This window comes from Homo sapiens, chromosome 2, assembly GCF_000001405.40.
Source record: "Homo sapiens chromosome 2, GRCh38.p14 Primary Assembly".
Taxonomy (NCBI): Eukaryota; Metazoa; Chordata; class Mammalia; order Primates; family Hominidae; genus Homo; species Homo sapiens.
The window spans coordinates 7,399,891-7,471,979 of record NC_000002.12 but is presented as its reverse complement, the minus strand read 5'-3'; the positions used below and the strand labels follow the sequence as shown (position 1 = coordinate 7,471,979).

The 72,089-nt window shown below is 39.8% G+C and overlaps 1 long non-coding RNA gene across 1 annotated transcript, besides 3 other annotated features; it reads right to left on the bottom strand.

Moving 5' to 3' along the window:
• Window positions 14,081-14,273: a silencer, noted in NCBI's record as "fragment chr2:7597838-7598030 (GRCh37/hg19 assembly coordinates)". NCBI's record gives its function as "represses an EF-1alpha promoter that drives an FKBP-Casp9 reporter gene in an ReSE screen in HepG2 liver carcinoma cells {active_cell/tissue: HepG2}" and the evidence as "EXISTENCE:reporter gene assay evidence [ECO:0000049][PMID:32094911]".
• Window positions 21,726-50,719, bottom strand: LOC100506274 (uncharacterized). Its single transcript, NR_038432.1, has 6 exons — window positions 50,593-50,719; window positions 44,961-45,129; window positions 43,524-43,592; window positions 41,687-41,800; window positions 26,024-26,100; window positions 21,726-22,096 (listed from the first exon to the last, which is right to left on the bottom strand). It is a non-coding gene; the product is annotated as an uncharacterized LOC100506274 (long non-coding RNA).
• Window positions 40,427-41,160: an enhancer, noted in NCBI's record as "OCT4-NANOG-H3K27ac-H3K4me1 hESC enhancer chr2:7570951-7571684 (GRCh37/hg19 assembly coordinates)". NCBI's record gives its function as "activates a minimal SCP1, AML or CMV promoter by ChIP-STARR-seq in naive and primed H9 embryonic stem cells {active_cell/tissue: H9 hESC(naive and primed)}" and the evidence as "EXISTENCE:reporter gene assay evidence [ECO:0000049][PMID:30033119]".
• Window positions 41,161-41,894: an enhancer, noted in NCBI's record as "H3K27ac-H3K4me1 hESC enhancer chr2:7570217-7570950 (GRCh37/hg19 assembly coordinates)". NCBI's record gives its function as "activates a minimal SCP1, AML or CMV promoter by ChIP-STARR-seq in naive and primed H9 embryonic stem cells {active_cell/tissue: H9 hESC(naive and primed)}" and the evidence as "EXISTENCE:reporter gene assay evidence [ECO:0000049][PMID:30033119]".
• Window positions 50,720-72,089: the final 21,370 nt, after the last annotated feature.

The following is a 72,089-nucleotide window of genomic DNA, read 5'->3' as shown; positions in this document are numbered from 1 at the left end:
TGGTTGTGATGACCATAGTGGATTCCTTTGGAACCTGCATTAACCAAAAGATATAGTTGGTTCAGAGTGCGAAAAATCATGGAGCAGGTGGATTTGAACTCAGGAGGACTCTGCTACTATCACAAGATTTTAACTGCTCATCTGGTGACATGGTACAGTGGGGAGTGCATAGGCAGTGGGACCAGGAAGGATTGGATTCCAGTCCAATTGTGCAGCTAGTTATTAAATGTGGGGCCTTAGAAATGGATGGAGGCTTACTGAGTCTCAGCTCTTCCCCCAACTGTACCATCTATATAGTAGAGATCTCAGCTCCATCATAGACTTTTGTAAGAATTAAGCGAAACTGTGATTCAAAAGCACCTGACAGGGTAAGTAGGTATCAGAGAAATGTTAGATCTTGACCTAGTCAGGCTAATTTAGTGTATGCAAAAGTAACAAATGACCTCATTTTTCTGTAATAAGCAGCAGATGAGTTTATTTCTTCCTCATGCTCTTTGTGCTAAAAGGGTTGGCAGGGGGTGCTGAGGGAGATGAAGACAAGCCTCCTCTGTCTGGTAAATGCATTTGTCCTTGTAGCAGAGAAAAGTGAGCAAATTGCGTAAGAGTTTTCTACCACCTCAGACCAGAAATGATGCACATTAGTTTTGCTCACATTTTATAGGAAAGCTGTAGTGACTTGGCCCTGCCTAACATTCAGGAGCTCAGGATGTGTCGGGGAAGAAGATGGAATATTTGGTGAGCATCCTCTCTCAGATACAGTTCTCTGTCTCCCCCCCCACTAAACACACTTTTTCAGGCACTTCAACAATATTTTAAAGATCACCTAAAAACCAAAACAAAGTATGGTTACTAAACAATGCACAGCATTTGTCATAGTTTGGGTGTTATTGGCACATGTCTTCCTAGCAATCTATCAACAAATAACAAATTTGACTAAACTGTCACCATCATTTCAGCCAAAAATAAAGAAATATTATCTCCTCCTCACCTATAAAACAACTTAATTTTTACGATTTTGGCAATTCAATGGATAACAAAAATCTAATTTTCATTAGTTTTTATTTTATTTTATTTATTTATTTTTAAGATGGAGTCTCACTCTATGGCCCAGGCTGGAGTGCAGTGGTGCGATCTTGGCTCACTGCAACCTCCGCCTCCTGGGTTCAAGCGATTCTTCTGCCTCAGCCTCCCAAGTAGCTGAGACTACAGGTGCACGCCACCACACCCAGCTAATTTTTTTTTGTATTTGTAGTAGAGACGGGGTTTCACCATGTTGGCCAGGCTGGTCTCCAACTATTGACCTCATGATCCACCCGCCTTAGCCTCCCAAAGTGCTGGGATTACAGGTGTGAGCCACTACGCCTGGCCAGATGTTTTTAAAAATAAGAAAAATGTCCTCATAAGGCATTCATCAATTTTTGGTATTCCAGGGGGAACAGGGACCCTATGTTGCACAGCATAAAAGTAATCATGTGGTGACCCAGCCACCTCCTGCAGGTGACTTCCTTCTCTCAGATGGACTTCACCTCCATAACTGTAAAATAAGTTGCACTGCCAATTCTCTGGGACCTTTCAGCCCCTGATATCTACCTATTCTATCATTGTTGTTGTTGTTTTTTTAATAACAAGTTCTGTGTGGAATGTATAATGCCAATGAAATGTCCTCTGCTTTCCACCAAAGGCATTCTATCCCGTGAGCACCCAGGAGACAGAGCCCCTGCTTCCTGCCAGAGAAACCATCTCTCTTGATATCCACAGTGGGTCAAGTGAGAAGCATCGAGATGAAATCACATCCGCAGATTTCCTCAAGAAGAGTGCTCAGTGCTGCTGACTATACAGGCGTTATGCTTTACCTTTCATATGTTTGAATGTTTCAAGTCAGGTTTTGGCTTCTCCCTAGGATGCCCTTCTCCACTTCAAATAAAAATCCATGTTTAAATCATTGAATTTGCCCCAGGAAATTGGAGCATGCATATTGTCAGCCAAGATTTGACTGTTTTTCAGGCCTCCTATTGACACAAGAGACATGGAGGTAAATAAGATGAATCTCTTCCTTAATGACCACATTACCTACTCTGAGAAAGACAAATTGGTAAATAAATAAACAATTAGAATATAGCATGATAAATATAAAGGTGGGGGGAAGAGTGATACATGTTCTTTGAAAACAGGAAATTCATAGCATGCTGGAGCACAGGGGCTGCAGTTTATGAACGTTCTGAATGAGGAAATTGATTCACACAGTCTGATTCCCTCACACCCAATCATGTCACTGACACTTGGCCATTTTTCAGGATGTGAAAAGGAATCTCTCAGTGATGAAGCGCATTCCCCTTAGAATCACTCTAGAGCAGATACGTGGAATCTTTATAGCAAAATATACATCGCCAGTGCTAATTTTCCCACAAATAATTGAGATTCTCAGGGGAATGTCCTGAATTTCAAGCTCTCTTCTTTTCTTCCTTTGCCAGTTTATGTAATTTCTTCCTTATCCCACACCTGATAAGATTTCTTTCTTTATTCCATTACTCTTGCTTCCCCCGCCTGTTCCCATAGTCCCTCCCTGTTCTAGACGAATTTCGTCTTAAAGGGTCCCTTATAGCACCTTGCATTCTAAGTATCAATAGGTTGGGCTCTGTCCTGATATCTCAAAGAATCAGGATTGAAAGTTTGAAGTCTTTTCTCTGCTAGGATTGAGCTTTCTAAAACACAAATTCAGTTATTAGGGGCAGGGACTATTGCACCAGACATAATATGTATCCCTGGAATGTAGATCCAGGTGCCAGAAAATTGCAGGCCAGTAGGAAAATGGTGTAATCTGTGATTCCATCTGGCCCATGAATTTCCAGTGGCCTTGCTTATAGATTGTCAGAACTGTTCATTAAGTTTGTTGTGAAACCAAAGGCTTAATATCTGTAATTTACAGGGTTCAATAGGCAGTTAAATTGAGTGAAACTATTTTTGAATGACTACTCCAGTTTCAGAGAAATAGCCGACATTGCAGCTCAGAAGAGCTGCATTTCCAGGCAGCACCAGGGACTCAAAATTATTTATAGGCCCTTTAGAAAAGGGTTTTGCTATACTAAGTTGAGAAACTTTTTCTCCTCTTAAGAAAAAAAAAATTAACAAAAGCTACAGTGCTGACAAAAGGATACATTTTTAACCCAAGTAAGTTATCAACTACAACCACGTAACTTTAAATGGTTCAAACAGAGCAAAGGTTGATTGTATTTTCTGATTTTGTCTTTCTCACTCTCATCTGTGGTTATCTTAAAATGCATTCACTACAGTGAAAATTTGTTTGCATGTAATGGTAGGTAGTGAAGGGGGACTGTTTAGTGTTGAATGGGTGGTAAAAAACGGAATTCCTTATAAGGCAGTCCTTTTATACTAGTAATGTATAAGTAATTTCTTACACAGTATATCCATAATGAGGATATTAGCCACTTCTGAAATAAAAGAGAAGGTTCCTGAATTAAAGGATAAATGCTTGAGGTGATGGATACCCCATTTACGCTGATGTGATTATCACACATTGTATGCCTGTATCAAGATATTCCATGTACCCCAAAAATAGATATGCCTACTGTGTATACACAAAAATTAAAAACACTATTTTTTTTAAATGTGGCAACAAACCACAGATGGAAATTATGACTTTTATCCTGGTGGTTAACATGAAAAGGCAATGCAGACGTCAGGATGATGACCAAGAACAAGCGGAAGTCAACAAGAACCAAGGGCCCTGTCAGAAGGAGGCATGCAGAACAGAAGCCCTCATGGGCCCTGGGGTTACTCAGCTGAGTCTCAAACTGTTTCAGAATGGCTCCTCCTCTTGAAGCATTTTTACCTTTGCTCCAGGGCCCTGTGAACTTAACTTTTTAAGGACTAAGTAAATTATCTGCTCATAAGAAGAGAGCTCTAACCTAGTGTGGCAAACATTACTAATTCCCTACCCCAAATCTATTCTCCCCTTCTTCACAGACTCAGCACTGATGTTTCTCAGGGTGGCAATGTGCTGGGATAGGAGAGTAAAAGCAGAACATTTGTCACCCTTTCTTTACAGCTTGGGCCACACAATGGCCGAGGAGATGCAAATGTAAGTCAGCTGGGAATTTCTGGGAAAGTTTGCTTTTCTGCAAAAGACGGCTACCTCTTTTTTGGGTAACTTTTATATTCTTTCTTCCTGGAATGAGGGCTGAGGTTGGAGACAGAGCATGGCTTTTCTGATCAAGAAGCAATCAGACAGGCAAAACCAGATATTTAGGATGATAAAGCACAAAGCTAGAAAAAACCTAGGGCATTAATGAGAGTGTGGACTTTCTCCGTGGCTCACGCCTGTAATACCAGCACTTTGGGAGGCCGAGGGGGGCGGATCACGAGGTCAGGAGATCTAGACCATCTTGGCTAACACGATGAAACCCTGTCTCTACTAAAAATACAAAAAATTAGCTGGGCATGGTGGCGGGCGCCTGTAGTCCCAGCTACTTGGGAGGCTGAGGCAGGAGAATGACGTGAACTTGGGAGGCAGAGCTTGCAGTGAGCCGAGATCATGCCACTGCACTCCAGCCTGGGTGGCAGAGCAAGACTCCATTTCAAAAAAAAAAAAAAAAAATGTAAAGCCAACACGATAAATCTTGTCTCAGAGGTCCTCAGTTACATTTCAAATTCAAATACCTTCTTAACAATTTTAAGAATATGCAGCTCTTGTGGGACATTTCCACACATAATGTAAGTAAATAATCGAATGAAGAAATGGAAAACAAAACGAGAAACTCCACCAAAACTACTCAATATGTCAAAGTGCAAGAAATCATTTTTACAAGTGATGAGACATAAATTAACATCTAAAATATAATTATAAAATAATATTATGATTTTCTTTATTTTGATTCATTAGATTTCGATCAGACGTTACTGTTTGGTAAATAATAGTAGAAATAATGAAGTGAATGAAAACTCTGTCTTACAGTGACTACTTCTTTGTAATTGTATAAAAAATAAACTTTGGGATATCTTTATGTTTACCAAGTACCTATACAATTTTCTTTTTGCATTATTTTCACTAATGCCTACAGTTTTAGAAATAATTTTCAGTAATTATCTGATCATTTCTCTTTTTTTTGGTCCATCGCCTCCTAATTTGGTTTTCTTTAATTCCTCACCATCATTCAAATGGCAAAAAAAAAAAAAAAAAAAAAAACGAGTAATTAAAGAAGCTTTTTCTGAGCAACATACTCTCCCAGCATTTCCTCAAAGGTTTTACAAGATAATCTGGGTACCAGGACACATACAAACAAACAAACAAAAACACCTGCAATACATCATGGGACTTGCTAGAATATGCTAATAATGACTTCAGGTTTTGGAAGAGTGAAAGCTTTCTGTGGTTGAGCAAGACTTTTGAGTGAAGGGGTATTCAAACAAGGCTTGTAGTGTGTTAAAAGTAGTCGAAGAGACGAGAGCATTTTCTAGGCAGAGGAAAGCAGTGTCAGGAAAGAGAGGGCACATGTTAGATGTGAGTGGATATCCATAAACCACTGATTTGGTTGGAGTGCAGGGTGAGTAATGAGGAGGAGTAGAGGAGAGTAGGAAAGCTATATTGGACACAGATTAGGATGGACCATGGATAGTAAATTTAGGGGAACAGACTTTGTATGAGCCATGTTTTGAATGTCCTGTATATAGTGAGACTCTGATAAATCACTTAGCTTTCTTACAATAAACACCTAATTTTCACCGCCAATACCAATATTTTATTTTTATCTAAAATGAACACAATCTTATTGTTATCCCTATTCTACAGACATTTGGGGGTAAATGTGAACCACTTGAGGAACCTGAAATCTCACCCCCATCAGCAATGAGACATCCTTCCCCTCTCCCTAGAGTAGACTCATCCGAGCCTAGTGAAGAGTCCGGACTTTCCCCGTCACCCAGAATTAAACAGGCCACTCCACACATACTGTGTTGGTAGAGGCTGCATAAGGAGGAGCAATAATGTGCCTCTCATCCTTCCAGCCAGGGTGGTATCAGCAGAGGCCAAGTGGAGAGAATAAGCCTCCATCCTCACCCAACAGCAACATTGAGTGTCAACTTCACCTCACTGTAATGAGAGAGATCCCCTTTCACCAGCCAGAGTACTATAAGAGGAGGCCCACCGACAGACAAGATTTAAATAAAATCCTAAGTCTCAAACCATAATTCCCCGAATGTCCACATGTCAATAAAATATTATTTATCATACTAAGAACCAAGAAGATCTCAGATTGAATGAAAAAAGACAATTATTAGACAGCAAAACCATGATGACACAGATATTAGAATAATCTGATCAGGATTTTAAAACAGCCATTATAAAAATGTTTCAATGATCAAACACAAACACAATTAAATAAAAATATAGAAAGTTATCAAATAAATGGAAGATAGGAACTAAATTGAAATTATAGAATTAAAAGAAAATGCTTTAGCATTAGCCAAAAACGAAGAGAAAAACAAAACTCACTGTACAGGCTCATCAGCACCCTAGGGAAGAAAGCATCAGTGAATTTGAATGTAGTACAACACAAATTACCCAACCCAACAACAGAAAAACACAGTAGAGAGAGAGCACCTCAGAGATACGTGTGATTATAACAGAAGATCAAATATTCATGGAGCAGGTAGAGTAGTCAAAGAAATAATGACTGAAAGCTTTCCAAATTTACAAATAAACATAAATGTATAAATTCAAGAAGATGAGCAATAACAAACAAGATAAACACAAAGAAATCCACACCCAAACACATCATCAAAATTAACCTTTGAAAACTAAAGTAAAAAATTAAATAAATAAGAAAGAGAAAACACTGAAACTTCTAGTGAGAAATGGCACATTACCTACACGGTAGAAACAACTCGGTACATTTTCTTTTCTTTTTTTTTTTTCAGGCGGAGTCTCGCTCTGTCGCCCAGGCTGGAGTGCAGTGGCGCGATCTCGGCTCACTGCCAGCTCCGCCTCCCGGGTTCGCGCCATTCTCCTGCCTCAGCCTCCTGAGTATCTGGGACTACAGGCGCCCGCCACCAAGCCCGGCTAATTTTTTGTATTTTTAGTAAAGACAAGGTTTCACTTTGTTAGCCAGGATGGTCTCAATCTCCTGACCTCATGATCTGCCTGTCTCGGCCTCCCAAAGCTGGGATTACAGGCGTGAGCCACCACGCCCGGCCCTTGGTAAATTTCTATCAGAAACTATGGAGACCAAAAGGAAATGGTACTACTGTGTACCCACAAGAGTTAAAAAAATTTTTAAAAAAGGTATGAAGGAAATGGCATGCAATTTCCCAAGTACTGAAAAACTGTTAAACTGTAATTCTATATTAATTGAAAATATCCTTCAGGAATTCAGGAAAATCAAAACATTCTCAAAGAATAAGAAAATTTATCACCAGTGCACCTACTCTAAATAATAGTTAAAAGAAGTTCTCTAAAGAAAAAGAATATATTAAGAGAAAGAATCTTGGAACATCAAAAAGAAAACTAAAACATGGGTAAAGTGTAATAGAATTCCTTTCTCTTCTGGAATTTTCTAAATTATGTATGACAATTGAACAATCTATGTAGAGAAAATATTTAAGATCCTTATTATAAACGAGGGAGGGTAAATGGAGGTTAAAGGGGATAAGAGTATTATACTTCGCTCAGACTAGTAAAATTTTATATATATGGTTATAATTACAGTGACTATTAAAAGCACTTTAAATAGAGATACAGTTACTATCACTACCGATAAATTGAAATTTAAAATATATTCAAGAAACCTACTGGAAGGTAGAAAAACAAAAATGAAGAAATGAAAAAACAAAACAAATTGATCATTTCATTAACTGTAAATGGTCTGAAAACAAAAGACAGAGAATGGCAAAGTAGATTTTTATAGCCAAACAAAAGATGATCTAACTATATAATTTCTACAAGAAAGTCACTTCAATATAATAATAAAGATAAGTTGAATAAAAAAGTTTAAAATAAGATATACCAGGGAAACATTAATCAAAAGAGTGCAGAGGTGGTTATATCAATATCAAATAAAATAAACATCAAAACAAATTACCATATATAAAGAGGAACAGTTCATAATCACGAAAGGGCCAATCCACCAAGAAGAAAAAAAACCTTAACGTGCATGTGCCATACAAAAACACTGTAAAATAATTTGCAGCAAACAGTAACAGAATTGAAAATAGAAATAGATGAATCCACAACGAAAGAATTCAACAACCCTCACTCAATAATCAATAGAACAACTAGACAGAAAATCAGCAAGGATATAAAACCCAACAACATCACCAACAATTAGTATCTAATTGATATTTATAGAACATTCCATGCAACTACTACTGCAGACTACACATTCATTCCAAGTACCCGTAGAGCATAAACAAAGATAGACCAAATTCTGGACCACAAAACAAACCACAATAAATTTTTAAAACTCAAAATTACTCAGAGCGTGTTGTCCGACTATAGTGGGATCAAACAAGAAGTCAATAACAGAAATCCAGCAGGATAATTTCCCAAACCTGAGAAATTAAATAATTGACTTCTAAATAATCCCTATGCAGAAAAGAGAAGTCTCAAGGAAAATAAAATAATACAAAGAGCTGAATTAAAATAAAAATAGAAGATACCAAAATTTCTGACATGCAGCTAAAAAAGTAATAAGAGAAAAAATGGTGATCCTAAGGCTTGCATTAAAGAAGAGAACATTTAAAATCAGTAATCTAAGCTCCCAAATCAGGAAACCAAGGCCAAAAGAACCAAACCGAAAAGAAAATCAAGGCAAACAGAAGAAAGTAATAAAGATAACATTAGAAATCAATGATATTGAAAACAAAAATACAATGTAGAAAGCAGATGCACAAAACTGAAAAGTAGAGAAAATTATGAAATAAGAAGTTGGTTCTTTAAGATGATCAGTACAATTTATATTTCCCTATCAAGGCTGACAAAGAAAACAAGAGAAAAGACACAAATTATGAATATGCATAATAAAGCAAGGTACATCATTACAGACCCTGATGACAGCAAAAGTATAATAAGTGAATATTATGGAAAATTCTGCACATGTAAACTTGATAAATTAGATAAAATATAACAATTCATTGAAAAGTAAAGCTACCACAACTCTTTCAATAAGAAACCAATCATTTGAATAGCCCTATAACTATTAAAGAAGAGCTCATAATTTAAAACCTTCTAAAAACAAATTACAAGGCCTAGATGCCTTCACTGGTGAATTCTACTGAAAGTTAAAAAAAAAAACACACACACACTAATTTTACACAAAATCGAAGAGGAAGCAATACTTCCCGCTTATCTTACAAAGCCAACCAGGATTATCTTGATACCAAAAACCAGACAATGACAGTATAAAAAATGAAACCTACCAACTAATGTCCCTCAGGAATATAGATTCAAAAATTATTTACTTATTTATTTTAAGTTCTGGGGTACATATGCAGGATGTGCAGGTTCATTACATTGGTAAACATGTGCCATGGTGATATGCTGCTCCTATAAACCCATTGCATAGTTATTAAGTCCAGCAAGCATCAGCTATTTTTCCTGATGCTCTTCTTCCTCTCACCCTGCCACAGGCACAAGTGCATGTTGTTCCCTCCCTGTATCTATATGTTCACATTGTTCAGCTCCCACTTATAAGTGAGAATACATGGTGTCTGATTTTCTGTCCTGTGTTAGTTTGCTGAGGATAATGGCTTCCATCTCCATCCATGTCCCTCCAAAGGACAGGAATTCATTCCTTTTTATGGCTGCATAGTATTCCATGATGTATATGTACCACATTTTCTTTATCCGGTCTATCGTTCTTGGGCATTTGGATTGATTCCATGTCTTTGCTATTGTGAATAGTGCTGCAGTGAACATATGCATGCATGTATCTTTATAATAGAATGATTTGCATTCCTTTAGGTATATACTCAGTAATGGGATTGCTGGGTCAAATGGTATTTCTGGTTCTAGGTCTTTGAGGAATCACCACACTGTCTTCCACAATGGTTGAACTAATTTACATTGCTACCAACAGTATAAAAGCATTGCTATTTCTCTGCAGCCTCACCAGCATCTCTTGTTTCTTGGCTTTTTAATAATTGCCATTCTGACTGGTATGGTATCTCATTGTGGTTTTGACTTGCATTTCTCTAATGATGAGTGATGTTGAGCTTTTTTTCATGTTCGTCGGCCACACAAATGTCTTCTTTTGAGAAGTGTCTGTTCATGCCCTTTGTCCACTTTTTAATGGAGTTGTTTTTCCTTATAAATATGTTTAAGTTTATCATAGATTCTGGATATTAGGCTTTTATTAGATGGATAGATTGCAAATTTTTTCTTTCATTCTGTAGGTTGTCTGTTCAGTCTGATGACAGTTTCTTTTTTGCAAAAACTCTTAACAAAATATTAGCAAGTAGAATTTCACGATATATTTAAAAAAACTAAAAACATAGCTAAGTGAGGCTCATTCCAGGGATGGAAGGTATATTCAATACTTTTGAAAATCAGTTAATGTAGTTAATGTTAACAACTACAGAAGAGAAATCAGATGATTAAATCAAAGGATGCAGAAGGAGCGTTTTCCTAATGAATAATCATTCATTATTTTTTTAAGTTTCTAAGTTTCAGAAAACTAGAAATAGAGGAGAATTTCTCTACTGGCTAAAGAGCATCAACAAAAACCTATGGCAAACATTATACCTAAATGATGAAGGACTGAATACTTTGCCCCTAAGACTACAAAAAAGCAAAGGATGTCCACCCTCACCACTGCTATTCAACATGGTACTGGAAACTCTAGCTAGTGAAATAAGGCAAGAAAGAGATAAAAGGCATATAGACTAGAAATGATGAAACAAAACTGATTTTATTTGCACATGACAGTATGGTCTACAGAGAAAATCCCAAGTCATCTGTAAAAACTATTAAAACTAATATGTGATTTCAGCAATGTCACATGATATAAAATCAACATACAAAAATTAATTGTATTGCTACATACTAGCAATGAAATTGTGAAAATTAAAATTGCAATACTGCTTACAATTACTCAAAGATGATAAAATACTCAGGTGTCAATCTAACAAAATATGCAAAGAAATTATGTGCTAAAACTATAAAATTCTAATTAAAGACATAAAAATACCTAAATAAATGAAGAGACATATGACGTTCATGAATTGGAAACCTTAACATAGTGAATTGTCAAATCTCCTCAAATTGACACACCATTTTAATGTAATTCCTATCATAATTCAAGCAAGATTTTTTGTTGACATAGAGGTGATTATTCCAAAATTTATATGGAACTACAAAGGCACTAGAATAGCTAAAATAGTTCTGAAAGAGAAGAATAAAGTTGGAGAAAGTGCTTTTCAAATTTTCAAGATTTATCAAGGTACACTAACCAAAACTGTGTGGTATTGATGGAGTATAATGGAATAAAGATCAATGAAACTGAATAGAGAATTTAAAAGTAGGTTTTCACAAGTATGGCCAACTAATTTTTGATGAAGGTAAAAAGAATTCAATGGAGGAAGAATAGTCTTTGCAATAAATGGTGCTGGAGCAATTGAACATCTATAGGTTAAAAACTAAACCTTGATTTAAACCTTATAACCTACTATAATTAACTTAAAATGGATCATAAATTTAAATATTAATTATAAAACTACAAATCTTTTAAAAGGTAATGTAGGAAAAATCTTCAAGATTTACAGCATGGTGAAGCATTCTTAGACATGACACCAAATGCATGATCCATAAAAGAGAAAATAGTTTGACTTTATCAAAATCAAAATTATCTTTTCGGTGAAAGATCCTGTAAAGAAGATAAAAAGGAAAGCTACAGACTGGGTGAAAATGTGTGAAAGCCACATATTTGACAAAGGCAATCATATCAAGAATATAATAGGAACTCTCAAAACACAATGGCAAAAAAAAAAAAAAAAAAAAACAAACAAGCCCAATCCAGGGAGAAAATGGGCAAGAAATATGAAGGTATCTGTCATTGAGGGGAGTATAAGGATGGCAGATAAGCATATGAAAAGATGATCTGCATCTTTAGAACATCTTCTGAACAATTGCCATTAGACAAATGCAAACCAAGACCATGATATTATTACACACCTATTAAAACACATAAAATTAAAAAGGGTGATAATACCAAGTGCTGATAAGGATATAGAGAAACAGAATGTTTCCTACATGGCTGGTAGGAATGTAAAATGATGCAGTAACTCTAGATAAAAAATTGGCTTTTTAAAAATAACACCAAACATGCAATTACCATTTGACTCAGCAGTTGCACTCATGGGTATTTATTCTTGAGAAAGGAAAACTTATTTTGGCACAAAAATCTGAACAAGATTGTCCACAGCAGCTTTTTCTGTAATAGTCCAAACTGAGAAACAGCTCAAAAGTCCTTCAGTTTAGTCTGTAATAGCCCAAACTAAGAAACATCCCCCAAAGTCCTTTGATTACATTAAAAATAAATGAGAAATCTGAATTGTTAAACAAAATGTGGTATTTTGTTTACCATAGTTTACCAAGCATACCATGAAATACTACTTAGGAATACAAAGGTGAAGTAATTATGTATACATGCATCAACTTGGACAGATCTCAGGAGCCTTACGCTGAGGTTAAAAAGTAAATCTCAAAAGTCACACACTATATAATTCTATGTATATAACATTCTCACAATGACAAAATTATGGATATGGGAAACATTAGTTGTTGCCAGGGTTTAGAGATAGTGTATGTTGGTGGGTTGGGTGAAGGAATGTGACTATTAAAAAGCAGCATAGAAAGATCTCTGTGGTGATGGAATAGTTCTCTATCTTAACTGCAGTGATGATTGCACAAATTCACATGTGATAAAGTAGCAGAACTATATACATACATGGTAGATATGTCAGATCCTGTGTTTGGCGTTGTACCATAATTATGTAAGAATGTAAGCACTGGGAAAAATCATTGAATGAAAGGTACACAGGATCACTCTATAGTAAGTTTTCAACTTCCTGTGAATTTGTAATTATTTCAAAACAAAAAGCCTAAAACAGGTGCTATTGGCTCATGAACAGTAGGATGGATTCATCACATGTTCTAATGCAGGATATACATTTTCCCTCTGCTTACAGACAATGTATCACGGATGTATGGATTTGTGAGCTCATTGTGACTTGATCTAAATGGGCTTCGACCTTCACATTTCAGTGCTTCAGAGCTGTGGCCAGATGCCCATTCAGATTACCCAGCCTTTGGGTCTACCCAGAAGATACCTGTAGGAGCAGAACTGCTGTCAACTAATAACTCCAGACTTCCTGGAGCCGCTGTGTATTCCATCACCTTTTGGTTTTAGCTGGGGTACAACTCAGATTTCTCATTTATCTTTAATGTAATGCATAGTTATTGAGCACCGACTGGGCCAAGCACTGTCAAGGCCCCAAGTGCCCAATGGCCCCTTGCAGATGGAATAAGTAGATTAATGCGGGACCTTGACACTGACTCTCTTCTGTCTCAGATTTGGTATTTTCCTATTTTACTGGAATTTGGCCAGACTCTAACCAGTGTCTCCTAAAACAAAACACAATAAAATAAATGAGTTAACTGAATCTGCTCAAAGATCTAAAATAAGCCAAAACTCCAAAGATGTTGGTGTAGATTGAGTGCAGGCAACATTCCTCATGAAAGATAAAATAAAACCACAAAAATGTGCATATCTTTTGACCTAATAAATGTTCATAAAAATCTTTCCTATGGAAACACTTCAAAATATGGGATCAAGGTATATGCAAGATGTTCATTATTAGCATTAAAATGTAACATGCAAACTACCTCCAAAGAGAACTCGCTTTAGGCTGTTCTTGCATTGTTATAAAGAAATACATGAGGCCAGGTTCAGAGGCATATGCCTATAATCCCAGCACTTTGAGAGGCCAAGGAGGGTGGATCACATGAGGCTAGGAGTTCAAGACCAGCTTAGTCAACATGATGAAACCTCATCTCTACAAAAAAATACAAAAATTAGACGGGTGTGATGGTGAATACCTGTAATCCCAGCTCCTCGGGTGGCTGAAGCACGAGAATCGCTTGAACCCAGGAGGCAGAGGTTGCAGTGAGCCAAGATCATGCCAGGCACTCCAGCCTGGGTGACAGAGCCAAACTGTCGCAAACAAAAAAATTCAGTAAAATTTTGAATTATTATCTTACCCAACTGACATAAAACTCATCTAGTAACAAATGTGTTATTTTTAATGTAAAAGAAAAATTGAAAATTATTATTATAGGTTGTATCAAAACAGGAATACGATGTATGTAAAATGCCTTCCAGGTTAATGTATCTGTCAGAGAGTCTGTTGCATGAATAAACAGAAAGTTAACAAAACAAGACTGTTCAAAACTAGCTAATAAAAAATCATGTTATTTTCTTTTAAAATGTAAACCTAAATTTATAGATAATGATATTGCTTGGCTTACAGTATAAGCTGAGTAAAAAGGTCAAACTGAGAGACAAGTTATGAACTGCACAGTTTGTAGATTCCTCTCCATCCCTGATTCTGTTACTCTGTTTGAGCTCTCACCAATTCTTGCCTGGACGCTGGAAATGGCCTTTACAGGGGTCTCATACCTCTGCGCTCAGCCATTCAAAGGCAACACAGACAGCGAATCCATTCACGTGGCTGATCTAAAATGCAATTCTGATCACTGCTCAATCGCAGCAGTGGTGCGTCGAGACTTGCTGAAACGACATGCTCTTTTCCAGGGCCCTGAGATCCTTCAGAATCTGCGTCTCCCGCGTCCCTGACACATTTCTTGCTCCTGCCTGTGCCTAGCATGCATGTCATGTCACAACAGGGACGTGCTTGGAGCTGTCCACACTCCATGCGTCCTCTACTTTTTATTTCACTCAAAGACTCTCCAGCTGGAATGCGCTTCGCCTGCCTGCCTCTCAGCCTCGGTCACAACCTCACAAAGCTCCCTGCCCTTCCCTACCAGGCAGGTTAACCACTCTCCTCGGATATCACCCGGAGAGTGTCATGTGGCTCTCCCCTTGTTTCCACATTACTTTACACTTTACAACTCTCTGGCCTCCTGTCCTTGAGGGCGGGGATTAAAATTCCACGTTTTAAAACTCTTTGGCCAGTGCGTGGTGTCTGGTCATAATTTTTAAAAAATGGTTTGAATAAACAAAGCAGTGATACACAATGAATGAGTGAGCTGGCTACACACAGGTGCTAGAACTTTTTCACCTGTCTTTATTTATTTCCAAATGATATGAGTCTGTTAAGATGCACCTCAGGTTGTCTATGCTCCCCAAGACTTTCTTAGACTCTCTTGGTCCATAGACGTGTAGCCCTTCTTTTCTGAATTGAGTTCCCACTTCGAGACTAGGCCACTTCAGCATCTTTCTGCAGAGCCAACTCGTACTTTCGGAATTGTATGAGCCAGTTCTTAAATGAGTGGGAGCTTAAAATTAGCCATGGTAAGAATATTGACACCATGGAAATTGGCAAACCCTACAAATGAGGGGTTTCGTTGTTGTTTTCGGAGAGCCAGCTGTGAAAGCTACAGTCACAGCACTCTGCATTTGTGTGTGTGTGTGCGTGTACACGCAGACATCTATAATTTTACTTTGTGTGTATTTTCTTACCCTAACAATATTGTAAGTCCTACATGACAGGGAGCCTATATTTTCTGTTTATATAAATAAAAATTATGTATTTACTTATTTATAGAACCTATCTCATCTACTCTGAAAATGTGTTGTTTGGATAAAATATGGACTTCAGAAATCTAAATGTCAAATAAAAACAAAAATAATGTGAGAGGAAGAGAAAAGCCATATAATGAACATCCAGATTCAGATAACTACTGTGACTAAGGATTAAACATTTGCTCTGAGCTTCATAGCAGCCAAAAGAAAAACTGGCATTTTTCATTTTACTTTATTATCTGTTACTAAACAGTGACTAAAAGGATAATGTACATTGACATTGAACAAAAGCATAATAAAAAGTGATTTTTAATTATGTCCTGGCCATGTATGCCATTTTATATATTAATTTTACTCAGTTTCACAACCACAGAGATAATTCTTATTATCGTTTTTGGACAAAGAAGGCACGGAAGTTTGCACGGGTAAGTGCCTAGTCAAGTTCATGCACAGCTAGTCAAAGAGGAAGTACCCATGGGCATGGGATCCAAGACAGTGATCCGTTGTTCCCAGCCATGTTATACTACCTTTCTTGGTTACAACGGAGATGCCTATCATGAAACTGTATAAAACAGACAGATATGTATTCTATATGGTAATTATTTACAAAAATATTCCAAAAAAATGTAGCCATCATGAGTTTCAGAGGTAACTCAGGGATGATAGTTTACTGAGGCTCACTAATAAGGTCTGTGTGTTATCCAAGGGTTTAGCCTAATAAGAAGACAGGATTTCGAAGCTCTGGACACAGGCATCCATGGGTCACATCTGACACTAACTTCCTCAAATGCTAATTGCTCAGCTGGCTTTCAACACTTAATGAGAGACACAGTTCAAAGTTAAAACTCAGATTGCTACTTGAAGGTCAGTCCATAAGTTTGGGTTAAAGAACAAAACAAAAATTGTTTATGTACGGGTGGAATTTACTCATAGTAAGACGTTTCCGGTGTGATGAATGATTTGAACGATTTGTTTCAAGCATATTACTACTTATCTGTGTAACATAAATAGTGGGATGTCCCAGGCTTCCAGCCTCAGGACTTTGTGCTGGCTCCTCAGAGCTACTGCCCATGTGAGTAACAGACACCTGCATGCAGTTACCTAGAAGCAGATATCCACATGCAGCTGCCCACATGCTAATGTCCACAAGCAGATACCCACATGCAGATACCCACACGCAGATGCCCACATGCAGATACCCACATGCAGATACCCACATGCAGATACCCACATGCAGAATGCAGATGCCCACATGCAGATGCCCACATGCAGATGCCCACATGCAGATATGCACATGCAGCTGCCCACATGCTAATGTCCACATGCAGATACCCATGTGCAGAATGCAGATGCCCACATGCAGATACCCACATGCAGATGCCCACATGCAGAATGAAGATATCCACATGTAGCTGTCCATATGCAAATGCCTACATGCAGATACCCACGTGCAGATGCCCACATACAGACACCTACACACAGATGCCGACATGCAGATACCTACATGCAGATACCGACGTGCAGATGCCCACATACAGACACCTACACACAGATGCCAACATGCAGATACCTACATGCAGATACCCACATGCAGAATACAGATGCCCACATGCAGATGCCCACACACGGATACCCACGTGCAGATACCCACATGCAGATACACACATGCAGATACCCACATGCAGATACACACTCGCAGATGCCCACACGCAGATGCCCCCATACAGAAACCTACATACAGAAACCTACACACAGAAACCTACATGCAGTCAACATGAACACTAATTTCCTCCTGTTTATCTGGCCCTAAACAAGATGCGGCGCAAACCAGATTCAGTCTCTGTTCTTTAGGACTCAAGTTTCATCAGAGAGAAAGAGAACCACAAAAATACAAATGGCAGTGTCATTTCTAAGGGCTCTGGAAGGGACATATTCAGGATTCTATGCCAGCACATGGTGGGAAGGGCCTGACTTTCGTGGGGATGGAGGAAGGGCAGTGTTGTAAGGGGATCATGGAAAGCGCTGGTGAGATTTCAGTGACAATGAATCCAAAGACTAACTTGTACATGTTTAGCATTTTTCTGGATATACTTATTCTTCTCATGATTGTAAGAATGTGAACTGGATAAAGCAATTTGCACAACAGTAAACCTAATTCGTATGATAAAAAATAAAAAGTGATGTGTGAGTTAAAAACCTGCAAATAAAGAGTGGGCACTCTGTATAGATTATTGGATCCCAGAAGCATTCAGTGGGAACTTCCTGGAGGAGATAGTATTTCAATCGGGTCTAAAGAACAGAAAAAAACCCAGATCGGAACATCCATGAAATACAAAATTCAAGGTAATGTTTTGCCCTAAAATAGGCTGGAAACATGAATAAGCTTGATGAATAAATGTGGAAAGATAAATAAATGTGGAAAGATGAATAAATGTGGAATTAAGAAATAAACAACAATGCAAAGGCTGGTGATGGGGATAATAAGCACAATGTTTCCAAAATGTTCTATGCTAAGGATGTCAAGAATACCTGTTGGCTGGCCACACACCTTGAAGTCAGTAAGTCATGTGCACTTTGTGGTTTATACTCTCTGTTACCAACACCAAATCTCCTGTCTCCAGTATTCAGTGATAGAAATTCTTTTTCTTCTTAAGAATCCCATGTATCTTATTATTATGTACATAGAGTTATTTGGCAACTGGTTGCTTCCTCTGAAACTTCTGAGCTCAAGGATTATGCTGGAGCAGCCTCAGAGCCCAGCACAGTGCCTGGCCTGTAGCAGGCACTTGGTCGATTTTGTGTTTTGAATGCTTTAGACTGTTTCTTGTTAAGTTTGTTAAAATTTACAAAATTACTTGCAGACACTCTTCACCCCACTTGGGCATCCTTAATGAGCCACTCTGGATGATAGAATGTGGCCCAGAACCACACATGGATGCTATTTGACTGAATTAAGTGAGCGTAGGAGAGAAGCCCCTTGTACAAGGAGTGATGGGACCAGCTGGCTCACGACGGCAAGTGCAAGCCGTCCATGAAGAACTCCCTTGAGTGACAAACACTCTCTTCTCTCCTGCTTGTCACAGCAGGTGTGGAGAGACCTGACATGGCAGAGCCATGGGTTCTGCCTCCAGAGGTTGTAGGAGAAGGGGGACTGCTGCTGTTTTTGGAGCACAGACCATAAATTACTCACTGATTGAGAGCACGTGGCTCCTCCTTCCCAAGTCTTTCTTCCACGTCACTCACACCTGGATGCCACCATGCCCGGATGCACTCTCCATGCACTTTTCTTGCCCCCCTTGCTCCTGGAATTTGCCAGGATGTGTAGGCATCAGGCCTGCCTTTAGGCATCCTGAGTAGAGCCACGGAAGACCTAAATTAGCTGGGATGGGTCCATTTGACAATCACCCAGGCCAAACTGACACTTGCAATCTGAGTCACTGCATTTTAACTGTTTATTAAGTGGTGACAGTGACAGCTAGATAGTTTAGAGGAAGGGCCCCTTCCCAGTGTGTTCCGGGAGTGCACTGCTCTAGAGAGAAGGCAGAGGCATGATAGCATGGGCGGTGCTGACGGTGGAGGGGCTGCTGTTATTGTAGACCACAGGATGAACACACAACTGAATCTCTCTGCTCTTTTGTCTTGTGGAAAAATGGTTTGTTAGAAGTCACTCTAAAAAGTAGCCCTCTCCTCTGTATCCCTAGCTTTGGGCAGCTTTTCGTGAGTGTTGTTTTGGGGAGCATGGAGAGCTCATTTGGCAGTAGGAAAACGCCTTCCTGAATTTGACAGGTACCATGTTTCCATTGAAAAGCCACAACGTGCGTGGCCCTGACACCTCAGAAAAGAGGACAGGCTTCGATAGGAATCTGATCTGCTTTGAAGAGGCCAGGAAGCCTTTCCTGCTTACCAGGAAATGCCCACATTCTGAGCATACCATCTTTCCGCCTGGCTCGTTGATTAGCTGCAATATGGGTCTGGTATACATTTTACAAGTGAGATGCATTGATGGGTGGGGTTAAGTATCCCTGGCCAGGAAAGAATGAGAACACACAGCAGTGGACTCTCTAGGGTGGCCACTTCGTTGGGGGCAGCACTGACAAACACAGGAGGACACAAGCGCAAAGATGGGCTTGGCTTTTTCTCACAATTTTGCCTCAAGTCAGACTTGTTTGCCTCCTAGGAACTGTTTGCTAGAATAAGAGTGTGAATGTCAGGAAAATACATGTGCCCCCACACACTTCTGTAGAGCACATATGTTGCCAGCTACAGTAAACAAAAGTGCCTTATGCAAGCAGGACTAATGCAAGAAAAAAAAAAAGGCTGGGGCAAGTGTGGAAGGATTTAGACTCGAGTCCTGAATTCAAGACCCAAGTCCTTCACTTTGTGCCCTGTGATTATCCTGGATACAAATCTCTTGGCTCATCTGGGCCTAAGTTTTGTTTTGTTTAATTTCATGCATAAAATGAGGAGACTGATAACAATCCCTACCTTGGAGGATGGTTTTAAAGATCAAGGAGCTAATGCAGGGGATCTCAACCTCAATGCTACTGACACTTTGAGCTGAATAGTTGCTGTGGAGGTGTGCCTGGGCATGGCAGGGGTCCCTGGCCTTTCCCCACCAGACGCTAATAGAACTCCCTCCTTCCCTAGTTATAGCAGCCAAAGATGTCTCCAGACTTCGCCAAATGTCCCCTGGAAGAGCAAAATTGGCCCCAGTTGAAAACCACTGATTAAATGTATATACAATTATTTGAAAGAGGAGAGAACTCTCTACACATTTGTTAGGCATGGAGATAGAAATAACAATGAGGAGGTGACAACATTTACATATTCTAAGTGGGTATAGTGGAAGTCGGGCATAAACTGATGCCCAATGTCAAGTTGATGGGGTAGGAAATCAGATTAATTCAGCCTGATATATTATGGCTTGATACTACTGTGAAAATGCCATATTTAATTAAACAAATTCTGTTTCTTTCTTCCTAGTAAAGGGGAAGGGAAAAAAGAAAATGAGTAACACATTAAATTGCAGGATATTAATTATACAGAGCTACATATTAACTGTTATGCATCCTAAGGAGCTAATTTTCTTCACACTGTTATTATTATTTGTTACTTGTATAGCACCGTTGATGTAAACAGACTGTTTTAGAAATACGCCCATAAAGTTCACTGCTGTTCCGTGAGTGTGCTGTATAATTACGCATTTACCTTCTAGTAAGCAAGTGAGAAGCACAGCTCACTCACGGCAAAAACCCATTGCAGTCGCGTTGATCTGACTTTCTAAAAATCTCTGAGTAGCAGCTACAACATGTTGTGCTGGAAACAGAATTGATATCATCTGAATAAACAAGAGTCTTGAGAAGAAATCTATTTTTGTTATATATATTTTTTTACATTAAAGAAAAGGGCCAGTCTTTCTCAGAAAGAGTTTCACACCGGGGGTATTTTTCAGAGGAGGGGTATTTTTTGGTTTTCTGTTTTCTCTTCTGTGGGGCTGATCCATCCCTGTCAAGTCTGCAAAGTGTGTTGTGCGTGGGTGGAAAGGCAAACCACACAGAACATGCTCTTTGCCATAGTCAGGTCACCTTCAATACCACATGACGAGTTTCTTAAGAAGGGAAAAAAAATGCAACAAAAAGAAAACACACAGACACAAATGATTGAAAAACCAATATGAATTATATGCCAAAAGGTGGCTTCACATTTTCAGCTCAGATCACCAATGTCAGCAAAACCCTTTCCCACCGTGTGTCAGCCGTGGACAGGTGGAAGATGGAGGGCGGCATGCAGGCCTCTCTGTCATGGAGCAGCTGGGCTGGTGCTGATGAAATCACCATTGATCCACCCCGTAGTATGGACTGTAGATGATTTCTAGCTTAGACACATTTGTAGGCAATCTTTTGGGGAATGGAGTGTAATCACTGTATTGGTCAAAAATATTCACACTTCCTGTTTTTTGTTTTTTGTTTTCTTTTTATTCTGCACATGGCTTGGAGCAATGAACACCTAAGATTCCGGATACATTTCTTTAAAAAGGATATATTGCTTGTATGGCTCAAACAGAACTCCTCATAACAAACAATCTTTCAGTTTCATGAGTAAGGTTGTGGTCCTCAACTTTGACAAGAATGGCAGCCTCACTACTTATTTATCAAAGAAAATGGCTCCAAAATGGAAACTACACATCTCTTGGGCTCCAGAGTCCAGGATGTTATGTAGCTGGTGAACTTCTCAGGCAGATAAACTTATAAGGCTTGAAAAATCTGTTGACTGGTTCCCTTGCAAATTCCAAGAAGTAGATGTATACAGTGATGGGTATTTATCTTTAGGGAAAAAATGAAGATTGAAAATAAGAAAAAAACAATATTTGAATAAATAAATTCTCATCACACAAATTTTTTTAAAATATCTGTCTTTTCTCCTCACCAAAGATGATGGTTATGGGTGTTTTAGCCTGGAGAAAAACAAAAAAATCTTTGTCCAAATACATATAAACCTATAAAAGTATGTTTAAATTTCTCTACATATTAAGGATTTTACCTAGTTCTCCAATTAACAATTAGATGATTTTATACATTTTTCAATTCAATCTATTTGTCAGATGTGCTGTATTCTTAACAGGAATGCTCAGTAATTCTCCACCAAGGAGGAAGTCAGATGTGGGGAGGGGTGTGGAGCTGCCATGAGAGAGCAGGTGTTTCTCTCCCCCTCCCCTTAGATGGTGAGGGAGGAGAACCACTGACACAGGAGAAGTCCTGGGGTGCTGTGATCATTGTTATTCTCTAAGGCAGACATTTCACTCAGAGATGAGACTTCAAGGGTGAATTTCCAACACTTGGAACAAATACTTCATGAATTTACCAAAAGCCTGATTACCTCAGATGTAAGTTGAGATGATTTAACACACAGTATTTCAAGAAGTTTATTTTTAGGAAGATAATGGAAAACAAAGTTTATCCAAGCACTATGAGACAATAACTTAGGTGAGACATAGAAACGCATTCCAATACAGCAAATTTAAATAGAAAGGAAGGCGAGTGCCTAGCTGGTAGTTTTATGCCTCATTCTGTGAAAGCAGAGATAAAAGTCAGGTTACATGGGAGCCATGTGAAGCTTTCTTTGCTGCGCACTCCTGCCCTTACCTGTGAGCACACGGTATGTGTGTGAGTGCTCTGTCCCAGGCCTGATTCTTACCCTTTGGGGCTCGTGATGCAGCCAGCTCTCCGTGAAGTCCATCTCACATCTCAGTACCCAAGGCCTCTTTAGAAAATAAAATTTATGTAGGAAATAAACTGTGCTTTTATGTTGTTACAAAACAATAGAAGCGGGACCTTCACCTGCCTTCCCTGTTCTCAGCAGTTTGAGATGACATGTGGGTGCTCACTGTCACCTCTTAGAATCACATGTTACGCCTTTTCCAGGATAGTCCCCAGTGAAAACCTCCCAGACTGTGGAGGGAGCATTTGAGAGCACCACGAGGGCGATGAGACTCAGGTAACGGCAGGGACTAAGGTGAAGGCTCCTAGGGAGGAGACCCAGCAGGGGTGCCTGATCCAGACTGGGGGATCTGGAGTACAGGGTTTTGTCATGAAGAAAGCAATTTTAATCAGGAAACAGCTAGCTTGGTGAGAGTGAATTGGGGAGGCAGAGAGTTCTGGGCAGATAGAACTGTAGGTGATAGATTCGGAAGCCAGAGACCCTGGAACATTCTAGGAGCTTGAAAAATTTCTGTGTGGGTCCAGTTAGAGTAAGGGGTGGTCGCGAGGTGGGACCCAGCATGCTTAGGCGGGGAGATGCTGTTAATGGAAGGCTCTATTAATGATGGGTAGGGCCAGAGGATTATGAAGGAGTCAATACTAACTTCTAAGGACCTTGCAATACCCACGCAAATTTGCATTTTATTCCTGGGGGGATTCCTGTAGAGAAAAGAAAGATCGGCCTGGCACGGTGGCTCACGCCTGTAATCCCAACACTTTGGGAGGCTGAGGGGGGCGGATCAGGAAGTTAGGAGATCGAAGCCATCCTGGCTGACACAGTGAAACTCCGTCTCCACTAAAAAAAATATACAAAAAATTAGCCGGGTGTGGTGGCGGGCGCCTGTAGTCCCAGCTACTCTGGAGGCAGAAGCAGGAGAATGGCGAGAATCTGGGAGGTGGAGCTTGCAGTGAGCCGAGATCGCGTCACTGCACACCAGCCTGGGGGACAGAACGAGACCCTGTCTCAGTAAATAAATAAATACATAAATATAAAAATAAATAAAGAAAAAAAAGAGGAAAGATCCAGGAGACAAAAAATGGAATCCTGTCCGATGAAGGGTACCTTTGCCTCAACAGTGAGCCCTGGGCAGGTAGTTTGTCCCATGACTTCTCTTTAGAGGCCCGGATGCTGTTTTATGCTGGGCAGACAAATAGGTTTAATGGAGAGATTTTAATTAATAAACCTAAAAAATGAAAAGACAACATTAAAAAGAAGAAAAATGCTTGGTGGTTTCTGATTTAGGTCTAGAGAGGGCATTAATACATCACTACGATTTTTTTTCTTTTTAGCCTTATACATATTTTTCCTTTTAAAATCTAACTATGTGTCTAAAGTTAGCAGGGAATTATAAAAAGAGAAAAAAAGTCATTCTTCATTCTCTCAGTCTAATTCAACAAATGCTTAGGAGTTAATGAATTTTCTTCAAACCTTTTCCCCTTAGGAGTGAGTGTCTTACCACATTTGTATTCATATTATATACACAGTTTAAACCCAGTTTTTCATATAACATTATGTCATAGACATTTTTCTTATTATTGGAGTCCATAGCCATCATTTTAAGTAAAAAGATAATAATTCATCAAGAAAGTACACTATATCATATCTATTCTCCTATTCTTAAGTTATGATCACCTTTTTGCTACATAAAGGATCTATTTTTGTGGGTCTTCCCAAGAGTTTTGAATTATGCCTTTGGGAATTGATTCCAAGACCTGTAATTTCCATTGAATGTGTATCAATGTACTTATATGTCTTTTTCTTCATATTACCAAAATGTTTTCCAAATGGATTATACCAATCTACACTCAGACTATCTGCTCCAGAGAAAAATAGCCTTCTGGGGAACTTGTGGGGACTTCTCATCCACACTCCATGCTCTACGTTGTATCATCCTTCTTGGCTGTGAAGAGAAGTCTGAGCAAGGCAAATGCTATGGAAGCCCACCAGATGGACACATATATGAATAGAGTTTGCTTCTGGCCACATTTTCACCTTTAGGAATTGTCAGGATGCAGTTCTCTATGGTGTCTCTGCATCTCAGACTACATTTATCTAGCAGCATTAGAAGCTAGTGTCTCCCTTAAGGGCAAAGGGCAGACTTGTTTTGTGATCAAGATAATAAGGATAGTGTCTCCTTCAGAAACAAAGTTTGGGCAGGTTTGCTAGCAGCCCCATTAAGGTTAGGGGTTTGGCACCCCATGTTCCTCAGCTGTGATGCAGACCCCATTGTACATGGCAATCACCTGGGCCTACCTTGGGGACATATGGAACCGATGCAACAAGAAGCTCATGCTGCCTGTTGTGCTGTGACTAATAGGCTGTCTAGATCCATTCCCCACCCATGGAATCTACAGAAGGGTGGCTAGCCAGCCCAGAAGCTGCAGTGGCTGCTGCTCCTGAGGGATTCCTTAACCATGAGACGACAGGTTGTGAAAGTATGGACCGACAATATCTGGGCAGAAGAGGCTGCAACCAAGGGCAGAAATGTGCCTGGCTTCTGGTACAAACTACAGCACCTATTATTTATTGTGTTAATTTTCTGAGGGCCTATGTAGCAACTACTCCTGTTTGCTTGTAGAAGACCTGAGATCCAGGAGTCAGATACACTCAGATGCAACTGCCGGTTTCAGTGCTTACTCCTTCCATGACCCTGAGCATGGTACTCTCTATGCCTCAGTTCCCATGTATGAAACAGAAATTGTAAGAGAATCTCACAAATTTGTTTAATGAGATGATATAGTGAAGTGCATGGCATTGTGAACTGGCTCATAGCATATACTGAAAATATGTTACCTAGTACTTCTTTGCTGCTTGATTATAAGATTTGAACAGCTTTTCATTCTCCAAAGACCAGATAATTTGGTATACAGAAAAATCTTAATTGGTAATCAAACCCAGCCTTATAGTTTTACTGATTGAAAAAAGGAACGCAGTGACTTGCCTTCTGCTAAAATGGACACCAAGTTAGTACTGGGCAGTATTAGCATACATACCTCCTCAGTATCAGCTCAACTCCCTCTCTACTGGAACTTCAATTCACCATGTAGTAATCGAGACAGAGTGAAGTGTTCTGTAGATAGGAAGTAAAGAGAGACAAGATGGAATTAAGTTTAAAAACACATAGAGAAGCTAGGGATTGCCACAGGACCACTCTTAAAACTAGACAGACAGAGGCTGGGTGCGGTGGCTCACACCTGTAATCCTAGCACTTTGGGAAGCAAAGGCGGGCAGATCACTTGAGGTCAGGGGCTCGAGACCAGCCTTGCCGACATGGAGAAGCCCCTTCTCTACTAAAAATACAAAAAATAGCCAGGTGTGGTGGCATGCACCTGTAGTCCCCACTACTTGGGAGGCTGAGGAAGGAGAATCACTTGAACCTAGGGGGCAGAGGTTGCAGTGAGCTGAGATCGAGCCACTGCACTCCAGCCTGGGTGACAGACAGACGGAGACTCTGTCTTAAAAAAAATAAAAATAGACAGGAAGCAATTTGAAGTATTATTGAGATAATATTTCTGATAGAAAACAAAGGCTTCAAATTCTATGGACTAAGAGTAAAATAGCTTATTTAGAAAGGTGGTTCTCAGGTTCTCATTCTGAGACAATTCACTTTTGCTATTACAAGTAAAACTAAATTTGAATGTTGCCTACTAAAATCACATAACATGAAAAGTTGCAATAGGATAGAAGACATACACAAAAGCAGAAACATGTTATTAAAAGAAGATATGCAAACTCAAAAGTAAAATAGCATAAATTCATAAATGTTGAGTAGAACACATCTCAAAACTGTCTGTACCCACAGTTGCATTGTTGTACAAGTCATAGAATATTTCCTAAGCTAATGATTAGGAAAGCCTTATGCAAGCTATAAATCCATCAAAACATGTAAATTAATATAATTAATAATGTAAAGTAATATGATTAATATTATAAATAATACTGCGTAAGCATTTTCTTAGGCTAGAATATGCTCTGGTAATAACACCTATGTCTTAGAAGGTTGATGCAATAATGGTTTGCATTTCTTAGTCATGAAAATTCCACTGCAGTTCTTGGCAATTTTTCAGGGTAGCCCTCCACGTAGTAATTCAATGATTCTTATCGCTCTGATCTAGTGCATCTACCACTTCAATGTGAGACATCCTTGATCACCATGACAGGGGAAGACAGCTTGAAGTTTGCAGCCGATCTTGCATATGTTGGCCCCAAATAAGCATACTTTGCTTACATCCACAGCCTAGGGCCACAGCTAACTAGTCAAGAAGAGTGGGAAATAGGACAGACAAACTGAGTGCTTGGGGGATCCCCATTCTCATGAATAAAATTGTTAAATTATTGTCTGTGGATGATTTTTTTTCTAAGAAAGCACCTAACTGCGCAATGAATTTGGAAAGAGATTCGTGCAAACATTCCTTAAAATTCAGATGAAAAGTGGTGCTTGGTGTGATAAAGGCTTAATTACCAACAAAATTCAAATCTCCAAAACACGTCATTTCATAGAATTAATAAGCAAGGTTTTTACTCTGTTGTGAAAGTTAGTGTGGTTTTAAAAGTGAGGGCTTATAAACTGGTTAAATAAAACATTCTTCTATCAAAACGCTATACAAACCCTAAGAATAATGCAATAGAGCTGTATGGGCTGATATGGTAAAAGCAATGCACAGCAAAATGTGGGAAGAGTGTGATTCCATTTCTGTGCATGCATTCCTGTGTACACACATGCATGGTTGGTCTTCATTTTCCAGGATCTCTTGCAGCCAGGTGTGTCCATGTAACAGAGTTCTAGCCCATAAACTATGAGCAAAATAGCTGTATACTGTTTTACAGATTCCAGCTTGGCCCGTAAGCTCTGCTCTAGCCATCTTCCACGAGTTTCTCTTCTACCTGGGCTTCTACTCAATATGAAAAAAGCTGGGCCAGGCACAGTGGCTCATGCCTGGAATCCCAGCACTTTGGGAGGCCAAGGAGGATCACAAGTTCAGGAGATCGAGACCATCCTGGCTAACATGGTGAAACCCCATCTCTACTAAAAATACAAAAATTAGCTGGACATGGTGGTATGTGCCTGTGGTCCCAGAGGCTGAGGCAGAAGAATCGCATGAACCCGCGAGGCGAAGGTTGCAGTGAGCAGAGATCGCACCACTGCACTCCAGCCTGGGCAACAGAGTGAGACTCTGTCTCAAGAAAAAAAAATAGGAAGAAAAGAAAAGAAAAGAAAAGAAAAGAAAAGAAAAGAAAAGAAAAAAACTGAACCTTGCATCCCTGCTTGGAAGAGGGATGCCCACCAACAGGAACACCTCTTTTATACTTTATGTGAGTAAGAAATTAAGCTCTAGTACCCTTCAGCCTTTATGCATATTAAAGTTTCCCTGTTCTACAGCTATCTTACTTGGACTAAAAGAAATTAAAGTCTGTAGTTGCTCCATGAGGGAGTGAGATGGAGGATAGTGGTGGCACTAAGTGCCCTTAAATTGTTGAATTAAGATCTTCAAAAATCAAAGATTAAAAAGGAAATAAAACAAAACACTGATCGTGTTATACACTTGCTTATTTGCACTTATCTCTTTCTGCTAAATATTTAATATTGAAGAGAAAACAAAAGAAATCATTTAGTTGACAAGCACGTGTGTCAATTATATAACCAATATTTTAACTTAAGCACTTGGAGCCTCAGCTTCACCACTTGAAAGCAAGGTCTTTTAGCTTAGTGACAACTACAGTATCTTTCATAAAATGTCTTTAATTACAGGTTTCGCATAGGCATGTGGGTGAATGATCATCAAACTCACAGTCAAACACAGGCATCTTGAGAAAGGAAAAGTTCAGTGCTGATAAACAATATTACTTGAAACAAGGAGAGGTGAAAATGTTAGCTTCCTTTAACTTAGAGACATAGGGCAATAAAAAAATACCATTTTGGGGTTTTGAAAGAGTGTGTTTGTGTGTGTGTTTTTGTGTGTGTGTGAAATACACATAAAACAGAGACTCTAATGATTACAAAAAAAAAGAAAACTAGAGTATATAAAAACAAACAATGAATGTGAAATGTTTCTTAAAATGCTAATTAAAAAGAAGGAAAAGCAGCTGCCTGACCACAGCATAATGGTGTAAACACACACACACACACACAACTTGTAAAATTCCATACTTTCATTCTCTCTGGTGAATTATATCTGATTTAGAACTCCAAAATTATTCTTATTGTAACAATCTCCTTTGTTTATCATTGCCTATTGAGAAAACTTTTGTCACTTTCAACAAACCAATAAATCCCACTGATGCTGCTGAACCACAACAAGCTGTATTGAAAGTTTGGCACGAGGAAGTGTCACATTACCTACGCTCCAGTCTGTTGTCAGCTCCTCTCCTCATCAATGGTTGTACAAATAATCCTTTATCCAAAAAAAGCTTTTATTTCTGGGATAAACCATGAAAGGGGTGCTATGATACATGTATCCCTAGTGCCAATTCTCTTTTGAATATTCTAGATTCCCTCAGCATGTATTCTCAACCATGGTTCTCCTTCAATATTCTTACCTTTAAAAATTTTCACCCTCTTCCCATCTCCTCCTGTTTTTTGACAAGGTGGGTATATGATAGAGCTTTGTATTAGTCTGTTTTCATGCTGCTAATAAAGACATACCCTAGACTAGGTAATTTATAAAGGAAAGAGTTTTTGGTTTTTTGTTTGGTTGTTTTGTTTTGTTTGAGACAGAGTCTTGCTCTGTCGCCCAGGCTGGAGTACAGTGGCACAATCTCAGCTCACTGCAAGCTCCGTGTAAAGGAAAGAGTTTTAATTGACTCACAGTTCCACATGGCTGGGGAGGCCTCAAAATCATGGCAGAAGAGCAAGGTACGTCCTACATGGTGGTAGGCAAGAAGCTTGGGTAGGGGAATTCCCATTTATAAAACCATCAGATCTTGTGACACTTAATCACTACCATGAGAACAGTATGGGGGAAATTGCCCCCATGATTCAATTATCTCCACCTAGCACCACCCTTCCTACATGAGGATTATTACAATTCAAGGTGAGATTTGGGTGGGGACACAGCCAAACCATATCAAGCTTAGAGAATCAGACACTTGGCAAAGAATCTTTATAACCCTAGTAAGACCTACCATGCATTGAAAGCCAACTGTTGAAACAATGAGTAAAGTCCATTGCTTATATTACCTCTGCTCCTTATGTACTAGTGTATGAAATGGGTATCTCTACCTGTTTCTCAGGTAAGGGAGGAAGTTGGGGCTAAGATGGGTCAAATAGGTTGCACCTGGTTTTACACCTAATCAAGATCAGAGCTGGGAGGTAAACCCAGGTCTACTTTAAATACCATTTTCATTCCAGGAGGAAAGATATCCATTCACTTATTTATTTAATCATTCAGAGAGTATTTGGGATCCTACACTGAAGGGTGTTTTGTGATAAATTCAAAGTCAGAATTTCTTTCCAACACTCATTCTGCAGTTAAGATGGGACACAATGATCGAAAACAGGAGAACATGCTATATTTCCCCATGCTTCAGCCCTAGGCACAAAGGTCTTCTTATAGACAGAGCTCCACTGGCTCAAGTGACCCATGAACACAGGAAAAGGAATACAGTGCAGTGAGCTAATCCCAGACTGATCTTATATATCCATCCTATGTCTGAACCACTTAATTTTTTTACTCAAATAAATCAACAGAGTGCAGAGTCAGCCTTCTGTGGGCATCTCTAGAGTAATTAGAATAGGTTCTAAAGGCTCTCTTTGTCTAACTTGGTGTGGAGGCATTGCTGACACTTTACCGTGTGATAACGGGCAAGTGACAGCCACAGACTCATCAGTTCACACATCCCTCACCTGGTATTTCTAAAGCCGTTGTACTTTTTTCTCCTATTTTTTAAAGAAATGTTTTATCATAAGAAATTTGGCGTGTTCAGCTTTTAAAATTTTTTTCTTATGCATTTGTCCAGAATGAAATCCCTTGACACTATCACATTTGTCCCAGACACAGCTTTTGGACAAAATAGCCTTTACAGATCATTCAGAGGAATATTCATTGAGCAGTAAGTGAATTACAGTCAGTCGAAGCTTGCATAAATTACAGCTTCTGAGTGAAGGAAATAAGAAGAAATACATGATGAAAGCTGAGGCACATCAAGAAGCCCATCACCTAAGATTATTGTATCTCATGACATATTCCCCTAAACATGCTTCTCTTGGCTTCCCCTGTGCCATAACATGTATTCTATGAGAAAATGATAATAATTCTTGATTCCTCATGCTGACCTCCACATTTCACAGGTCAAGTAATGTTGAACATTTTAATTCCCAAAATTGCCTTCAATACATCCTTTCAATGCACTATCTCTCAACAGAGCAATTGAATTTTATTCTCCACCTACCCCAACATATGCACACACATTTGTCTCTATTGTCTTTGTGGTCAGCCCTTCACCGTTGTATTGGCAGAAGAATCTTCTACGTGACAAACTAATTGAATCACTGCCTTGGTCAAAGTCCTTTAGTAATTCCAAATTGATCAAAGCATAAAATCCCCAAAAGTGAAAAAATGTCCCCACATTCTGTTCAAATTGTCCTTCCATCCTTATTCCCAGAACGTTAATGTTTTAAAGAAACCAAGCTGCTCGCTCTTTCTAAAGCACATCCTGTCCTTTCACTGGGCTTATCCTGAACGGACCAAACAGAATGCTCTTCTTTCTCTTCCCCACCTGCCTGAATCTGGAACTTTTTTCTGTTTTCTCAGGTTGAGTTAGTTCTGCCCACCTTTGAGTATCAACACTTGACATATGCCAACCACGAATGGTCCTGACACCCTGATGGGAATGACTCTCCTGTTTGCTTCACTCACAAAAAATGAGCTCTTCCATTTAAAGGGCCATTTCACTTTCAGTTGTTATTGAAATATTTCATTAAAAATATTTTTGAATGAATGGATGGATGAATCTTGAAAAAGTTTGATTAAAATATGGTGCCAGCAGTCAGTAGCAGTTATGTTAGTTGGGGAGTGAGTCAGAGTATTGAAGGTCTCTTCCACACGGTCCCTACATAGTGGTCTTCCTGGCCTTGACCAAGCCTCCCATCATCAAGGGGAAATTCTGCCATTTCTTCATCATCATTTTCTTATCTGTAGGCCCTAGTGTCTAATGACATCGGATGAACCAGATGCTTAGTTTCTCCAGTAATGTTTTTGTCCTTTCTTGAACAAAAAGTTGTATAATGTTACTTAATCATATATGATTTTTTAAAAAATTGTATAATATTACTTAATCATACATGATTTTCTTAAAAATCATATAATGTTACTTAATATACATTCTTTGTGATGGGACAAAAATGGCAACTTTATTAGAGGAAGAGTTAATGTAAAAACCAACAATCTATTCTAGTTGCAATCCTCATTCAAAAATTCAAATCAGCTGATAAAATTGACATAAATTTTCAGATGTAAAACAAAGACATCTTCATCCTCTTAGTCTCCAGATAGATATCACTCGCCTGGAAAATTTTCTCTGACTCCTAGATTTGGGAGAAACTCACTGCTATGAATTGTCCCAGCACCCTGTTCTTACCATGCGACTCATAATAGCGGTAGCTATTTATTTCTTGTCATCCTTCCATACCTATCTAGGAACTCCTTGGGAGAGGGACAGGATCTTCCTAACCACTGTATTCCTCATGCCTAGTACAGTGATGGCACCCAGCAGAATTTCAGTAATAGGATTTAATGAAAGAACAAATGAATAGAGTTTGCTGGTAGAAAACAAGGCTAATTTTCAAACTTTCCCTGCTGACATGAAGAAGAAGGTATTTTCTTTAGCACCAACATGGTTTTTTTTAGCGCTCCCCAGCACTAAAGTGGAAATATGACAATGTACAGTTCACAGGAAGTAGATATTTCACACTATGATTAGTCTTTTTGGGTTGTTGACTGAACCAATCTTAGGACTTTAAAAGTCATAGGAATGCTGTAGCCCTATAACCATGAGTTCATGGCTGGCTGATTAGGCTCCTGAGACTAAAGCAACAGACACACAATCAAACCTCCTACTCTTGCTGCCTAAATTTTATTTATTATTTTTATTTATTTATTTATTTATTTATTTATTATTTTTTGAAACAGGGTCTTGCTCTGTCACCCAGGCTGGAGTGCAATGGTGTGATCTCGGCTCACTGCAACCTCTGCCTCCTGGGTTCAAACAAGTCTCCTGTTTTAGCCTCCTGAGTAGCTGGGATTAAAGGCGGCTGCCACCACGCCTGGCTAATTTTTGTATTTTTAGCAGACACGGGGTTTCACCATGTTGGCCAGGCTGGTATTGAACTCCTGACTTCAGGTGATCCACACACCTCACCCTCCCAAAGTGCTGGAATTACAGGTGTGAGAAAACATAAATGAAAACTGCAGTAAAGTAAACAAAGCAAAAGTGACAATAAGGAGTTGAAGGCAGCTGAGAGTTGAAAGTGTCCTGCAAAAGTCTCAAACTTTGCCGTTTTACTCAGAGAACTCTCTAGAGCCCTGGTCTAAGGTCCAGACAGACATGGTATTATCTGACTTTCTGTTCCCAAATCCCATCTGATTACGTTGCAGCCTCAGTTCTTTATCTGCTTCCCAGCCTATGTGGGTTTAGTGAATGACTGGCTCCCTGAAAACCCATCAGTCCAGATAGTGCCTTTCAGGGGAACCTCTTTCCTCCCAGGCTTGCACAGTGTATTTCAGCTGGGATGCCTCCTGATGACTCCCTCTGGCTGGTTCTGCTACATTCGCTCACTAACCTTTAGATACTCATTCATTATTAATGCAAAAGTGAGTGGTCATTGCCGAGTTGCAGTGGAAAGTCACACTTAACTTTCAATGCCATCTTCCTCTATTCCTGAAAGATGCTATTAGAATTAGGCAGGATGTTATAAGCTGAGAGAACAGCAAAGGAAAAGCATTTGCCTGCCTTCCAACCTCTCATAGCAATGATTAGAACACATTAAGGATTCTTTTCATTCTAGTAAGTATTTTTCTAGGTTTGCTCGAAGACCTAAATCAAGTTAGGGTAGGTTTTCGTAAGTGCCCGTGGTTTGGGCTGAAACCGAAAACTGATTCAAATGATGCAACTATTATGAAAGTTTTTCTGTAATAAAGTAATCATAAAATTGAAATTATGAAATGACTAGTGTTCACTGCCTTTCCATTTTCCAAGTAATTATCTGACGCTTCTGGGGTTTAGCAGATTTTTCTGCTAAATTTTTATTAAGATGAAAAAAGAAACATTTGTAAATAGCACCAAAGGTAGGATGTATTAAAAAGATACAGAGATGCTCAAAAGGCACTGAAATAAACTCTGTTTAATTTCTACTGGGGTCTTGCAAGCTTTTGGACACCCGAGTCAAATATTAAAACAACATTAGGGATTTTTTCTTAAGTTCAGAAACCCCCACCATCTAAGCAAAACATTTAAATTCTATTTTGGCCTTTGTTAGAGTTGGAGCATCATCAAACAGTACTTTTTCTAATCTGACATTTTAGAGGTTGGCAAATAATGACCATGAGCCACATTCAGCCCACTGTCTGTTTTTCTAAATACAGTTTTATTGGAGCACAACCACACCCATTTGTTTATGTCTTATCTGTGGGTGCTTTTCACACCTCAATGGCAGAGTTGAGTAGTTGCAACAGAGACCATATGGCCTGTGGAGCTGAAAATGTTTACTATCTGGCCCTTTACAGAAGAAGTTTGACAATGCCTGCTTTAAATAAAATATGCATTCTATTAGCTGGAGCTAGGCTTTTACAGATTATTAAAATATAACTAAATCCAATCCTTAACTTTCTGAGCTGCCATTACTCCCAAATATATTCCATTTGTGGCTGATAAAAACAATGTTTTTTTATTTTCTTTACCTCTCAAAAAATGCACTGAAGAAAACCTAACATATCAGAAGACCTGTCTATGGAAAAATAGGGGGAAAAGTCTCCTAAGAACAACCTCAGAGGGTTTTTAGAAGAGCAAACATTGCCCAATTTGTTCCCAACCAGTCCCATTTCTGTTGGTAAAATAAGCTCACAGCTTCAGTCATTACTCTTTGGGCCAGCAAGATCAAAGATGTGTTTATGTGAATGTGCCAGGGAAGGAGACAAAAAGCAGAGGTTCTCCACCATGGCTGCATATTGGAAGCACCTGGGAGATGAAGACAGTTCGAAAGCCAAGTCCCTCCCCAGGCCAATTAAATCAGAGTATGTGGAAATGTGGCCAGGGCAGCAGAATGTTTTCAAATTCCCCAGGTGGTTCTCCATTGCAAATAGAACTGAGAGTCGCTGGGTTCCAGTAAGGAAGGGTGCTATATGGAACAAGGACGTCACTTAAATTTGGGGGTTTTCCTTTCCACTGTAAAATGAGAGGGTTGAAATGAAGTTCTCTGAGGTCATTCCCGTCTGTGATTATAAGTGCAGTTCAATTGAATTAAGTTAATTTCCCCAAAAGAGGAAGCATGGAGCATTTTGACACCTTCTGTTATGAAGAAATATGTGGAATGGAAAGTGTTCAGAGCACGAATGGGTTCACTGCCGTGGGAACATGGGAAAGAAGGCTTGACGGTATTTCTGCTACTACTCTGTGGTTCAGTACTTCAGAAAGAAGAGAAGCCAGAACTTCTCTGGGACCTGTGTCAGACGCATGCTGTTACTCCTGCTGGCCTTTGCAGGCACCTCCAGTTCTGGTGGTTCACTTTTAGTTAACAGACAATAACCGAACACATGGTCTGAGGCTCACACTGTGCAGAGAGAGGGTGAAGCTTCTCAAGGGTGAATATTTTCTCTAGAGGAAAACAATGATGGGATAGATTCTGGTTCTGCTGCTTACCAGCTGTGAAAGATGGGATTTATTCATTCTCTCTAGACATCAGTTTTCTCATCTGCACAATAAGAGTAATAATCATCTCTCTATTCTGGTATCCTACAGAGGATTAAATAAAATAATGCATCAGAAGGCTTGGCAAAGTGTCCACCACAATGTAGGCTAAACAAAGAGTATATCATCATTACAATCATTTTCATTATTATTACTGTAATCATCATGATGTATTGGCAACACACAAGTGAATCAAAGGTACTGGCTACCAGTGATTTTCAATTTGTGGTTACAAATGACACCTAACAGGGCTGACTTTGTTAATATTTGAGGGGCTCTATAATAGTAAGATGGGAAGGTGTCTTTCTGTATAAAATACCTCAGACATTACGAGGGAGCCAGGCATGGTGGCTCCCGCCTGTAATCCCAGCACTTTGGGAGGCCAAGGCAGGTGGATCACTTGTGGTCAGGATCTTGAGACCAGCCTGGCCAACATGGTGAAATCCCATCTCCAAAAACACAAAAATTAGCCAGGCGTGCTGGTGCGTGCCTGTAGTCCAAGCTACTGGGGAGGCTGAGGCAGAAGAATCACTTGAACCCAGGAGGCGGAGGTTGCAGTGAGCTGACATCATGCCACTGCACTCTGGCCTGGGTAAAGGAGTAAACTCCATCTCAAAACAAAACAAAACAACAACAACAGCAACAACAAGGCTAGCAAAGGGCAGCATGTATGACAGGCAGGATGCACACTAACTCCCATTCCCTCCCCCACTGCAGAATGTACAGCATCGCATGTGCAGATGGTTATTACACAAGTGTGTGTCCATAAGCAATCTAGGGTGTATTTTGAATGCTTTTAAAGCTTCCTATGAATAGTAGCATATTAAATGGATACTGGTGAAACCTGGATTTTCACTCAACATTAAGTTTTTGAGATTTATCCATATCAACACACGCCATGCAAGCCCACAGGTTCTAACTGCTATATTCTATGTCACTTTACGATTTTGCCATGATTTATTTATCCTTTCTTATGTGGCTGAATATTTGAATCATTTCCATTATTCTGTATTACAAAAAAAGAAATGTTGCAGTGTCCATTTTACATGTTTCCTTGTGTACAAGTGTGGGAGTCTCTTAGTGCGTTTACTGAGGAGCTTTATCACACAGAATACGCCCATCTTTAAATTCTCAGTCTCCTTTCCGGGCTCATTGTTATCTCCTGGATTTTGTAAGTATCGGTGTGCCCCACAGCTCAGTTCTTGCATCTCTTCTCTTCTCCACCTGCATTTAGGTAATACCACCTGGTTCCATGTCTTTAAATACCACCCAGGATTACTATCTCCAGTCTGGACATACTTCCTGAAGTCTGGGTTCATACATCAACTTGCTTACTTAGTATCTTTGTAGATATCTAAAGGGACATATGACGGACATTGTAAATGCTCGCCAATGGGGTTTCTCTTCCAGGCACACAGACTGCATTTCTCATCGCACTTTCACCAACATGGGAGAATGTGACTACTTCTTGTTGAAAAAAAATAAGAATGTACCACTTGTCTTTGGTTCCCTGGGAAATCGAGTCACAGATTTGGTATGGGAGGTTATTGGGCCAGCCCTTCAGGAATTCACCTGTATGGGAGTTAGAGGTGGAGATCTGGGCAGAGGGAAGACTTGAACTGAACTGTGATTCATTTCCAGCAGAGCCTTAGCTGATCCCGCAAGGGCCCTGGAGGTGAAATCGCATCTCAGAATTGTTCCAGATGGAGGCATGAGCTGTGTCTTTTTCCTCCCATGTCAGCCATCATTAGAAGTGGGCAGCTTCTAGGGAGAGGACATTTCCTTGTGCTAGATGGCTTTCTTTATCTGAGAAATTTATGGGGAGGGATGTCCCGGGGAGCCACCCGACACTTCAACAACAGGGATAATAAATACCTCAGACCTCAGGGGGAGTGATGAGCAACACACCCCCACATCCACTGCACACTCCTAAGCTGAGGTGGTAAAAAAGAGCCTGCTCAGTTTTCAATCTTGTACTTCATTCAGCAATGAGTGTGAAGACCATGAATGGCCCCCATCTCAAATCCTTCAAGGAGCTACAAGGGCTTAAGTCATCTGAACCTGTATCACTTCTCCAACCTCACCTTGAACCATTCATACTTATCGTTCTCCAGTATAGAATGACCCCCCACTCCACTCAGCTATTCACTAATTCCCTCACTTCTTTCAAGGCACTGCTCAGATGTCATCTCATTGTTATGAGCCCTTCTCTGATCACCATCTATTTCAAAAAATATATGTGAATAAATTTATTTTTTAAATTATTTTCCAGAGCATTCATGTCATCATAAGACACATTACAAATTTATTTTTAAACAAATAAAAGACTAGCCCCATCTAAGCATAACTGTCTGCACTTCTCACCTACTGCAACTGGAATAGCCACTGCATTCAATAAATGTTTGTTGAATAAATGAATTGAATATAGTAGGCATTAGTGTTAATGGTTTGGGGATTCTTTTGAATTTTCTATTAAAATATGTTATTTGCATATAATAGCAATTTTATCTATTACTTAAATGTTTAAAGTTTTCATTTCTTTCTTTTTTTTTCTTTTCATATTGCAATGGCTAGGACCATTCTTGAGGATTGTTTTTACCACAAAAAAAGAGATAAATTTTATCAAGTTATTTTTCTGCATGAATGGAAATGGTGATGCAACTAATAATTAATGGAGTTTCTGATGTCTAACCATACTTAGGTCTCTGTGATAACCTTCCTAATCTTTGAAATCTATGTCAAAATGCAGAGCTCAAGAGATATAGACCACAGATTCTGATGGCAATAAGACCTTCTGATCACAGAGAGAGCTGTTTTTCTATGAGAGACTATTCCACGGACAGAGGTGGCGCTTTTGAAGCATAACCAGGCAAAGTCAATGCCTTCAGGAGCCAGACAGATGCTGTGAATCAGGGAAACAGACTGAGGGTGGAGATGGGCACACGGGAGATGCCACCTTCATACATGGTGCTCAGAGGAAAATCAGTACCGACTGTTGCCATGTGAAAATGAAGGCCCAGTGTGGCCAGGTCATCTGATATTTGTCTAGACAGACTAGAAATCTGGATATTTAAAACGTAAAATATTCTACTTTTTAAGTACCTTTTAATAAATTCAAATTTATACAAGAAGACATCATGTGGTCCAAAAAAACTCATCTCTAGGCCAAGGAAGAATTAAGAGTTTGAGACTTCCAGTGTACAAGAATGAGTTTATGTCCTTCTCTGATTTTAACAGGCATTTTAACTCTTTTATCTAGATTTCTTCACTTCTGAATTATGGCTAACAGTAATTGTCTCACTGAGTTGTGGTTTGTAAATAAGTATCATAAGCATTAAAGCAATGTTGAAAAGAAGGAAGTTCACTATGACTCCCAACCGGTGAAGGCATCACACTGGAGGAGAGAGGAGAGAGGGAAGCTGGAGCTCATGTCCATCACGCCTTGAAGAAATCCACTCTGAGAGCAGCCCATGAGCCACATCAATACAAGTAGCCATAATAAGTAACGGGAGCTGTTATATACATTTTTGTTTTCTACTGTCCAGTACACCCAAAATCTAATGTTTATCATTTAAAAAAATGGTGAAGTTAAGAACTCTCCTTGTGGGTGGCCGCGTGGGTGAAGTCACATGTGTGACAGGGATGATCCTACTGCAGGTGGCAGTGTGGGTGCTCAGGATATTTCCGGATGCCACTTTTCCATCTCCTTTATCCCTTGTGTCTGCAAGGCGGGCCCTTTACGGATCACCAAGAGGAAAGATGCTAGAGTCCAGTCCTAAAGGAGATTCCAGTCCCAGGAAAGCCATCAGACACATAGAGAGGACACCTACACAAGGCAGTGTGGGGGTGGGGGCGGGGGGCTGCGGGGCATCTAGCCATGGTAGCCATGGCCCTGCCAGCACTCAGCCTCTGTGCCCTGGTCCCCAGCATATAAAATGACGATTGTACAATTCCAGTGTTGAGGGACTGTACCAACCCCGATGAGATTAATGCATGTGACAGGTTTTAGCACCTGGAACTTAGTGAAGCCTCAATTACTATGTATCTTTGGTATTCTTATTAAAGACAAGCAAAATACCACGGTGAAATAACACGGTGCTCCAAAGAGAAGACGTTTGGAATGCCTGCGGGGATGGACGGCCAGGCCATATGAAAGAGGACTTCACAGATGGAGAGGGTTTCCACAGGCAGTGACGCTCATGGTACAAAGCAGAAGATTCTCCCAAAATAAAGACCAGGGTGAACAAAAGCACTCAACTGGGAATAAACTGTGATGAACAAGTTGAAGCCGGGTTATTCCAAAAATCATCTGGCTGTGGCCAGGATCAGGACTCCACCACCACCCCCGGCCCCCGCCCCCACCCAGTGTGTCCAGGTTCTGTGGTCACCGTCATAGAGCCAAGGGCATTTCTCTAGTGCATACAGAAGCCTGGTTCCAGCACCCTGCGTCAGGACCACATTCCTGGGCGGAGACTCGGGCAGACCTGTGGGCTGGGACTAGGAGTGGTGGGCCCTGAGGGCCTGGAGAAACACCAAAGCGAGCTGAGTGCGCGCGCGGAGTGCACACCTGCGGTGACGCCCGGCCGGCCTGGCCTCACCTGCCCGGAAGGCTCTGCGGGCGGAGAGGGCGCATCTGCGCGGCCCCACGGAGCCCGGCTCTGCGCGCCGCTGATTAGCATGCAGGGCCCCCGCGGCCAGGCGCGCAGCTGGACGGCAGCTTCCCCCCGGCCTTTGAAAAAGCCTCTCTCACAGCTGGAGAGAAAAGAGCCCCCGCGCCACTGGCCGGCCATTGTGAGCGGCAAAGAGCCCTTCTTTGGGCGGAAGCAGAAGTTGGCCCAGCTGTCGAGCATTTGAAATGTAAAAGGCCGAGGCGCGCGGGAGGGGAGGCGACAGAGGCCGCGGCAGAGGAAATGCAAGCTGCCCCGGGGGTGAGGAAACCGTGGGCTGAGAAGTTCACTTTGAGCAATCAATAAGGCTTTCAGAGACCAGGACAGAAAAAAACAGTTCCGGAGAGAGGGCAGCGAGAGCGGCCAGCCCCAGCCGCGCTCCTGCAGCCGGGCTGCGCCTGCCACTCGCAGGCCTGCAGCCCATCCCAGGACGCAAGGAGCGGCTGGGCTAGCCCAGAAGTCTAGGGCTGACCGGGGTGAACTGAGAGATGGACTCATTGCGAGTGCCTGGCTGTTCCATACACCCCACTCCACCTCTTGCCCACAGTGACCTCCTCCCTAGGGCGCATGAAGCCCTTGCACCCCGCGCTTAGTCTCCAGCCCACGCTGCTCTGTGACACGGCTGGGGTCTCCACCTCACTCTCTGTGTCAGGGTGTGCACTTCCTTCTCCCTTTGGGTCCCCTTGCTCTCTGAACAGTCCTTAAAAGCACGCTCAGTCCCCTCCTGCCGCTCTTGCTGAGTCCCAGCCTCAGGGCTCCACGTAGAATCAGGCAACCCCTGCTGGTCTGTCTTTCTGTTGACTTTTGACAAGCCTCCACCATGGTTCCTATCACTAATCAACTGTGTGTCCACCACCCAGCCTTCCTCAGACCTTGTGCAGTCTGCTAGGAATCCGCACGCCACCACCCTGACCTTAGGGAGTTGGCAGAGGAGGGCAAATGCAACTATCTGGTGACCTAATCGAGGCAGGGGCCACCCAGGGCAGTCTCTTTAGGACAGTGGAGAAAAGAGAAATACAACTGTTTACTGCCTGGCTGCAGCACCCTGCGCTGTATCCTTTCAGGACGCCTGTAACACCCCTGGCTTACCTGCAGTAGACAATTCACCGTGTTGTTCCTTCTAGACTGCAATATGGGGCATGTCATTTTTGTGTCCGACACTCCCTTTAAACCTGCTTGGTGGGCTAGTTCCTCCTTTTGTCCCTAGATGAAATTTAAGGTAGGCTTCAATACTTTTTTGTTGTTGTTTTTTTGGACATGTAAAAAATCAGGTTACTTGATATCACAAAAACAATATAGCAGATAAGTAACAGTTCATTCCCATGTATTAATCCAACTTGAAAACTTGATTGAAGCTGAGACTTCTTTCTCCAACCACACCTGAAGCCTTGGTTGGCTTCTTCAGCCCCTCTCTGCCTAGGGCTGCTAAGGTCCTCTGCTCTGCTATGACTGTAATACCTGACTCCACCAGAACTGGGATTTGGAACACTAGGGAGTTGAGAGTTCTTACTTGACAACTTCCGTGCTCAGTGGGCATCCACACACGGGGCAGCAGGTGTGTAAAGGGACTCTTCCTCTCTTGGGATGCTTTTGTGGGGTCTCCCAGTCTCCCCTTACCACGGAGGGTGAACACTCGGAGTTCCCTTGATGTGGGAATGCAGCTTTTGTGTATCAATCAGAATCCAGACTGGAAAGCAGAAACATACTGGTTATCTTAACAGAGAGAATTGAATTTAGGGAAGGGGTTAGACAGGCATAGCAAGAAATGACCTGCTCGAAGTCTGGGGGAACAAAGGAAAGAAGTTGTGTTGGGAGAATCTGGGAGCTGAGAGGAGCCTCACAGAGCCAAGCCCCACAGGAATGGAATGTGTGCTGCTGCTGGTGCTGATAGTTCTAGGATCTGGAGAAGTCAGGGAGCTGGGACTCAGCTTCTGATGTGGGAGTGCTATTGAGGAGGGAGAATGGTTATAGAAATGTTAAAAAACCCAGACACTGAACTGAAATCCGACTCAAGAAGCACTACAGGGCAAGCGGTATTGCTCGGATGCTGCTGGCATAAGCAGTGCGCAAAGAGAAGGGTGGTGTCCCCTTTCCCTCCTCCAGCCTTACTGTTTCCCTTAGTAGCACATAGGCAGAACTGATCAGGGAGCCCTGGCAAAGGGGAAAGGTGGTTTGGCCTCTCCCAGCCTTCCCACCGTGACAAGGCTAAGCAGTGAAGGTTGAGTTTGGAGCTGAGAAACTAGCTTAATAATCAGAGCACCATGCCTGGTGGTCACTTATTTCCTTCCTCAGAACCTCGGCATCTGGGTATGCTTTGATCAAGGTCTTCTTGCCCTAGTAAGGGTCTCTCTTTGACGGGAGTTACTCTAGCACACTTTTGCTCCCGTGTTCATGGCTCACGTCTGTTCCGCGGGGAAAAATCCCACGTGCTTCCTCAAAGGTCAGCCTCCTCCACTCAGCGGTCCCACGGCTGCCTCCCACTTCTCACCCTCCCAGTATTTGCGGAGCGAGCCAGACGTGACTTCACTGTGTCCACCAAAATACAACCACAATATCTGGCTCGTGAGTGATTTCTTTAAAGTGCCTTTTCTTTGACTGGGGATGACAAGGGAGAGCATCTTCATTCTTTGTAGTTCATCAAAACTCATCTGAGGAAAATCTTGCTCCAGCTCTGGCTTCCTTCAAACCTTTCATATCATCAGATGGGTGAGGGGTGATGAGCTGTGCAATTGGTCTTCTCTTCCTCTTTCTAAATCCAGCCTCAAGATCTTGCACCTCGTTGTGGAGTAAGACATCTGTTGATTTATTAGTTCCTCAACTGAAATTTCCATTTTATCATTCTGTTAAATTTTAATTAATAAATTCCAAATTAGAGGAAAATATTATATGTCTTACAAAAATGCCATTTATACCTTCTCTTCCTTACCATGTATGAAGCTTTATCAAGATAACAAAAAGGAAAAGACATCATCGTTTCCCATGGTGTTTTTGTGACCTAAAGGGAAAGTAGAAATACAAAGAAATCATTAGAATGCAGGATGCGCAAAGTTGGGAGGAGCTATGTGGAAGAATGCACAGATGAAGGAACTTTGGAGTTAGGTTTTAAACAAAAAATTTGCTGGCTAGAGAAAGAGCTACAGGGAGCTAGAGAAAGAGCTACGTCCGTCCCTGTCTTTCCAGGCAGGGATGGGAGTACTTACAATGACTTGGGGCTGTAAAATAGAAGATGTCAAAGGCAAAGAAGAAATATGACAGTGATTCCACTGCACTCGGTCATATATACCAAGCAGCTTGCTTGGGTTTTGGAGGTAATGATGAACTAAAATCAAGTCTTGATGACTCACTGGGTGTGATAATTGAGGGGCAAAAAAAGTCAAATAAATCACGAAAATATTTTATATCACAAAATTGGCTTTATAGCCTTGCCAATGGCTAGATATTAGGGAGATTGGAAGGCTGGTGATAAGATGTCCCAGATGATGGGTCTGTGATGCCTGTGGGGCCTGTGGGTGGAGACATTCAGCATCAGTGCGATAAGTCCAGAAGTCCGGTGAGAGCCCAGGCTGAAAGGAGAGCTGGACACATTGCCTCACCGCTTTCAGTTTGCTTTGCTCTCCATCTCATGACACAAAGCCATGAAAAAATGGGTATTCGAATATGACTTTTGAAACCACTGATACATAAAATAGACACATCTCTTATGTGCATGCTCATTTGAAATAAAGCTGCATAGGTGATAGATAAACCTTAGAATATTTGGTCCAAATGGATATTTAAGAGACCACTGAGGAAGACTATTTCTAAAGACATTTCACCTCTCCCCACCCCAAGCAACACCTTAATTACAGCCACACAAAAATGCATTCAAAATCCAAATTTTGTTGCAACACAGTGCCATCTAGTGTTCAATCCGACTAATACCAAGAGACAATTCCCCAGGGATGCATTGAAGCTCATTCGGACTGAAAACCTGACCCGGGTGTTAAAGGAAAAGTTTTAGATGAAAAGCAAAGTCTCATTGTCTAGTCTTCCTTCTAGTGAGTGGTAATGCTCTGTATGTGTTTAGACATAAAGAAGCAGATGTGTTCATCAAGTTTGATTCGGAAGTCGTGCTTTTAACCTAGAGCCATGCACCTTCCTCATCTGATGAAAGTCTTCCTGGCATATTTGCTTTTGAATAAGATTTTTAGTTAATTATAATATAATTATTAGAATTTGGATTATCCATTTTAATTATAGTCATTAAAATTTTATGTAAATATAATTACCCCAAATATTATGTTGGCTTGAAATTGCAAGATTGGTTTGCAGATAGTTGTATTCTCAACTGCTAGACTCAGAAGGGCAGAGGCAAGAAACGTACCTATTTGTCTTAGCGGATTTTCACATCTGGAACAGCATTGCAGAAGTGTGTAGCTTGGTGTGGGAGCCTTCCCCAGGACGAGCGTAACCTGTGTTCTTGCCCCAGTGTTGTCATTAACCTGCCGTATGACCTACAGCAAGACGCTTAAGCCTGTGAGCCGTGTCTGTAACTTAGGAATAAAACAGGGTGATCTTTCTCATGTGCTTACCATAAACTCGATGATATGCTTCCTTTATTTTATTTTGTCAATCTTCACTACTTCACTTTGCTATACATGTTATGTTCCTTGTTTTATAAATGAAGAAATTAAATTCAGAGAGGAGAAAGTGAATATGCAGGCGGTCAGCTTGTCCGTGGCAGACCTGGTGGGGTGAGCCAGGGTGACCTGTGTCCAAGGGGACCCTGTCTTTGTATGCATCGCAGATATCATATACATCGCATCATTTAAATTCGAGGTACAGTAAAGCATCATTCAGTAGAGCCTGAAAGTTTCTTCACAGAAGCAAATGTTAAGAGGATTTCATAGATCTACCCCTATCTATGTCTATTTCTGTATCTCTATCTGCCTCTATTTCTATTGATTATCATTTACCAAGCTAGGCATCTACCTATCTACGTATTATCTCTGCCCACATTCATCTATCTATTCGTCTATAAGCTATATCTGTATTATATAGCTATCGATCTGTTTATCTGCTTATCTATCCATCTATCTATCATCTGCCTATCCCCAAGAAGCAATTGGTTCAAGGAAAAATATGTTATTAATAGTGATGCCAACATTAGATGATTTGGGTTTGGCAGTCTCCGCAAAGGAATGCTAATCTTAAGAACTTTATTTAAATACCCCATTTCATGTTTCAGCTCATGGCAACCTTACAGTTTAGATATTGATATTTACTACTGTCCAGATAAAAGGCTGATAATACCTGCTTTCTAACTTTCCTGTGATAGAATTCTGTCTGGAATTAAAATAAAATCAAGCTGTTATTCTTCAAGACCTCACGTTAGTAAAGGTTTTTATGAGTTTGTACTACCCAACTTTTGTGACTGTGAAGGGAGTGGGTTTTCTCATGTGCTGCTGGTGTGGGTATAAATGGGGCAGCCTGAGAGTAGAAATCTGATGTTATTGTTCGTGTCTGCAAATCTGCATCCCCTGTCTCAACAGTCTGACTTTTTATTCTACAATTTTTTTCTACTCATGCAAGTACAAATACTTGTATTCACTGCATTATTTATTGCAGTATTTAAAATACTAACTTTGAAGACAATGCGATTGCCCAGCCAAAGAATAATATTAAATAATGTAGAGTCCATCCATATAACACCATGCAATCTATGTAACTGTTACAAAATTATGCTATATTTGTGTGTACCGTCATATAAGGAGATCTAAGACATAATCTTCAGTGAAAAACTGCAAGTTGCAAACCTATATATTGAAAGCATATGTGCATGTGTGTTAACCACATTTACAGAGTGGTTATTATGTTCCAGACATTGGTCATAGAAGTTTACAAATATTAACTCATTTAATTATCATAATAGCACTATGAAGAAGGAGCCATCATTAATCCTCTAGATAAGGAAACTGTGACGTGGAAATGTTAAATAACTTGCCAAATGTACCTCTCTCTCTCTCTCTCTTTCTCTCTCTCTCTCTTTGTCCCTCTCCCTGTCCCTCTTCCTACCTCTGTCTCTACTTCCACATTCGCGTATGCAATGGTGTCTACATAGGTAGCAACATTTTTTCTTTTCTTTTCTTTTTTGAAATGGAGTTTTGTTCTTGTTGCCCAGGCTGAAGTGCAATGGCATGATCTCGGCTCACCATAATCTGTGCCTCCCGGGTTCAAGCAATTCTCCTGCCTCAGCCTCCCAAGTAGCTAGGATTACAGGCATGTGCCACCATGCCTAGCTAATTTTTGTATTTTTAGTAGAGATGGGGTTTCTCCATGTTGGTCAGGCTGGTCTTGAACTCCTGACCTCAGGTGATCCTGCTGCCTCAGCCTCCCAAAGTGCTGGGATTACAGACGTGAGCCACCATGCCTGGCCTCGAAGGTAGCAACCTTTTAGTCAGTTAACTAGTTAACCTAGGAGAGTGAGATGAATTGAGATGGAAGGAAACATTTATTCCTCTATATATCTGGAAGTTGCTTATTTCAGATATATAAACAAATGAGTGTCATCTTCCCTCTCTGGTGTGGGATACTGGGTCTGTACTGAGCAACTTTCCCAGGTCCTTCAGCAGATCTGAGGCAGCTTGTGAAGGTGGAGGTTGTGTACCCCTCCCAAAATCTGGACTAGAAACAAAAGCAGTCGGCATTTGAAACCTTCCAGACAGCATGCCAACTTTGCCATCTGCTCGCCCAGTAGACAACGTGCGTAGGTCTTCCTTCCAATACTAGATCAGAACCCTGAGCTCTTCCAGAGCTTTCTTTCAACTACCTTCTCTGTTGTGTGTATCAAAAGCTAGACTTGGACAAGGAGATTTTAAGAAAACTAACCCCAGTCACTAGTTCTCCAATCATTCAGAGCTGTGAGAATGATTTGGAAAGTTTTTCTAAAAAATAAAATAAAATACACATTCCCATGTTCAATCTTCCATTCAAATTCAGTTAAATTAAGATAAGACCCCAGAATCAATATTTTTGGAACGTTTCCCAGGTGACACTGAAGGGCAGTCAAGTTTAAGAACCAAATGATGCTGTGAACTACATGATGTGTAGGAAGGTTCTAGTTCAAAGAAACTGGCTTTTTATAAAAGACGTAAGGGGCCTATGAGGCCTATGGGGTCTATCTGAAGGAAGAGAAATAACCATGACCTGGAGATACATAGAACAATTCCCAGATCCCTAACAAAATGGCCTGGTAGAAGAGCAGGATGTAGGGTCCCATGAAAGCAGGCTAGGGAGCGAAACAAAGTCGGGACAGTAGGCAACAATTCAAGCTTCACATAAAGGGTAACCATAACTGGTAAAGTGAAGGTTACTTCGGACCCAGCGCTTACCTCCAGTGAGATGAGAATCAGTGCATGGGCATTTTGACTCACTGTAGGACGCTGTGGTTTAGGATCCCTTTGTCCAAATTTAGGAAGATGGATGTCAAACTGGGGAAAGAGATCTTTCTTTTCCTTGCTCTGATTCTTCTGGGTAAAGACCAAGACTTTGAGTATTTCTCACATCTTTTTCGTTCTGTTGCCTAGGCACAGGATCATGGCTCTTTGCAACCTTGACCTCCTGGGCTCAAGTGATCCTCTCAGCTCAGCTTGCGGAGTAGTTAGGACTAAGGCATGCACCAACACATCTGGCTAATTATTTTTCTTAATTTTTTGTAGAGATGGGGGTTATTACTATGTTGCCCGGGCTGGTTTTGAATTCCTGGGCTCGAGGGATCTGCCCACCTTGGCCCCCCAAAGTGCTGGGATTATGGGTGTGAGCCACCGTGCTGGCCTCCCAGCATCTTTCCTCTCGCATAGGAGCCTAAGATTAGCTGGAACAAGACTTTGTCTGTGTGAAAGAGATCCAGACTGATTCTCTGGAATTCTTCAACAGTCGATTGTTGGATTTCTTGCCCTGCCAATGGCTAACATCCAACCAGGCCACTGGGTGAACTGCTCTGTGGTGGGCAGGAAGTAAGATGGGTGCAGAAATTATCAACTCTTCTTTATCTTGCCTGTCTCATGGTAGAAATAAGGAATTGATCCCCCTATCAGTGCCCTTTCTGAATATTCAATTTGGCAGGAACTCAATTATGTTTCTTTCTGATCCCTAACCTTAGAAAGAAGTGCCAAGGAGCTAAAAAATAAAAATAAAAATAAAATCAACAACTCACCTCCAAGACAAAAGGGATTACTATGCACAGGTCCTATGTCTAAATGAGGTTGCTGAGGTGTTGACCATATGAAAGGAAGTTTCCAACTCCACCCCTACACCATGCCCGCTCTTGCCCATCATTTCTTCTGTCCAATAAACCCTTAATTCATACCAAATCATGAATGTCATTCTTCTCATTGCTTTACTCTCCAAATCAGTTGATCACCAAACCCCATCAACTGTTCTCCCTTCAGCTCTGCTGTAACATGCCCTTCATGTGCTCTATCTTCAAACTCAATGCCTATTTAAAGCTGTTGACAGCACGCCACAGAAGGTTCCCGTCCTTGTCCTCAGACGTAATGCATGGTTCCACCAATGCTATGGAACGTAGACATTTTTGATACAGTCTATTATAGTCTTCTTCTATAAGAAAAGTGTAGTTATTTCATAACAGAGCTCCCTTGCCTTCAAGTCTCCCTCATCCAAACTCAGTAGTGTAGCAAGCAGAATAATGTTTCTAAAATGCAAACCCTATCTTGCAAATCCCGTGTTTAAAAAGCCTTCAAGGTGACATATTTCTTCAGCAGTAGCTTTCAAACTGTGCTCTACAAAGTTGCGGCAGTTTCCTGAAACATCTGAAGAAGAGAGAAGGCACTGGGTTGAATTCTAAGACCCTGCCATAATCAGTCAGGTAGCTCTGCTGGTATCCGTTTTATACATTTGGATTCTGGCTCAGATTTTATTTTGAAAGGGATCAACTTCTATTTTTAAACCTGGTCTGCAGAAAAAAGGCAAATTTCCTTAGTTTGGCTCACAAAATTCTACATGGGTTCCTATCTAATTGTTTACTCTCTGCCGTTTACTACTTTTGCTACCATTTCTATGTCCCTTAAAATGTAGTCACTCTTGAATTTTGTCTGTGATTTTGATCTGAAACAATCTATCACCTCTCTGCTTTTATGCACCTAATGTTAGGTATTTTTCTTTACTCTTCAAGACACATTTTAATCACTGCCTTTATGAAGCCTTCCTGCCCTCCCACCCTGCTCCCTCACACTCTCCATTGGCTCACTCAGCCCCTTTCCTGTGCTTCTTTTTATGTGTTTGTCACACTGTCCTTGGTTTTGTGGAGGCCAGTTCACCATCCTAACTTATAAATTCTCAAGAGCAAGGACCAGGGCTTGTTGTGTGTTGCATTTTGGATTACCCCAAGAAGCAGACTGTGGGATGACATTTAGGTACAGGCCATTTAACAAAGGAGCTCCTTTGAGGAACACACTTGTGAAAGTGGAGGTGGGAGAAGAAGCATAATTAGAAAGAAGAAGAAGTCAGATGTGATGGAGACCCAGGGACAGCTTCCATACCTGAGGAATTCTGGAGCTAGCTAGTGGTCGCTGGCAGTTGTCCCAAATTGAAAAGAGATGGCCAGGCATTGATAAACCTGATATTTAGGGACAGATAGTGGCTCTGGGCAGAAAGATCATCTGATGGTGTTCTCAGCACCGGGGACAAACATTTCTTCACTGAAAGGGGATGAGGGTGACATATCAGTGTGTACCACACTCTGCCTACTGCCTATCAATTCTTAGGTTTAAGTAAATGACTGACATAAACATTAATGGAGAGAAGGCAGGGTATGGGGGGATACACACGCTGCATGCCAATAGAAATTTTGTAAACATGGCTCGTGATTAAATAGAAACACATTAAAATATTAAAAACATGATAATAAGAGACATTTCAGTGAAAGGCAGCAACAAGGTGGCTAGATGACATACGGGAGACATCAGGAATGGTTGAAAGCACATGCTCCTCCTCACCTCTTTCTGGTTCTCTGGTGCAGTGACTCTTTGTCCCTGTGAGCTGAAACACGCCCTTTGCAGAAGTCATATGAAAGGGAGGTGTTCTCCAAGGTTCAGGCTGTGGATAGGTGCCAGAATTTTACCTCGTCTCTATTCATCCAGAGGTTCTAAGTTCTGCCCATAATGATCTCATCTCTCCTTTCCTTCAGGAGCCCACAGGCACTGGTGGAAAGACATAGGGAAAGACATGACATTAGAATAGGACAAGAGGGGTGCGGGGGCAGTGACATCAGTTCCTCCAAGACTATCAGAGGAGAGTCACACACTCCGTTCTCCCAGAAGAAGATTCTCTGTGGTGTATTTGGATATCTTTTAAAACCCTGCTACAAAGTCAAACCTCCTTAGCAAGACAGCTTTAGTCTTTTGAATATTATTGGTCCATGGGAAATGGCCCTATTTGTGAACATCTGATTGCTTAGAGGGGTTCTCATTTACAGACCACTAACAAGATGAAAGTGCTAATTTTAAAAGTACTTAGCCTAGATATTTAAGCAGCAGCAGCCCTGTAAGTTTGTAACTGCTGTTTCTGTATTGGTTGTTATACCGGAGCCATTTCATTCTCTTGCATTGAAATGGATCAGATAAATCACATTAGCTGGGTTTACAGAAGCAAGCAATGACAGGTTCCTCAGAACTGAAAGCTAAATAGCCGACTGGGGTCTGACTTTCCTTCATCATGTGCTCTATCTTCAAACTCAATGCCTATTTAAAGCTGCTGATAGCACGCCACGGAAGGTTCCCGTCCTTGTCCTCAGACATAATGCATGGTTCCACCAATGCTATGGAACGTAGACATTTTTGATACAATCTATTAAAAAGAGGGATTGTAGCTAATTCAAATGCAGTAACTTCTAATAAAAAAGTAAAAAGTACATGAAATCACATGCCGCATTTGCAAAGGCAACTGGGTAGAATTCACACAAAGAAGCTCTCTGTTCTGTCACTAAATTATCTGTACTGGGCAGGCAGAATTGATAAGAGAACTCATTTTATGCACACCTCAGGAATAGAACAAGAGTATATCTCATGATCTCCCAGAATAGCAGGGAAGTTCAAATTACTAAGGGGAATAAAGCTCCTGTATGCTTTTAGATGTGGCCATTTTGAATTCCCCCTTTATGTTGTTGCAAAAGCCTCTCCTGCAGCCCCTGGGGTGCAGGTTACCTGTTTATATATAGCCTCACTCTCTTGTCAAGGTGAACCCTCACACCTCACTGAGCACTATCATCTCATGAGACAAATACACTGAAATTGTGCAAGAAACCAAAATGAGCCTAAGATGACTTTATGTAGCATAGTATTTTGCAACATGGTATTTCAGGACAGTTTATCTATGTTACGTGATTAAATGGTTTAAGTGTGTCACTTATTTACTTTCCTACATTGAGGTCAAATTCAATAATGAGTAAATGGAAAAGCAGCTACTTTTTATAATGACTTTACATAATTCATTTTTTAATCAGACACAAGAATAGGAAAGTAGAGGGAAAAGAAGACAAAAATGCTAGAGAAAATTATCAGAAGATTTTGATAAATAAGAAAACAAAACTAAAAATGACTAAAGGTAACAGATTGAAGAGGGAAAATATCACTGTGTGCAGATTATAGAAAGTTGGAAATACAAATATAGAGATCTAAATCTAAATCTGTTTATTGAAAACAAGAAAGTTGAATAAAGGCAAAAGAGGGCCATCCAGAAAGTTCCCATAAAACATAAAGCAGCAAGTCTGTTGCTCAGGAGGACTGAAAAATAATAAATCCCAGTCTTGAATTTGCCACTCACTAACTCTGTGACCTGCACAAATCTTTTCAATCTTTTGATCTTAATCTTCCTTATTCATAAAATTGTAATTATAATAGTATCTTCCTCATGGGCTTTTATAAGAGATATGGATAGTATATTGTTTAATGTCTCAAATATCATGATTAAAAACTGCAGCTAGCAAAACCAGAAGTGGAAGTAATGTGGTAAGTTAAGCAATGGTGATAGAGGTCGTAACTTTTAAGTAACATTTAATTATTTTTAAATGAGTTGACCAGTGTCTTAATTACAAGTGCAATTATGCAATATCATGATTATAAAATTATTAAAAGAGAAATGACAACATTGATTATAATATCCATTTAACAAAAGGAAACTTAAGAAGTAAAATCTTGTCATTGAATAATTCTAAAGGACCATTACAGAACTCAATTTAAGAATCATGGAAAGGATTTTTGCAAAGAAAAACTCAACCTTCTTATTTTCAACTGGTGATTCTTTCACTTGCTCAATGAAGTGAATTAGACAGAGACACTCCACTGTAGAGAGCACAGGCTGATGGCAAAGGAAAAATGCAGATAATAAAATAAAAGCTTTGAGTGCTCTAGTCAAATACTACAAGTGACAAGGGAGAAGCCACTTATTTTAGCTTAGGTTTTAGGAGAAAAAGGGGAGATGACTTTTGCACAAAAATCTTGAATGAGTATATATGCAACAGGTAAAGAGGAGGGAATGTTCATTAACACATAGGGTATGGCACTTGCTAATGTACAGAGTTGGAAGAGAGGACCCCAAGTTTGTGAAAGATTTCTAAGTTTGCTACGGCTGTGGTGTAAATACGCTGGGAAAACAGGAGGCTGCAGAGGTAGGGAGAGCTTGAGAATGAAGCCATGATTGTGTGTCCTACTTAAGAAAGTTAATCTCATTTTAAAGACACTGAGAGCCAGGGAGTGACTCAACATGTTGCATGAAGAATGGAGCAGCTCCAGTTCTGATCCAGCACACAGGAGGCTTGAAAGTCAACACCCTATCCCAGCAGCAAACAAAAGACTGAACAAACTAAAAAATCAACAACTCTTCTCACATCGATAAGGGAAATGAGGTCATAGGGCAAACTACTGTTCCTCAAATTGGAGAGAAAGATAGGCAAATAGAGATTTACAACTTACCAGAGCAAAAATCCACAAGCAGAAGCTTCTGTAGGAATCAGTGCCAGGGTGGGAAAACCCAAATTGTAATTCACAAATTGCTAAAGGCTAAGTTTGAGTAATTGTGAGAGTTAAAAACAAAAAGGGGACCCAGTCATAGGAGTATTTCCACACTTTGTGAGTTTTACCAATAGAAATTTGACCCAGGTTCTTATAGTAAATATCGGAGAAAAAAATCCCCTTGTGCTTCCAACAGAGGGAGGAGAAAAGTAGCCATTTTAAAATATGCCAGAATATTATGTTCTTTTTTTTATAGGATCTTCCCTCAGGAGAACTATTTAGCCAGATCCTAACCTGTTGGGGCTTTATCAGAGCCTCACTGAGCTGGAGGAAAGGAAATACCAACTCCAGCCAGCTGCAATCTTTCACATGGAGGAAGGAAAACACCTAACTCTGGACCCACTATTTATTCTGTACCACCTAAGAAAGTGAAAAAAACAAAACTAAACTAAAGCATACTTGTGAATGAGCCAGAGGCACAAAATCATTAAAAGACTAAGACCTAATTAATTATAGGACTACAGAATGTTTTCTTCCCCATACACTTTACCACCACATTACTAAAGGCTTACATACAGCAAGTTCTTTCTACCCAGTATATCATGTACAGCTATCAAGACAAAGTTGCAAGTTTGTAAGGCATATTATCTTAGTCTGCTTAGTGTTGCTATAAGAGAATACCTGCAGCAGGGTAGTTTATAAAGAAAAGAGGTTTATTTGGCTCATGATTCTGGTGACTGAAAAGTTCAAGATCAAGCAGCTGTATCTAGTGAGGGCCTTATACAGTTTCAACTCTGGGTGGAAAGCAGAAGGGGAGGAGGTATGTGCAAACAGGCAAAAGACAAACTAAGAGAAAGAAACTGAGGAATCCAGGCTCTTTTTAACATCCCTTTTCTCTTGGAAGCTAATGCTTTCTCTTGAGAGTAAAAACTCACTCACCCTTAAGGGAGGGCATTTAATCTATTCATGAGGGGTGTACTTCCATGACCCAAATAGCCCCCACTAGTTTGTACCTCCCAACACTATCATACTGGAAATCAAATTTCACCATGAGTTTTGGTGGGGAAAAACCACATGCAAATTATATAATATACTAAAGAGCAGAAAACAGTTTAAAGAGACAGAACACCCAAAACAGACTCAGATATGGCAGGAATGCTAAAATCATCAGACTGTGAATTTCACACAACTGCCATTAATATTCCAAGGCTTCCAATGGATAAAGTAGACTTCATGCAAGAACAGAAGGGCAATGTAGGCAGAGATGTGGAAATTCTAAGAAAGAGTCAGAAAGAAATGCTAGAGGTAAAAAACATGGTAACAGAAATGAATGTCTTATAGGCTTATTAGGTGACTGGAAATGACTAAAGAAACAATCCCTAAGCTTGATGATATAACAACAGAAACTTTCAAAACTGAAAAGCAAAGATAAAAAAGACAAAACAAAAACTCACCAAAATATATAAGACTGTGAGACAATTACAAAAGGCATAACATATGCATATTGATAATACCGTAAGGAAAAGGAAGAGAGAATGGGACAGATAAATATTTGAAACCACAATACTATTTTCTCCCAAATAATGTCAGATGCCAAACCACAAATACAGAAGCTCAGAAAACTTCAAGCAGGATAAATGCAACAGCAACAACAACAAAAAATACTCTTATTATATTCAATTTGCAGAAAATGAAACATAAAGAATAATTCTTGAAAGATACCAGGAGGAAAAAAGTCAGCTTAACTATAGAGGAACAAAAATAAATATTACCTCTAGCTTCTCAAAAATTATGGAAGCAGAAAAAGAGTGGAGTGAAATATTTAAAGTGTTCTGAAAACCACTTGAGTTTTGTACCCTGTTAAATTATCCTACAAGAGCAAAGTAGGAATAAATACTTTCTCAGACAAACAAAAATTGAGAAAATATATTGCCAAAACAACTGTCTTCAAGAAATGTTAAAATAAATTCTTTATGGAGAAGGGAGAGAATATAGGTTGGAAACTCAGGTCTACATTGAAAAAAGAAAAAGCATTAAAGAAGGAATAAATGAAGGTAAAATAAAAAACATTTATGTTCTATTCTCAATTGATCTAACAGTAGATTGTTCAAAAACAGTATATTTGATTATTTATTACATGTATGTATATATGTTTGTATATGCTTATGTATAAGTAAAATTGAATGACAGCAATGATAAAATGGACAGGAGGGAGAAATTAGAATTATTTTATTATTATAAGGTGCTCTCACTAGCCATGATATAGTATAGTGTTATTCGAAAATGAACTTGGATTCATTGTAAATGTATATTGTAAATTCTAGCGCAACCACTAATGGAAATTTTTTAAAAACATGTAACTGATATTCCAAGAAAGAGGAGAAAATAGAGTAATAAAATGCACAATTAAAATTACAAAGGCAGAAAAAGACTGAAAGACAAAAATAGAAAAAAATAAGAAACAAGGACAACACATACAAAACATTCCAAATATATTAGCTATTTATTTAACTCTATCAGTAATAAATTTAAACATCAGTGGTCTAAATACATCAATTAAAAGGCAGAGATTGTCACAGTGGATCAAAAACAAGATCCGTCATTCTCAGCAAACTATCGCAAGGAAAAAAACCAAACACCGCATGTTCTCACTCATAGGTGGGAATTGAACAACGAGAACACATGGACACAGGAAGGGGAACATCACACACCGGGGCCTGTTGTGGGGTGGGGGGAGGGGAGAGGGATAGCATTAGGAGATATACCTAATGTTAAATGAAGAGTTAATGGGTGCAGCACACCAACATGGCACATGTATACATATGTAACAAACCTGCACTTTGTGCACACGTACCCTAAAACTTAAAGTATAATTAAAAAAAAAAGTTGCTAAAAAAAAAAGATCCAACTGTATGTTATCTATATGAAACACACTTTTAATATAAAGATATAAATGGATTAAGTGTAAATTCATCGAGAAAGATAATACCATGCTAATACTAATAAAAAGAAAGCAGGAGTACCTGTATTAGTTTTAGATAGGACCAATTTCAGAGCAAGAAATGTTATCAGGGATAAAGAGGCATTACATAACAATAACAACAAAAGATCAGTTTGCCGAGAATACATAACTCTCCTAAATATATTGGCCTAACAAATACATGTTTAAAAAATTAGGTAAAAACTGATAAAACTGTAAGAAGAAATAGCTAAATCAACTGTTAGAGTTGGAGACTTCAACACCCCTCTGTCAGAAATAGACAAATTCAGCAGTCAGAAAACTGGTAAGGATATAGTACAACTCAACATCATCATTAATTAACTGAATTTAATTGACATCTTAAGACTACTACATTCAACAATAGCAGAATACACACTTCTCACGCTCACATGGAACATTCACCAAAATAGACCACATTCTGTGTTATAAAACACACCTTAACAAATTTAAAATTTAAAAATTTTAATCTGTTTAAAATAGATCAAAGACAAAATGTCAATCAAAATAAAAAAAAACTTCGAACTAAATGAAAATGAAATCACAATGTATCAAAATTTGTGGAATATAGTGAAAGCAATGCTTAGAGGGAAATTTATAGCATTGAATGAATATATTAGAAAAAGGAAGATCTAAAATCAATGGTTTAAACTAGCACTGTAGGAAACTAAAGAAAAGCAAAAAAATTAATAAGCCTCTACTATGGCTAAGTAAGAAAGAAAAGAAAAAAAACAAACTACCAATATCAAAAATGGAAGAGGTGACATTACTCCAGATCCCATGGACATTAAAATGATATAAAAGAAATAACATGAATAGTCTAGAACCACAAATTTGATAACCTAGATGAAAAGAACCAGCTCCTTGAAAGTTATAACCTGCCAATACACATAGGAAGAAATAGGCAATGTGAAGAGGCCTACATTTATTTTTTTAAATTGAATCAATAATTAATAACTTTTCAAAAGAGAAAGTGTGAAGCCCAGATGGGTCCACTGGTAAATTCCATCAAGTATTTAAGAAAAAAATACCAATTCTTTACAATACCTTTCAGAAGATAGAAACAGCTGGAATACTACCTAAATAATTCCCCATGAGGCCAGCATTATCCTAATACCAAAACCAGACAAAGACAAGACAAAGAAAACTACAGCCCAATATCTCTCATGAACATAGATGCAAAAATCCTTAACAAAATATTAGCAAATCAAATTTAATAATATAAAAAAAGTATACACCACAATCACGTGGGATTTATTCCAGGTATGAAAGACTGGTTAACATTCAAAAATCAATTAATGTAGTTCATCACATCCATAAACAGGCTATAGAAGGAAAACTGCATGATTATATCAATAAATGCAGAAAAAGCATTTGAAAAAGTCTAACATCCATTCATGATAAACATTATAAGTACACTGGGAATAGAGGGTAACTTTCTCAAGTTGATAAAGAATATCTACAAAAACCCTACAACTAACATCATGCTTAATAGTAAGAAACTCAAAGCTTTCCCACTAAGATCAGGTACAAGGCAAGGATCTTTTCTTTTTACCATGTTTTTTCAACGTCATACTGAATATCTTAGCTAATGCAATGAGACAAGAAATGGAAGCAAAAAAACCCATACTAACAGGGAAGGAAGAAGTCAACATTTTTCTTTGCATATGGCATGATTGTCTATATAGACAATCCAAAAGAATCAACAAAATAAAACTCCTGAAACTAACAAATAATTATAGCAAATTTAGGAAATATGAGGTTAATATATGAAAGTCATAACTTTCTCATATAACAATGAACAAGTGGGATTTTATATTAAAAAATCTTATCATTTATATTAACATTCCTCAAAAATAAAATGCTTAAGTATAAATTTATGAAAACACATACTAGAATTGTATGAGAAATACTACAAAGCCTTGATGAAAAAAACAAGAAGAACTAAATAAATGGAGAGATATTCCATGTTCATGGATAAGAAGACTCAATATTTTCAAGATGTTATTCTTAACTTGATTTATAGGTTCAGTGCAGTCCTAATCAAAATCTTAGCAACTTATTTTGTGGATATCAAGAAACTGATTCTAAAGTTTATACAGAGAGGCAAAGACCCAGAACAACCAACACGGCATTGAAAAAGAAGAACAAAGTTTTAAGACTGACACTGCTCAACTTTAAGATTTATTATAAAGTTATAATCATCAAGAGAGTGTGGTATTGATGAAAGAATAGAGAAATAGATCACTGGAACAGAATAGAGAGATTAGGAGTAGACACACATAAATATATTCGACTGATCTTTGACAAAGAGTAAGGATAATACAATGGAGAAGAAATCGTATTTTCAACAAATGGTGCTGGAACAATTGGATATCCACATGCAAAAATTACATAAAATGAATCTAGACAAAGACCATACATCCTTCACAAAAATTAACTCAGTACGTATTACACATCTGAATATGAAATGTAAAACTATAAAATTCTTAGAAGAGAACATAGGAAAAAATCTAGTATGACCTTGGGTTTGGTGATGACTTTTTAGGTGCAACACAAAAGCCACAATTTTGAAAGAAAAAATGGATAAGCTATACTTTATTGCAATTAATATTTTTGCTCTGTGAATTCATTGTCAAGAGAGTGAATAGACAAGCCACAAACTGGGAGGAAATATTTGCAGAAAGAAATCTCTGATAACGGACCGCTACCCCAAATATACAAAAAACTCTTAAAACTAAATTGTAAGAAAATAAACAATTCAATAAAAGTGTCCTAAAATCTTAACCAACACCTTGCCAAAGAAGATACACAGATGTCATGTAAGCATATGAAAAGATACTCCACATCATATATAATTAGGGAAATGTAAATTCAAACAATGAAATACTGCTACACACCTATTAGAATGTCCAAAATTCAGAACATTGACAACATGAAATTCTGATGAGGATTTGGTACTCCAAATCTCATACATTGGGAACTCACATATATTGCTGATGGGAATGCAAAATGGCACAGCCACTTTCTAAGCCAGTTTGGCAGTTTCTTACAAAACTAAACATACTTTTACCATATAATCCAGTAATCATGTTCCTTGACACTGATCCAAATGAATTGAACGCTTATGTCCACAAAAATACTTGCACATGGGGTTTATAGCAGGTTCATTTATAATTAACAAAACTTGGAGGCAACCAAGGTGTCCTTCAGTAGGTAAATGCACAAACTGGTAATCTAGACAATAGAATACTATTTAATACAAAAAAAAAAAACTTTAAGCCATGTAAAGACATGGGGGAAACATAAATGCACATTACTAAGTAAAAGAAGCCAATCTGAAAAGGTTACATAAGATATGATTCTAGGTAAATGGCATTCTGGAAAAGGCAAAACTGTGGAGACAGAAAAAAATGTAATTGTTCCCAGGGGCTGGGGAGAGGGAATGATGAATGGTGGATCACAGGGGATTTTTTGGGGAAGTGAAACTGTTCTGTATGATACTATAATGGTGAATACAGGCCATTACAGATTTATCCAAAGCCATGGCATGTATGAATTTGGGGTGCTAATGATGTGTCAATATAGGTTCATCAATTGTAACAAATTTCCCACTCTGGTAAAAGATGTTGATAGTGGGAGGTTATGTATATGTGAGGGCAGGGAAAATATGGCAAATACCTGCACCTTCTGTTCAATTTTACTAGAAACCCAAAACATAATTAAAATATTTATTTAAAAAAGGGGGTCAGAGTTGCAAGACACTGCTGGCAACTGCAATTGCACACATGTGAAATAATAATGAATACTTGACAATAGAGGCCTTAAAACTCCACAGCGAAACTGAGATCAGGGCTGGAGAGTGTGGTTACATATAGGAGTCATATCTCAAATAGAACCTAGAGAATTAGGCATGGAGTATAGGAAGTGCAAGGTAGAAATGAGGGTAGTTCCTGAGACTCTAGTACTCTTTCTTGGAAGCCTGAGATTTTAAACCTACATTAACTTACATGGCAATAGAAACAAACGTAGGAGTAGGATTGGCTCAGTTGGTGAAAGCAATGTCATCTCAAAGTACTACAATGCTCTCCATTGCACTGGTGAGAATATTAGCAACTTTGAGTGCATTAACTTAAATAGTTCTCAAAAGAATGTGGTATATTAAGCACTAGCATACTCATTTATTAGAGGAAATATGGTTAGAGTGGTTAAATAACTCCCAAAACCACTCTGTCCTCTTCCTCGAGACTCTAGGCTTGAAGTCATCCTTTGAGGTTCATGTTTTCATTTGTTGACTTGGGTATTTTTGGGAGAGAACAAGTGTTTCTTTCTTGTTCTAAAGTCTAGGAAAATGGATTCTGCCAACTGAGGGAATCAAGGGTCAACTGGAGTACTGAAATTAAATGTGTAATTCATTACTTGCTAGTCCAGAACAGGGTTGAAGGTAGAGCTTGTTCACTAACACCTGGGTCTACAATGAATGTTCCTGCCGGCTGCAATTCTCTCTGGGAGAATATTGAGTAATAGATCAATCCAATAATCTCTATGAGTGTGACACCAAATCTGAAGCAAAATGGGCACAAATCTGGAAAGGAATTAAGATGCAGAAAGAGGAAAGAGAGCAGAGATCCAGGTGTGAGAATACCTGAATGTGCTGGAAGCAGGAATTGAGCAAGTCACTTGCATCTCTAAGCTTCTGCTTTATCAGCTACAATACAAGGAGGACACCTTCTTTGCCCAACTGCTACATGATCCATGTGGAACACCTCATGTGTGTAAAGCAATGGTGCATCCAGGGGCCCCTGCTGCTAGACTATGACTCTGGACTCAGGATTTTGCCTCTGCCTTTTCCTGGCCAACCTTTCTTAGCTCCTCACTGTAAATTAAGGTAAGACATTTCAGAAAGTCTTCCATGACTCTAACACTTTAAAGCTCTCATTGTCTAGGCAGTGAATGAGGTAAGGCGTTGCATTGTTAAATGCCAAATACCAACTGTGTAGGAGAAAAAAAAACTGCCACCTTATTTAGGATAGCAATTATTATGAGGAGTAAGTTGCACTTTGAAACAGAAATGATTTTATGTTGATCCTTTCCCTATGAGCATCAGGGGCTGAGCTAGGAAGGAGTCCTCAGCCAGGTTTTCAGGCTGTTGAGAGCACATTTTTCCCCTGCAGCAGAAATGTGGCAAAAAGAGAAGAACAAAAGCAATATAGGACCTCAGTTTTCATAATTAAAAACAGATCCCCAAACACTGATGCTGAGCATGAATTCTGAGCAAATGAAGTAAGTATTAAAACAGTAATGCTCATGATATCTGCTTAGTGGCCACCAAATGTACAACTACTCTTTCGCAGTTACCATCTCAGAGATACAGTATACATTGGGACTAAGTGTTCTCATGACTACCTTTAGGCTAAGCAGTTTCACCAGGAATTATGGAATGAAAAATATCAGCCTATCTCTAGCTCTTCTCTACTCAAGAATCTTGGTGTGTTTTTTTTGGTTTTTTTCTTTTTTAATTTTGCCTGCTATTCTGCAGTGAGAGAGACTTTCAGAAATATTCAATACTTTCTATCCTGGTACTAGGAAAATGAGGATATAGAAATTTCATTCGAATGAACTTTCCAGGGATTTATAGCCTCTGGAGTTACTATAGTAAGTGTGTATCTTCTGATGAGTAATCCACAGGAAAATCACTGGGCTGAAGAGTTCAGTGCTTGAATATTGTGTCTGAAATTACAACAAAATTTAAAGAACTCTTTGAAAAATCTTGTAGAGGATTTATCAATAGTAATGCAAATTCAACTTTTGATAAAAGACAGAGCTCTCAACAAACATGATAAAAATGAGCCAAAGGTACCCAAGCCAGCTGACATTTGTTTATGATGGAAGGATTAAGTTTAATTCACTTTTGTTCTTAAATGTTCACATTTACAACAACCAAAATAACATGTATTTAACTAATGTATAATTTGAAAAAGCTTTCATATAGTATGTTAAATGTAAATGTCTATTACCTCATTTGATATAACACATGTACTTTAAGAAGTTCTTGTAAACTAATATTTAGTGAATTAATCAGTGGTTTACTTCTTCATTCTGGGGCCAGTGTGGGTCTTCAATTGAGTGTTAGGTGATAAGGAAATGCATGCTGCACACAGAGCTCAAGGATCTCATTATCACACACTTCGTATTGCTAGATGTGTTGCTTTGGGAAGGCCGTGACCTTCTCTCTGGGACTCAGTTTCCTTGCCTTATGGAACAAAGGAGCCAGTGCAGGCTGACATTTAGGCCCTCGGGAGCTTCCTCAGGATGAAATGACCCATTGGGTCTCCCATGTGGTGAGCCTCGGTTAGCAGAAGCCAGGGCTTGCTACCCAGGGCATTAACTACACATAGTGGTCTCCATCAGTGGAAGAGTGAGCGCAAAGGCCTTCATCCTCCAAGATGGCCTGCATACACATGGATGTCCCCAAGTTCAGTGGCACCACCGTTAGTCTAGTGCTGTGCCCTTGAGCCGGGCAGGCCCTTCAGCTTCCCAAGCCTTCATTTCCCATCTGCCCAGTGGAGATAAGAACACCTGCCAGGGCTGTGCATCCTGTGAAATACGTGAGATGATGTGTGTCAATCCAGGGCACAGGACTTGGCCCCTAGCACCAGCTTGGAAAATGAAAATTCTTCCATTCAGGGTCCCAGGGGGTAGAAAGTAAGAAAATATAACAATAAAGGAGGGAGGGGGAAGGAAAGATAGATTGCCATTCTTTAAATAAAATCAGGGAGCGAGGTGTGAGAAAAATAGAGAAAGGCAGAGAGTATGAGAGAGAGGAATAGCTACAGGCACTTGGAATAGTGCTGCAAGATTCTCATAAGTAAAAGCTTCTCTTAAAATATTGGAGTTCCTCCATATGGGAAGCTTGGGGAGAGAAGAGAAAAAATTAAATTAAAGCATTTGAAAGTATATTATAGTTTTATCTCTTTGGCTCTGCGATTTCAGAAATAATATAATCCTATGGAAAACATGCTGCCAGAGGATTTTGTATAGTGGCGCCCCGACAGGATGGGACTGAATGATGTCAAAAAAGCTTATATAACAGTTTTGTTTTATTCATTTACATAAATCACATTTACCGTAGGTGTTTTATTCAAAATAAAGTTTGGGAAAAATAAATTGAACAGATGAACCTAGGCAAACCTGGTGATTTTTTCATGAGTAGTGTTTGATGATAAAGGCATAAAAGCATAATGTGGTATCATTTCACCAAGGCACAATATGGATCACCCATATGGAGCAGAAGTTGATAATACTGCAAAGAAGCAAAAATAAACAGAACAGATGTACTTGTAAAATCAAGTCTGCACCCACCCCTGAGTACCTGCCTTGTACTGGAGAAGTTTCTACTAAAACTCCAAACTGGCTTCAAGTCCCCTTCCCACAGAGACGCTTGGGAAGCCAGAGATGAAATCTCATATGACCAAACAGAAATGAGAAAAGGTTTTCTAAAGCAGCAAGCTCCCAAGAAAGACTGAACCAGAGCCTGCTGGATCCCCCAAAGAAAGCCGACCACTGACAATGCCTCAGTTGTCAGGATCAGAAGGCATGGGTTCCAATCCCGACTCCTCCTAGCTGAGTCTTGGAGAAATCTTCAAATTTCTAAGCATTGGTTCATCAAAGGTGAAGTCTCAGAGGTGTTACCTACTTCACAGGGATATTGTCAAGCTTAAATGAGAAATGCAGGGAGGAAAAAAAAAATGCAACGCCAAAAGCACCAGACAGACCGAATTCGGTCTACATGGTTTTGTTCCAGGCCTTTTCTGAGGGAAATGCCAAAGAGGATGTGATATAAAGTGTTCTTGTTTTAACAAAGAGGTAAGGTCTTTGGGAAGTCTAGGTTTATTGTCTGATAAAGATTCTATGTAGAATCATAATATTCCTGAGAGTATGTCAGCCTTAGACTATTCGTAATATTAGTAACATGTACATAAAACTTTATAATTTCCAAGGCAGTTTCTCAAATGGATTTTCTTCTGACCCCACCTAACCCTGTAAGGTGGGCAATGCGGGGAATAATCCCCATTCAACAGATGAGCAGACTGTCACTCAGAGAGGGACTTGGGACAGCCAGGACTGGAGCCCACGTGTTTCACGACGCCATGCCGCTTGTCACTCACACATTCACAGACGCTTTTATCGTAGGAGAGGATTTTACATCTCATCAGCCATGAAATATTGAGCCTATGTCTGAAGGCTTGGCTGTCTTGCAAACACAAGAGGCCCCAGTAGTTGGTGTTTAGCTGAGAGTATTTGAAATCACATTTGTCATGTGTAAAGTATAGAGCTCTTTGCAAACTGTAAAGTGCAAATATGCATATACAGTGTTATCTTTTCATTACTGGTTTCCATTCCAACAGCAGACGAATGTCTCCGGCTAGGAGGAAGACCTCAGACCTTCCCACTGTGATTGCAGGAAACTCACTTCCAACCCTCTGCTGTGAGCCAAGCTCTCCTGAGAGCACTGCTTTGTCTTATCTACACAACTTGGGAGAAAGTTGACGGCACTGCTTCATTTAGAAATTCCATGCTCTGAGCAAGTTACCTGAATCCTGCAAAGCCCCTTTGCACGTTTCACAAAAAGTACTTGGAAATTCTTTTCCCCATGGAGACTCTCCATGGCTGTGTATTTCAGAGAGAAGGAGGCAGACATGATTTCAATAGCCCAGAAAAACAATCTAAGGAAGCTGGGACCAAGGGAGAAGCAGAGCGCAGGAGGGAAATTCTCTTCTTTGCCCATAGTAAACGTGTTCATGTGGTCAGCAGCTGGAATGCACCATCCATGGCCCCTGATGTCATCAAGTAGCCACCCATCTGCTTGGTTTCCAAAGCAGCTAGGAAAAAATAGCGTCCCACATCCCACGCACTCCAGCTGTCCTCGGCATCCAGTGCTCAGTGACTTTTTTTTTTCTAAAAATAAAATGAAATAAAATCATCACTTTTCCAATCAAGAAAGCACTTGTTTAAAGAACAATTATGTGAGACAGAAGCCATTGTTCTAAATCTACCTGTAGGTTTGTTGAAGCAAGTGTGGAAGTCACCCCTTTATCACAGATAGGCATCCTCTGAAAATTGAGCAGCAAAGCCGGCTGGTGTTGGAAGTACCTGCTTGTTATGTCCATTTGGAGGAAGAGAGTTGCTCTCTGGGTTCCCCTGGGCCACGGTGCTAGGTATGGGACACTGTTAGCTCTTGGGAATTGACTTCTTGTGTAATATTGTGAGCTTCATTATTTCTAATTGGATCGCAAAAGCATCCCTCCGTAGAATGTGGACATATGTCAATTTTCAAGAATAGAACTGGCAGATATTTGCAGACATGCAGCTTTTGGGTATGCCAGCATTATCTCCAGTCAAATTCAATCTCAGAGGAAACACAAATCAAGCAAACATTTCCCCTCAGACTTCAAGTTTTAGAGCAGAAATTCCAAACAAGAGTCAGATAATTGAAAGAGGAGAAAGGGGTCTGATTTCTCATTGTGGCCAGGAGAGTCTGCCCTCCTATCTTTTCTGTTTTTCTTTTGAGACAGAGTCTCACTCTGTCGCCCAGGCTGCAGTGCAATGGCACAGTCTCAGCTCACTGCAACCTCTACCTCCTCGGTTCAAGCAATTCTCCTGCCTCAGCCTTCTGAGTAACTGGGATTACAGGCGCGTGCCACCAGGACCGGCTAATGAGCCTGCACACCTCTCTAGCGCAGCCCTCCAACCCTCTCTTAGGTCCCCGTTATGCAGTTGTACTGCACTGCAGGCACAACCTGCTTGGGATGACATCCCAGGTGCATGCCAAATAGTCTCCTTTTCATTTGTCCTGTCAGCTCATCTTTCCTTTAACATAGGCAATACTTGAGAAATTCCCCGCCTGCTGTTTGATTACAGTAAAATTATATAAAATACATTTGTTTCCCTCACTAGAACATCTATTGTTTATATATTTAAGAAAGGCTTATAGGATTTATCATGTACAAGCCATTCTTCAAAGTGGCGTACATGAAAGAGCTCACTGAATCCCCCCAGCAGCCCTGTAGTTTAGGGGTGGTTGTTGTGGCCATTCCACAGATGTGATAACTGAGGCCAGTGGAAAAAAAACACTTTGTCCAGCATCACTCAGTGAGAGGGTGGCAGAGTCAGCACCCAAACCAAGGGTGCTGACTCTGGAGCTGGTCTGGCTCCAGACTTCAAGCTCCATCGCTGTACTCTGAACAGCTAGAGGTCAGGGGTCCACCCTACAACTTTTAATTTATTCCTCACCTATTCTTTGCCCGTTCAATAAATTCCTGTTGATCAAAATATTGGTGGCAATAAAACCTATGCAGGCACGTGATAATATATATGTGTAGGTTTGCACTGGTAGTCACCGTGAGTGCAGTTTCAGAATGGACATTTTATATCAATCAATAATTTAGGCATAGCAAGACATGACACAGAAACACTGTGGAATAAATCAGGCAGACATCATTAAACCCATTTTACAGATGAACAAAGTTTTATGGATTAGATATATAAAAGAAACTGATAATAAAATAGCCATGTAAACTTATCTTTTAGTAAGATAAAATTTCACATGTGATTTCCAAGTTCAAAAGAAAACAAGCAATTAGAAAAGCAGCCGGCATTTGATTTACGTCTGGAGGACCTGAGTACATTTTAAAAAAAATCTGTCCAGAAAGCTCCTGAGTATAGGAAACCCAGGAGAATGTATTCTAAACTAATGCTGTAGAACATAGAGAGGTGACAGCTGCATTGTCTCATCCTAGACAAGGAACAGAAAATTGGACTTAGCTACAGTGTGGAGAACACAGGTGCACCTGTAAAGCCCTGGAGAGGTGGCAGTAAGTGGCTCCCACTAACATACCTTCTTCTGAAAGGAGGCAGGGAAATGCAAGTGTGCATGGCCCAGAAGGGAGGATGTCCGCTTAATGATTCTGAACTGACAAGGTGCTGGCTGGGTGTTGGTCAGGTAGCCACACATCAAGTGGTTTTCTGTCGAGCCTTTGCTTTCAAAAGGGGAAAGCAGCCCCTCGTCAACTCCTACATTAACTACCACAATCCTACCCTGGAGCTGAAGTGGAAAATAAAGAAAACTCACTGAGTTCATAGCCTTGACTCACAAAGCCAAAGAGAGCCAGTTTCTGATTCCGCATGCTCACAGGTTTCCCTTGGTAGTTAGTGAGGGCACATTGAAACTTTGACAGAAGTTGAGAATGATCATCTTGTAAACTTACCTAACTGGAAAAGCCAGAGCTTGTCCTTGCCCTCTGGGGAGCATTTAACACTTCACAACATAGTGTTGCATGAGTGAAATAGGGATTGTACCATTTTACTATAGATCTTAAGAGATATGATTTAGATTGAATATGATAAAATTTCCGTAGCACTTTATAAACGATGAAGTTTTGCAAACATACAACAAATTGGATCCACTTGATTCAAGACTTTTCCTCTGCAAATTGATGTCATGTGGAGCAGATACTAAGATGATGATGAATCTAGAAATATCTCCCTGGATACTAAGCTGGAAATGTGCTGATCACATAGAGGCCTATGGAGGATTTGATGGAGAAAAAAAAACATTGTGAAAGGACCCTCTCTCCCTTTGTAAACTACCAAATTCATGCAAATTAATATAGCTCCAACAATCTATAAATGCAGGAGACAGAGGCAACCTTAGCTAGATACCTATCAACTGGCTTTAGATTGATATGAAGATAAAAGATTGAAATCAAAGAAGCTCCATCTTCAGATTCCGGAACAGAAACAAACCACAGCTGTAAAAATTGGTGAGGTAGCACCGCTGTGGTTCCCTGTTCAACCCTAGAGGATTTAATTGAAGGAGCCCTTCTGTATAATTTCAATACTACTTAAAGTCTTAAAACCTCTGATATTTGTAAATAGCTGAATTAATATAACATTTACTCTAATGGTAGCAATCATTATCATTTGTGCTTGGCTAATCTTCATATTCACCTTCACATGCATTTTGATTGGGGATCCTCCCCAGATACAGGTGATGTAGGATGGGCCATTGGACACATGAGCCTGATGCCATCGCAGACACCTGCTGTGCCCCAAACGCGCTGGGCCAACTGGGTGTATGTGCGCAGGGGGAAGGTGGGTTCCTCTCCAAGAAGCCTCAACTACAGGTAATATGTTGATTTCCTTGCAAATCTTTTAGTCCCCTGAATTAGGTGGTGATAGAGGTTAACAAGTAAGGAAGTGCATTTTCTGCAGGGTTTCCAGGAGCCTTGAACAGAGCACAGGTGAAGAGGATGGATTATGCAGGCGCTGGCCACACAGCTGTTCCCAGGGACCCTTTAGGAGCCCTCTTACCGGCTACAGGAAACGGCAAAGGAACCGCAGCTGAATCAGGAAAAGGCAGTGAGTCCTTGTTTTCCACTTCCTTCTGCTCCCCTCTACTCCAGCCCCAGACAGACTGAAGAGCTGGCCCTTTTCCTTCAGGGCACCCAGGCTGAAGGCAGCTTCATATTTGTTTTTTAAGCTCTCTCCCTCTTTCTCTCAGTTTGCCTCTCTCTCTTTCTCCCTCCATCTCTGTCTTTCTCTCTCCTCTTCTTTCTCTGTCTCTGTCTCTGTCTTTGTTTCTTTCTCCTCTTCTTTGCCTCTTTCTCTCCCTTCCTCCATCTTTCTCTCTGTCTCTGTCTCTGTTTCGTCTTTCACTGTTTCTCTCTGGCGCAGCTTTTTAAATCTTGGACAATTCTGTAAGGGTCACTTCACAGCGTTGTGTTCCTCTAAAGTCCTCCTGCTACATCTTCAGATCCAATATTTCGTCACTCTATAGTTTTATTTTTCCTTTGAAAGTATTTTAACAAACATGCAAATCTAAAATTACTCCAATCTCAATTATCATGAAAATGCTAAAAAAATCCACCAAGAACAATAAAAACAAGTTTCTTTAAAGATGTTTAAGGGCTAATGAACGTTTTACAAAATGCTTGTCAGGATGAATCGTATTTCTTATTTTACTTATTAATCCGGAAGAGGGGGTGCACTGTGTCATTTCTAAGTTTGCAGACAAGACTAAAAATGCTGTTGAATAGAAAGACGTCAAGCTGACAGGGATAGACGGCAGCAGGAGGATTGCTCCAGGCTGCCTGAGGGGGTGGGAAGTGGCAGATGAGTTTCAGTGTGGGTTAGTGTGGGGACACCGTGGGGAGAGTCATTTATAAAATGATTATCTCCCAGCCATCAGACCCATGACACGGAAAACACCACTTCAAGACATCAGGAACTAGGATCTGAACATACAAATATTAGGACCCTATTAACAATGTCCTATAATTTACAAAAAAGCTGTGTGTGTGTGTGTTTGTGTGTGTGTTTGTACACATACATTCAATAATAACAAATAACTTTATATGTACATTATATAAAAGTGAGTTAGGTTAATGATGTAGTTACAATTCCATGGCTACTTAATGATTAAATATTAGCCATTCTTCTTGATCTCAAGCACTTAGACCCCAGAAGGGAAGTCACACATAAAACCCACGTAGTACAGTTTTTCCTGTGCTGTTTCAAACAAAAAGGCTGACTGCTACACAGCATCAGAAATCCTTCAGAAGGAACATAGTAGAAGAATATTGCGTAAAACAGGACTTTAAAACTTAACATCGCATATACCTTACAAACGTTGTTGAAAATGTTAAACATTCTATTACATGATGTCCTCCTTAGGATTTTAGTGCTATATATAGATTTTCCTCTCTTGGATAGAAAAGAGAGAACATTTTGCTTTTTTTTTTATGAATCTGTGAATTTTATAACTGCTCTTTTTTTCCTCTCTGTGTTAATTTCTAGGAAGTAAAGAGTCAGTATGAGTAGCAAGTTCAGGGGACCTTACAGAAGAAAGTAAAGATACTTTATCATAGGCTTCCCTAGTTTAATTTAATCTGAACCAGACGCCACACGGCTAACAGCCGATGCAACAAGCCATGGCTACTTCAGTTCCGTGGGCAGTACTCACACAGGCCTCCATGTGTCCACACAGGACACAGCTTGCAATCCAGTCTGCCTTATTCTTAGAGGCATTCTCTTATTTTCAGATTTGTCCCTGTCCACACTCTACACATAGCTTTGTTTCAGTTTCCCTGTCCACCTTCTGCATGTAGCTTTGCTTCAGTTACTTTGGCTTTGATCTGTAACAGTTTTGAGACATCTGGTCCATCTTACCTTTTAGCATATTCCACTTTTAGCTGCCAGGCCCAGCCACACACAAGGGGATGTTTGCTGAGGTGAGACAGGGAGCAGCTCTTTTAAGTTTCTCTTCAAGTTGTCCCTGTAAATGGAGTCATGGAATCATAGAACCATGATTCTGTTTCAATGGAGGCCAGTTCGGCTTCTTAAATAATGAATGATCAGGCACAATTTGTGATATAATTCAAAGAAAACATTTATTACTGGGATATGGAGCCAATTGGAGGCAAATATTTATTTCTTCCACGGGTACCTACGACTACGCATGCTATTTATAGGAGATCAAAAGTGTTTCCTTGATCCTCAAGTGTGTTTGCTGGAGAGAATGAGTCATTCCCAAGGAAAGATCTTTCAAGGAAATGATAGATTCATGCTTACCATATGAATAAACTTTCTACAAGTTTCCCTCTATCATCTATAAATAATACTTTCCCCACTTAATATCTGTCTATAAATTTTTAAATAAACTTTATATATTCTTTATTGACATTGTCTTATCAGAATAAAGATAAGTTTTTACCCATGTACAACTCAATATCTGGCACATTTTATCTGTCCATGAAGTGTTTGTTAAGAAACTGAGTTTGAGTTCAATCATCTCGAATGCTTGCTTGACCTTCTCCAGTTTTCTGAAGACAGGTTTGTGAAGTGAAGAATTTGCAATAAAATGGTCGATACGTAAGTATCTAGATAATTGAGTGGTACTAGTCAAAATTGAGAAGAGTCCTTGGATTTTGATCAAAACACTTTACAGTTAAGGAAACTAAGTAACTTATTCTAAGACATACAATGAATTTATGGCCCAATGGAAACTCCCAGATCAGAAACCCAGCACCTGCATGTCAGTGGCTTCTGGTGCAGAGTCTTTTTCCCGAGAGCATCTCATAGATTCTAATTTGGAGGACCCATCCTTTCCTCCAGAAATGAATTTAATAATTAAGCTGGGTTTGATTAACTCCTGTAATGTATTTCCTGTCTCCTGGAAGTCACTGCACACCGTTCTTTATGTCTCATCTCTACGAAATTTGGAGGAAACAAAATTTGGAGGAAAAAGTAATGTGAAATTTGAAAACATGACCAAGTGGCTTTGAATATAATCTCTTGAAGGAAAAGATGGTGCATTTTTCCTTGAATGCAGACTACCTTCATAGCATGACAGCATTCTCATATAAGATCATCACAAGGACCTGTTGATTCCCTCTTCTTAACAGCTGCAACAAGAATCCATTCTCTA